Genomic DNA, 70,645 nt, shown 5'->3' on the forward strand with positions numbered 1-70,645 from the left:
GGCTTCACATGTCTGGGCCTCTGTGCCCTGTCCTCCTTGTCCCCGGGAACCTGCTCTTGCTCTGTCCCCGACCCTGGCTGCAGTGGGTGGCCCTAGCCAGAGTCTATCTCCAGCTCCCCACCGAGCCCCCAGTAGCCTCTGGGCATCAGGCTGAGGGCCCGTACTAGCACCCCATCCCTCCCCAGCCTTGTTCTCCTCCCCAGGGCCAGGACTTTCACTTGGTGAACTCCAGGAGAGTCCTGCTGGCCCATTTCTCCAGCCCCCCCAGGTCCCTCTGGACACCAGCACACCCACTGGGGTACCGGCCAGCCCCAGCCCCAGTTTGGTGGGTGCCAGCGGTGCCTGGTGCCAGCCCGTCCCCGCTGGGCTCGGGCACTGAGGGGGTTGCACCCCCAGCCGCGAGATGGGTGGATGAACCACGACACCAGGACAGAGAAAACATTTAATATTTGAACAATTCAGATGGGAGGGCAGCCCAGGGGGGTTCCCATCCCCGCACGCCCCGGCCGCTCAGTGGTAGGGGATCCCCTTGTCCTTGTGGAACCATCGCTGCCACTACTGGGACTTGCAGCATCGGTCACGTAGGGGCTGAAAGTGGCATCTCCACCAGGCCTTGAGGCGTCGCCAGCCCTTCCGCAGGCACCGTCCTGCCCTGCATGGAGACCAGGCCGCTCGGCCATGCGCCCTGCCTGTGGGCTCCAGTTGCTGGGGTCCGGTCTCTGCCTGGGTGCTGCTGTTGGAAGCAGCAGAGATGCTGCTGGCCGGTCCTCCCATGGAGGTAATGACGTCTGCCACCTCTGAGCTGCTTCTTTCTGGCCCCGTGGGGCTGCTCCTCTCGAGCCCCTTGGGACTGGTCCTTTGTGGTGCCATGGGGCTGCTCCTCTTTGACGCTGTCGGGCTCCTCACGCTCTGCCTCGTGGAGGTGCTGATTCCTGACACCATGGAGCTGCTCCTTTCCAGCTCCATGGAGCTGAGGGTCTCCAGGCTCACTGCTCTGTCCCAGTGTAGGACCCCATCCACAGCCTCGTCCACGTTGTCATCAGTGCATGGCACGTCTTCTCTGAGGCTCTGGGGCCACACTGCCAGAGAGACGTTCTCCTCCGTCTTGGTGGGGGGACGTGGGAGCTCCCCAGGGGAGGTCCCACCACAGGCTCCCCTGCTTCCCCCCTCTCCCCCTTGATCCTGAGCCTGCAGTGCCTGCAGCAGCTCGCGTCGCTGCTGCGTTGACAGCGGGTTGTCCCGGATGGCGCGGATGAACTCTGGGATGAGCTGCGCCACAGTCATGGGCATGTGTGGGGAGCTGGTGGGGGGTGGCTGCACATGTTTGGGGCTCTGTACCCTGTCCGCCTTGTCCCCAGGGACCTGGTCTTGCTCTGCCCCCGACACTGGCTGCAGTGGGTGGTCCTGGCCACGGTCTGGCTCCGGCTCCCCCACCAAGACGCAAACAGCGGTGGGGGACTGGGAGGGTGCTGAGCGGTTGAGTGCCGGCGGCTCCATCATCGCACCACGCCTTGAAACCAGGAAGGTGTAGAGTGAGCCCGTGGAACTGGAGCTGCTGTGTGACAGGGAGGCCAGGGAGCCGACGGAGTACATGGAGGCCAGTGAGTCCCACGGGGCGTTGCTCAACTCCTCCGTGCTGTCCCTGCAGAGGAGGAGAGAGAAGAGACCCCGCTGCACCCCGGCCCATCCACCGGGACCCACGGGCAGCAGCCCGACCTCGGCCGGTGGGCAGGGCTGGGCAGTGCGGGCAGGGGCAGGGCATGGGGAGAGGGGTCTGAGGCAGGATTTGGGGACTCCCCCAGCACTCACACTGTCTCCACGCTCGGCACGGGCTTCTCCTCTCCTCCATTATCAGTGGGAGAATCTATAGAGGGAGAAGATGGAGTGAGCGGCCGTCAGCCCCCGGCACAGCCCCGGCTCAGCGCTGCCGTTGGGGTGTTGGCTGTTTGCAGGGCGCTTGGTGCTGGGGCCGCTCACCTCTCCGGTTCTGTTGCCAGGATCTCACCATGTTCATCCGACGTTCCAGGTGCTTCCAGAAACGCTGCAGGTGCTGAAGCCCCCAGCCAGCTGCCTGCTCTCGCAGAGCCCTTTTATAGCAGGCAGGCACACCTTCCTTTATGACACCGTGAGCCATGTCAGGGCCCCCTTTGTGACACCGCGGGGCAGTCCGAGCTGTGCAGGCACAGGGTACGGGTGCCGGGTACAGGGCACAGGCACAGGGTGCCGGGACATTCCAGCACTGGGAGGCGCATTCAGCAGAAGTGTCCTGGGTTTGGCCAGGACAGGGTTAAATCTCACCGGACTCCAGGAAGGGGCACAGCCGGGGGGTGGGGGCTGACCCCACCTGGCCAAACAGAGCCCGGTATTCCATACCATGTGACGTCACGCTGGGTTCTGGTGGGGGGGGGGGACAGCGCGGCGGGGGCTCACTGGCGGCTTGGGGGTTGCGGGGCCGGTCCTGTCCGGGAGAGCGGCTGTCTGGGTCGTGCGGTTCGTTGTTGTGTTTTCTCCTTATTTGTACCGTTGTTGTTGCTGTTCCCTCTGTTTGCTGTTCTGTTAAACTGCCCTTATCCCGACCCACCGGTTTCTGCCTCTTTTCTTTCCATTCTCCTCCGCACGCTGGCGGGGGGAAGGGCGGCTGCGTGGCGCTTTTGCTGCCAGCGGCAGCCGAAACCAAGACATTGATTTGGCGCCCAAGCGTGGGGCAGGGATAACGGCAGGGCTGAGCAGCGGGTGTTAAAACTGCTTTCTTAGATTTTGTTAAATTTTGTTATAGGCATTTTTCTGTGTTAGTTAAATAGTCGCCGGTAAAAATGTTGCTGACTTTGTTCAGATGGCTGTGGTTTTTGAACCCTTATTTGCAGTATGTGTTTACTGCCATGCTGTTCATCATCACTGGAAAAAGGATTAAGATGATGATTTTGCTGTACTGTACGATATCGACTTATGACATGATAACATCACTGTGCATGAAATTAGTCTTATATTTGCATGCGGCACTGCGGTCATTTCCGTACCTCGGATCCTATGTCTTAGATTTTGTGAATAATCAAACCCAGTCTGTGGGGAAAACCGAAGGGGATACCTTCCCCCACTCTTTCGCCCCCCCTCTCTCCCTCAGGCTGGTCCTAACGGCTTTTTGTTCTGCCTCCTGAATGGGTTCTGGGTTTTCTTTAGGGTTAGGCAAGTCGTTAAGAACATCCTGCAGAGACCTGCCCCGGGGCTGGATAGCTGTGAGTGGCTGGGTGTGTGGGACAGCATGGGCAGATGTCTAGAGCAGTGGGCACCTGTGGTGTGTTTTAAACTCACCCCTGAACAAATACAGAATCCGGACAATCTGGTAAAATATCTGAAAAAAGTGTGCTGCCACCCTGGGAACTCCAGAGAGACACAGATCACTGCCACGTGCTGGGGTCTGGCCCACGCCTACCGAGCTGCCCTGTTCAACACTGTTCAGTGCCCTAAAGGGGAAAGGGGGGGGAAGCGAAGCGGCAGGCACTGCGACTGGCGCTGCCCCCCCAGCCGGCCCTGCAGCCCCTCCAGCCCAGCAGGCAGTCACAGCCCCCCCGACTGGCACCACCGCTGCCACAGCTGCAGGGCCTGCCTCGGTTTCCCTGGCAGGCACAGCAGCTGCTCCAGCCCCAGCTCCAGCTGCAGGCATCGCGGCTGAGCCCAGTGACCAACCTGTGCCGGTAGCAGTCGCCCCTGTAAAACTAAAGAAAGACGCAAAGAGAGCAGATCGCTCCGGGAGGGATGACGATGAGCCAGGGTCATCGCGGGAGATAGAGACAGAGATCATCACCCGGTCCCTGTCCCTGGGCAAGCTGCGAGACATGCGGAAAGATTTCAGCCACCACCCTGGCGAGCACATTGCCACCTGGCTGCTGCGGTGCTGGGATAACGGGGCCAGCAGCTTGGAGTTAGAGGGCAAGGAAGCCAAGCAGCTGGGATCCCTGGCCAGGGACGGGGGCATTGACAAGGTCATTGGGAAAAAGGAACAAGTCCTCCTCCTCTGGAGGAGACTTCTCTCAGGGGTGAGGGAGAGGTACCTCTTCAGTGACGATTTTGTATGCTATCCTGGCAAGTAGACCAATATGGAAAGGGGTATTCAGTACTTGAGGGAATTAGCTGTGCGGGAGCTGGCTTATAATGAACCAGATGATGACCAGTTACCCACAGACCCAGATGAAGTCCAGTGCACAGCATCTATGTGGAGGAAGTTTGTGCGGAGCGCACCCTCCTCATATGCCAACTCACTGGCAGTTGTAAACTGGAAGGGTAAGGAGGCACCAACAGTGGATGAGGTGGCTGTCAGACTCTGGCAATATGAGGAAAGTCTCTCTTCCTGCCTTGTCTCAGCTGTGGAGAAACTGGCCCGGGAGGTGCGGCAAGTCAAAGAGAACATGTCCTACTCCCCACCTGTACGGGCCAGTGTCTCAGCTATTAGGGGCAAGCGTTTCTCTGCTCAGGAGAGGGAATACAGAGGCTACACACCCCGGGGCACCCTGTGGTTCTACCTGCGTGACCACGGAGAGGACATGAGGAAGTGGGATGGAAAACCCACCTCAAGTCTTGTGGGCCTCAGCAGGGCCCCCAGCACGGTGCAATTGATGAGGGAGGATGTGTTGGAACTTGTGGGCCATAAACCCTGGGAAGAAGGGAGTTAGTGCCCAGCCATCCTGACCCTGAGAAGAAGAGAGATAGTGCCGAGCCATCCTGAAGGAGGAAGCAAGGCCTTGGATAAGATAAGAAAAGAATGTGTCTGCATGGCCTTAGTTTAGATGAGGTTAGGAAAAGAATGTGTCTGTATTAGCAACTGTGTTAACCAATCAATAGGTGCCTAGTTTGAAACTTAACCAATCAGTTTAAAACACGCTGCCTTCTGATCTGTATCAATGTATGTGTGTAAGAACAATAAAACGATCATCCTGCTTGCATCAAGCGGTGTCCCGTCTCTCAGTCGCGGCAAATTGGTGACCCCGATGTGATTCGGAGAAAAACCACCTATCTGCGTGGCATGCTGCGAGTCCCACAGGACGTTGAATGAGCTGCTGAAAGGAAGCAGGAGCCGGCTTAAACAATCCCTCCGGAGCTGAGAGGTGAGCTGTGGGAAACATGGGAAGTCAGACGTCTTCCCCAGAGAGAGACGTATATGAGCTTATGAAAGCTCTCCTTAAAAAACATGGAAAGAATATTTCTGGGCATGATCTTAAACTGATGCTTAAATAGGTACAGGTGAAGATGCCCACTGTAACTGCGTCTACTATCTTTACGCGGGAACTTTGGGACGATGTGGGGGTGAAACTATGGGACGCGGCAACGACAGGGAACGCCGAAGCCCAGCGTATGCTCCCCTGGTGGAGGAGTGTTTTAGAGACTTTAAAAGCGCAAGAGAAAAATCATAAAGACAAAGCAGGGGAGGAGAATAACTCTCCCACGGCGCCTCCGGTGCTGCCAGAGAACAAACCTTTAAGAGTGTGTGCTGCAGGATACCCCCCAGGGGGGGGATCCTTTTGACCCGGGTCCGGTGGATCCTGAAAAAGAACCGGATCTCTACCCCCCTAACCCGCGCGATGTGTGGGCTAATATAAAACGCCAAGCCTTGAAGGAGGGGGAGTTAGAAATCGCTAAAACAATTGTAGCCCCCGTGATCTATCAGGGTCGGGGGGCTCAGTGGGAGGCTTTATCTTTCTCGGTAATTAAGGAACTGCGTTGTACTGTTACTGAGCACGGGCTTTCGTCTCCGTATTTTGCAAGTTTGTTGTCTTCTGTTTTCGACACTTATGTTATGACTCCGCATGATTTAAAATCTTTAGCGCAACTGTTACTGACTCCGACACAGTACTCCCTGTGGGAGTCACACTGGAGGGGGGGACTCCAGGCACTTCTCACGACTTACGTGGGTCACGGCAATGCAGCTATAGCTGCGCTGACTATAGAACACCTTACTGGCACGGGTCAGTATTCTGATCCGGTGGCTCAAGCCCGGGATATCCCACGGGAAGCTCTTGAAGCGATTCGTGAAAAAGCTAAAAAAGCCCTTTTTAAGGTTCCTGACTCACAAAAACCGCTAAAAACCTTCACTACGATTACCCAGGACCCCCGGGAACCTTATATGCAGTTCATTGACAGGCTGAAGCAAGCCCTGGAACGTTAGATAGACAATACGGAAGCACGGGAGATTTTGTTGTTAAAATTGGCTGTAAAAAATGCTAATGTGGATTGTAAAAAGTTACTGAAATCTCTCCCAAATCCAAACCCCACACTGGTGGAAATGGTAGAGGCTTGTAATAGAATTGGCACTATGGATCATAAATTTGAAGCCATGGCTGCTGCTTTCACGGCCATGTGCGGCTCTGGGGGGCCCGGGAATTGTTATGGTTGTGGCAAACCAGGTCATTTGAAAAGGAACTGTTTGGCTACCAATGCTGGTACCAGGCCCCAGGCCCCTGGGGTCTGCCCTAGATGCCGAAAAGGGCATCATTATGCTAATCAGTGTCGGTCTAAGTATGATTTCCAGGGTCAACCGATACAGGGAAACCGATCGCGGAGCGATCGTACCGCAGCCGACGTTTCAACCCCTACGGAGGGAACCAGCAGTGTCTCAAGTCTCCACCCAACAGCAGCTGGTAGCGCTGGATTGGACCTGGCAACCTCCCACACAGTAACGTTGCTCGATTCCTCGGTTCACTTATTGTTAACAAATGTTTCGGGGCCCCTACCCCCAAAAACTCAAGCGCTTTTGTTAGGAAGATCATCTACCACCTTGTCAGGACTTTTTGTGCTACCAGAGGTTATTGATTCTGACAGTAATGATGAAATTAAAATCATGGCATGGACCCCATTTCCTCCCTGCATGGTGCCAGAAGGCAGCCGTATAGCACAATTGATATTGATTCCTGCAGTGACGGACTCCTCAATTCCTAACCAGCCTCAACAAAGGCAGAGAGGGTTTGGATCTATGGGGGACCCACAAATTTTATGGGTACAGTCTATTTCCCAGAAACGACCTGTGTACCAATGTACCCTTATTCGTGGGGGGCAGCAAGTAATATTAAATGGGATTATTGATACTGGAGCTGATGTCACAGTAATATCCCAGGCCAAGTGGCCTCCACAATGGCCTCTGGCTAATGTTTCCCAGACATTAGCTGGAATTGGGGGAACTGGTGAAAGTCACCAAAGCGTAGAATTAATCCAAATCCAAGGTCCGGAAGGGCATACAGCTTCTGTTAAGCCTTTTGTGTTGCCTGTTCCTATGGTCTTGTGGGGGCGCGACGTACTGTCTCAGTGGGGAATGTCCATTCGGACCCATTTTTAGGTGGGGCCATTGAAGTGCGCGACACCCTGAAATTAACTTGGAAAACCGATGACCCTATTTGGGTAGATCAATGCCCCTACCTCTGGAAAAGCTTCGCGCCCTCCAGGAATTAGTCACGGAGCAGTTAACAAAAGGGCACATCGTGCCCTCCACTAGCCCTTGGAATTCACCTGTCTTTGTCATCAAGAAACAAACTGGCAAGTGGCGCTTACTCCATGACCTTAGAAAAATTAATGACGCTATGGAAGACATGGGAGCCCTTCAACCAGGACTCCCGTCCCCTACTATGATCCCTCGAGATTGGCACTTGACTGTTATTGACCTCAAAGACTGCTTTTTTAATATCCCACTGCATCCAGACGATGCTCCTAAATTTGCCTTTTCAGTTCCAAGCGTCAACATGCAAGCCCTGTTGCAAAGATACCAGTGGACTGTGCTACCACAGGGAATGAAGAATAGTCCTACGATTTGTCAGTGGTATGTAGCTAAAGTACTTACCCCTGTTAGAACTACGATGCCTAGTGTCTTGTTGTATCACTATATGGATGACATCCTGGTGGCTGCACAACTCCATGAAGTCATGGAGGAAGCCGTAGCCCTTGTCATGGCTGCCGTTAACTCGGCAGGCCTCTGTATTGCGCCGAAAAAGGTTCAAAAGATATCTCCATGGAAATACTTAGGTTGGCGCATCAGGGCCCAAACTGTAACTCCCCAACCTCTACAGATACGGACAGACATACAAAATTTACATGATGGACAGAAATTGTTGGGAACAATCAATTGGGTCCGACCACTGTTGGGGATTTCTAATGCGGACCTAAGTCCTTTATTTAGACTGCTAAAAGGGGACACTGACTTACGCGCCCCCCGCAGTCTTGACCCTGAAGCCACTACCTCCCTGCAAAAGGTTGCTACAGCAATTAGTCTCCAACAAGCACACCGATGGGCTCCCGAGCTACCATTTTTACTGATTATTTTAAACCCCGCTCGACAACCTCATGCGCTGATATTTCAGTGGGATTCTCAGAAATCAGACCCACTGCTGATTATTGAATGGGTTTTCTTACCCAATCAATCTTCAAAGATTATTTCAACACAGCACGAGATGTTTGCGTCCTTAATCATTAGAGCCCGGCAACGTTTACTGACACTATCAGGGATGGACTTTGCCTGCATCTGTTCGCCTGTGGCAAGTACTTCCTTACAGTGGCTCCACCAACAATCCAATGCCTTCAGTGTAGCGATAGCTGGCTATACAGGACAACTTACTTCTCACCCGCCATCTCATAAGCTACTCAATGCTGACTTTCATCTTCTGTCCAGGCCAAAAAGAAGCGACCAACCCTTGCAGGCCCTCACCGTGTTTACGGAAGGCTCTGGAAAGTCGCATAAATTGGTCATCTTATGGTGGGATGACCAGCGTGGACAATGGAACTCGGATATAGAGACTGTACCTGGTTCTCCTCAGATAGTAGAACTGAACGCAGTTGTTCGAGTTTTCCGAAAGTGGTCCACACCGCTTAACATAATTACTGACTCAGCTTATGTTGCAGGAATTGTTGAATGGGCTGAAGCATCTGTGTTACGTGATGTCTCACATTCTGAATTGTTTGCTTTATTGCAGGAACTTATTTTCCTCCTGGACTCGCGCCCTCATCCCTATTTTGTCATGCATGTCAGGGCACATACTGTTTTACCTGGTTTTATTGCAGAAGGGAATCGACGAGCTGATATGCTTACGTTGCCAGTGCAAGTATTACCGGATCGCATAGCACAGGCTAAACTCATCCATTCTTTCTTTCACCAGAATGCTGGAGGTCTTAAACGGCAATTTGACCTCACTACCCAGCAAGCAACTAACATTATCGCCGTGTGTCCTGACTGTCAAAAACACTCCTTTCCGTCGATAACGGGAGGGGTTAATCCTAGGGGACTGCAGAGCTTACAACTGTGGCAAACCGATGTAACCCACTTTTCAGAATTTGGTCATCTAAAATGTATTCACTCTTCCATTGATACCTTTTCTGGTGCCTTATTTGCCTCCTGCCACACAGGAGAAAAGACACGTGATGTTCAAAAACATTTAATGCGTGCCTTTGCCACTTTAGGTATACCCTCTCAAATCAAGACGGACAACGGCCCTGCCTACGTGTCCACCGCAACAAAAGCTTTTTTTAACTCCTGGGGGATTACTCACGTTACTGGCATTCCTCACTCCCCTACAGGCCAATCCTTAATTGAACGCTCTCATCAATCTCTGAAACGTTTATTACAACAACAAAAAGGGGGAGTAGGGACTGCTACCCCTGAGGAGCGTCTACAGAAAGCCTTATATGTTTTTAATTTTTTAAATTGTTCTCTGTTAGACAGCAACCCTCCAATAGTTCGTCATTTTAATACAAATGCTTCGTTTGAAGCAACAATCAAGGCCCCAGTATTGATTCAAGATCCTGAAACAGGTAAGATCATGGGACCCTACCCCCTTATCACGTGGGGCAGAGGTTATGCTTGTGTTTCCACAGAAAGAGGCCCCCGATGGATTCCAGCAAAAAGCGTGCGGCCTTTCCGTGAATCGTTACCACAACCATCTGAGGACGAATCGGATCGCACCCGGGACCAACCTTCAGAGCAGCAAGTTGGTGAACCTCCTCCAGATGACCGGGACAGTCAGGACGGTTGAATCATAAAAATAGAAGGACTGTATGAACCAGCATATAGAAACACCAGTCACGAAAGTTTCGTGTCTTTTCTGTAACACTTGTGAACCATGGGTTTTGTGTAAATGCTATAAAGACAGCAGTGTATGCTTTAGCCGTTTTTATTTTTCTGTTATTGCTCCTTCCATGCCTGTTGCAGTGTTTGCAAAAACTAATAACACGCTCAGTAAAAGGAATTCTTATTGTACAACAGGAAGCGGGAGATGTGGGCCTCAGCAGGGCCCCCAGCGCGGTGCAATTGATGAGGGAGGATGTGTTGGAACTTGTGGGTCATAAACCCTGGGAAGAAGGGAGTTAGTGCCCAGCCATCCTGACCCTGAGAAGAGAGATAGTGCCGAGCCATCCTGAAGGAGGAAGCAAGGCCTTGGATAAGATAAGAAAAGAATGTGTCTGCATGGCCTTAGTTTAGATGAGGTTAGGAAAAGAATGTGTCTGTATTAGCAACTGTGATAACCAATCAATAGGTGCCTAGTTTGAAACTTAACCAATCAGTTTAAAACACGCTGCCTTCTGATCTGTATAAATGTATCTGTGTAAGAACAATAAAACAATCATCCTGCTTGCATCAAGCGGTGTCCCGTCTCTCAGTCGCAGCAGGGGATCTATAAGGGCTAAACTCAAAACTTCAATTAGCTGTTCGCTTCCCACCAGAGTTCTACTTTCCCTTTGTCAAATCGGATTTCTGCTTTGAATTGTTCCAACAGATCTGGTCCTAACAGTGGCCTTGGCAAATCGGGCATATATAAAAATTTGTGTACCCCTAGTTGTTTGCCTAATTTGAATTTGAGAGGCTTTAGAAAGTATGCCTTTTCACTTTGGCCAGTAGCTCCCTTTACCGTTACAAAGTCGTCGTCCACAGGTGTCAAGGTTTGATTTAAAACTGAAAACGTTGCCCCGGTATCGACCAAAAATTCTAAGTTCCGTTTTGGCTTCCCTAGCTCTAATACGACCAGTGGATCTGCTAGGGTAGATTCCCCAGGTCCCCGTCAATCCTCCTTGATCTGCGCCTGTATCCCTTTTCTCCTCTGTAACCTTTCTGGACAACCCTTTTTCCAGTGCCCTCTCTGCTTACACCATGCACATGGATTTTTCTCCAGAGGTCTCTTAAACCCTTCATTTCTAAATCCCTTGCTGTCCTGCAACGCCGCCACCAACATTGGCTTATCCCTCCTTCGATCTTCTTCTTCCCCATTGCTAAATACTCTCTGTGTTTCGTCCAGCAAGCTCTCTTCAGCTTCTGCTGTCCGTTGTCCTTAGCTTTTGTAACTTCCTTCGGATGTCCCTCATGGACTGGCCTAAAAATCAAGACGCTAGCTGCTGGATCCCTATTTCTGATCCTGGCTCCAAAGGGGTGTGTCGCCTCATAGTGTCCCGTGATTAATGGAAAAACTCCGAGGGGGTTTCTTTCGGACCGTGCTGGACAGCATATAAAGCTGACCAGGTGATGGTTCTTGGGATTGCTCTCTCCATCCCTTTGACGACCCATTTCCTATATGTATTTAGCAATTTCATGTGCGCTCCCCTGTTGGGGTCCCAGTGGGGGACCTGTAATGGAAAACCATCCTTTATGTCTTCTCTGGTATTTTTGAGCTGATCACTTGCTAAATCTTGGGCTGTTTTTAGTATTAGCTGCTTCTCAGTCTCCGTCATATGGTCCAACAACAGCTGGACATCATTCCAGTCGGGGTTATGTTGTTTGATAAGGAACTGGAAATGTTTGGTTACCCCTACAGAGTCGCTGCGATAATTCTTTACAGTATTTTTCCATGTTTCTAAGTCAGACGAGGAGAAAGGGACCTTTATCAAAATACGGCCTCCCTCTGGTCCCACTGCTTCCCTTAAGGGTGCTTGTGTTATTGTACGTTCCCCCCTTCTCCGAGTGCGAGAGGATATTGGGCTTCGCGGAGGAGTTTGCAAATCACGTTCGTCTCTCTGTGGTATCTCAGCCAGTGGTTTGTAGTGTTCTGGTAGGTCCTTTCCTTCGGTATCCTCTGCCCTGTCTAATTTAAGGCATCTCTGCCCTGTGCTACGTGCTGAACAGCATCTCCTCAATTTTCCTCTCTGTTCTCTGTTACTTTCCCGTTCCAACGCAAGGACCACCGGGTCTTGTGGTAATGTCATCTCACAATCCCTCCACCACTCAGGATGGTTTCAGAGGGTAAAGAACGTATCAGCATATGGTGCTTCATCCCATTTTCCCTCCCTCCTTAAAAATAACATTAGTTGTAATAACACATTATAATTTAAGGTTCTGTTAAGGGGCCACTGTTCTCCATCATCTGGCTTGTGCAATGGACACCATTGCTTGCAATACTTGATAAGGGTTTTCTTATTCTCTGTACCACCCGTACCAGCAGTATCTTTCCAGTGAGCAAGTACACAACCTAAAGGGCTCTTCCATAAAATTCCTCCCTGAGAGTTACCCATTCTTATCTCCTTTTTACTTCCTCTCCTGATGAACTTCCATGCAAATTTCTCTACACTGTTTAATAGTTTTCTCCCAGTCCTCTGTCCACGCGTCCCAGATCCCTGGGATTAGGTGCCTTTTCCCACACACCACTTCGCTGTCTCAGGCTCTTGTTGGGACTCTCCCAAACATCAAACTGCGGATTTTGTAAAAGACATTTCAAACATTTTGCTCCCCGCCTACTGGACGCACAATACCACCTTCTTCCACACAGCCTACACGTTAACAACACCCATGCTTGATGGCAAGCTTCCTACAGTCCAGAGGCAAGTCCACACTCCAGGCACGGGATTTCCCTTGCCTGGTTGCTGATTCTAAGGACTATATCCGTAACCGGAGGCTGTTCCCAATCTAGGGCTACTTTCCACCCTGCCGCAGTGACATACACTCCTCCTAAGGAAAAATGCCCATTTCTTATCCAATAGCTTCCCTCCCTCAGACTTTCCTACGACTCAAGTCCAAACCATTTTAAGAGGGAGTCTCTCAACATACACAGGAACACCGATTATCTTACACATATGTAAAACAAGAAACAAGATGGACACAAAATTCTAAATTCTCTACAGTCACCTTCAGTTGGTGTCCACCCAGCCAGCGGGAAGGTGGGCAGGATCCAGCCAGAGTGCGAAGCTGCGGGGCTGCGGCTGGAGGGGGTGGGTGCTCACGATGTCCTTTGCTCTGCTCTGAGCATCTGAAGGAAGGGGTGCAGGCAGGAGCAGGTGTGTGATGCGGCTCAGCACTTGGCTGCGTGGCTGGTGCTGTCACCGGGGTGTTGGCTTTCATGATGATGGGATGCTCTTTGATGAGTCCAAGCTGGCAGGGAGAGGCTTTGCCCCTCTGGTCCCCACCTTGCAGTCCATCGACGGGGGAGGGGCGAGCAGAGAGGTTGCCAGTGAAGACTGAGGCAAAACTGTTGCTGAGCACCTCAGCCTTCTCCTCGTCTCTTGATAGGAGGTCACCATTCTTGTTCAGCGGGGTGGGTACTCTTTCTTTAGCCTTCCATTTCTGGCTGACATGCCCGGAGAAGCCCTGCTTGTTATTCTTAGCATCCCTTGCCAAGTTGAGCTCCAGCTGCGCCTTGGCCCTCCTGACCTCATCCCTACACAGCCGGGCAGCATCCCGGTACTCTTCCCAAGCTACCTGTCCCCGCTTCCACTGCCTGTGCAGTTCCCTCGTGCCCTTTCGTTTGAGCAGCAGGTCTCGACTCAGCCGTGCTGGTCTCTTCCCTTCCTTGCCTGACTTCTTACACCTGGGGACTAAGAGCTCCTGCGCTCTCTGGAAAGCATCCTTCAAGAAGTGCCAACTCTTTTCTGCTCTCCTGTCCCTGCAGGCACTTTCCCGTGGGGTCCGACTGGCTGACTGTTTGAAGAGCTGCAAGTTGGCTTCCCAAAAGTTCAGGGTCCTGACTATACTCCTCTCCCACATCCCTCAGGACTGTGAACTCCAGCGATGCGTGATCACTGCAGACAGATGGGACCCTCGCGTTGGACACCCAGCTTGGCACCAGCAATCGAGGTGCCAAGAAGAGCTGTGCTTCAGGAGCAACCACTTGGGAAGCAGTCCAGCTCCTCCATGTGCTGCTAATGTTTCTCCAGATCCTCCAGATCCCCGACTCCAGCACCCTACGGGCGACTTGGAGTCTCTCCAGGCACTTTCTGCCAGAGGCTCCATTCTGCCCCTGGGCCCACATAAAACTGAGGGAGCATGACGCTGAGGCCTGTAAATGGCAAAGGGAGAGCAGGAGATGTGCAGCAAGGGGCAGGAGGGAAGGTTTGAGCATCCCCAACAAGACAGAGCTGTGACCTGATCCCTTCTGTGTGAAAAGCCTTCAGAGTTTAGCTTTTCTCTGTGAGGAACAACAAAGCTACAGGCCTGTGCACCCAAAGGGATAGAAGGGGAGGCGTGGGCATCCATGAGAAGAGAGAGCTTGGACTCGATCCACTCCACGTGAAAATTCTTCAGACGCTACGCACATGTGGCTTCTGGTCCCACATAAAACTGAGGAGCACAAAGCTGAGGCCCACATGTGGCCAAGGAAGAGCAGGAGATGTGCAGCAAGGGACAGGGGGGGAGGATCGGGCATGGGGCACCTCAGCCCAGCCCCAGGTCCATCCTCCTGCCCAGCTCTGCTGCCCTAAGCTGGCCCCTGAGCTTGGGTCCTGAGCGCTCCCCTTCCAGGACGGCTACAAGACAGTGCTGAGGCTGTTCCTTATCTCAGCACCCAGGGAAAGTTCACTGCCTCGCAAGGAGTCCTCCTGTCCCTGGCACCCCAGCTTCCAGCCAGTTTAACCCCTTCTTGCCATTGGGTGTCCTTGCCCTTCAGGCCAGATGGATCCTCGCTGACCAGTGACCCCTGTGGAGCAGTTACAGTCAGAATTATCCCTTCAAGGGTCCCACGCCACCCCAAAACCACCCAAGAAACCCAGCAGCACCCCAAACTGCTGCCACTGCTCGTGGCTGTGCCCACCACCTGCGGCCCCCATCCTCTTGGCACCTCCCTGCAGAGATGTGCCTGAACTCGGTGAGGTTCCTGCTGGCCCATTTCTGCAGCCCCCCCACCCACATCAGCACACCCACTGGGGTACCGGCCAGCCCCAGCCCCGGTTTGGTGGGTGCCAGCGGTGCCTGGTGCCAGCCCGTCCCCGCTGGGCTCGGGCACTGAGGGGGTTGCACCCCCAGCCGCGAGATGGGTGGATGAACCACGACACCAGGGACAGAGAAAACATTTAATATTTGAACAATTCAGATGGGAGGGCAGCCCAGGGGGGTTCCCATCCACGCACGCCCCAGCCGCTCAGTGGTAGGGGATCCCCTTGTCCTTGTGGAACCATCGCTGCCACTACTGGGACTTGCAGCATCGGTCACGTAGGGGCTGAAAGTGGCATCTCCACCAGGCCTTGAGGCGTCGCCAGCCCTTCCGCAGGCACCGTCCTGCCCTGCATGGAGACCAGGCCGCTCGGCCATGCGCCCTGCCTGTGGGCTCCAGTTGCTGGGGTCCGGTCTCTGCCTGGGTGCTGCTGTTGGAAGCAGCAGAGATGCTGCTGGCCGGTCCTCCCAGGGAGGTAATGATGTCTGCCACCTCTGAGCTGCTTCTTGCTGACCCCGTGGGGCTGCTCCTCTCGAGCCCCTTGGGACTGGTCCTTTCTGGTGCCATGGGGCTGCTCCTCTTTGACACTGTCGGGCTCCTCACGCTCTGCCCCGTGGGGCTGCTCCTTCTTGACACCATGGAGCTGCTCCTTTCCAGCTCCATGGAGCTGAGGGTCTCCGGGCTCATTGCTCTGTCCTTGTGTAGGACCCCATCCACAGCCTCGTCCACGTTGTCATCAGTGCATGGCACGTCTTCTGCGAGGCTCTGGGGCCACACTGCCAGAGGGCCGTCCTCCTCCGTCTTGGTGGGGGGACGTGGGAGCTCCCCAGGGGAGGTCCCACCACAGGCTCCCCTGCTTCCCCCCTCTCCCCCTTGATCCTGAGCCTGCAGTGCCTGCAGCAGCTCGCGTCGCTGCTGCGTTGACAGCGGGTTGTCCCGGATGGCGCGGATGAACTCTGGGATGAGCTGCGCCACGGTCATGGGCATGTGTGGGGAGCTGGTGGGGGGTGGCTGCACATGTGTGGGGCTCTGTACCCTGTCCTCCTTGTCCCCAGGGACCTGGTCTTGCTCTGCCCACGACACTGGCTGCAGTGGGCGGTCCTGGCCACGGTCTGGCTCCGCCTGCCCCACCAAGATGCAAAGAGGCTTGCGGGACTGGGAGGGTGCTGAGCGGTTGAGTGCCGGTGGCTCCATCATCGCACCACGCCAGGAATGCGGGAAGGTGTAGACCGAGCCCATGGAAATGGAGCTGCTCTGTGACAGGGGGACCAGGGAGGTCAGCAAGGCCAGCGGGGCTGTGCTCCACTCCTCTGTGCTGTCCCTGCAGAGGAGGAGAGAGAAGAGACCCCGCTGCACCCCGGCCCCTCCACCGGGACCCACGGGCAGCAGCCCGACCTCGGCCGGCGGGCAGGGCTGGGCAGTGCGGGCAGGGGCAGGGCATGGGGAGAGGGTCTGGGGCAGGATTTGGGGACTCCCCCAGCACTCACACTGTCTCCACGCTCGGCAAGGCCTTCACCGCTCCTCCATTAGCAGTGGGAGAATCTATAGAGGGAGGAGATGGAGTGAGCGGCCGTCAGCACCCGGCACAGCCCCGGCTCAGCGCTGCCGTGGGGTGTTGGCTGTTTGCAGGGCGCTTGGTGCTGGGGCCACTCACCTCTCCGGTTCTGTTCCCAGGCTCTCACCACGTTCATCCTACGTTCCAGGTGCTTCCAGAAACGCTGCAGGGCAACCAGGAGATAACGGCAGACTGAAGCCCCCAGCCAGCTGCCTGCTCTCGCAGAGCCCTTTTATAGCAGGCAGGCACACCCCCCTTTATGACACCGTGAGCCATGCCAGGGCCCCCTTTGTGACACCGCGGGGCAGTCCGAGCTGTGCAGGCACAGGGTACGGGTGCCGGGTACAGGGCACAGGCACAGGGTGCCGGGACATTCCAGCACTGGGAGGCGCATTCAGCAGAAGCCACTCGCCTCGCTAGCACCAGGGAATCTGCCACTCGGCCTGGACCTGCTCGACCCAAACCCCTGCGCACTGTGGGAGGAGAGAAGGTCCCTGGGACACATCTAAGGAACTGGTCGGGAAAAACAGTCTGGGCTCTTCCCTCCTCGGGAAAGGGAAAACCTATCCACGGGATCACAGAATCACAGAATCACAGAATAGTAGGGGTTGGAAGGGACCTCTGTGGTCACCCAGTCCAACCCTCCTGCCGAAGCAGGGTCACCCAGAGCAGGCTGCGCAGGACCTTGTCCAGGTGGGTCTTGAATATCTCCAGAGAAGGAGACTCCACAACCTCCCTGGGCAGCCTGGGCCAGGGCTCCGTCACCCTCAGAGTGAAGAAGTTCTTCCTTGGGTTCAGCTGGAGCTTCCTCTGCTCCAGTTTATGCCCATTGCTCCTTGTCCTGTCGCTGGGCACCACTGAAAAGAGCTTGGCCCCATCCTCCTGACACCCACCCTGCAGATATTTATAAGCATTTCGAAGGTCCCCTCGCAGCCTTCTCTTCTCCAGGCTGAACAAGCCCAGCTCCCTCAGCTTCTCCTCGTAGGGGAGATGCTCCAGTCCCCTCATCATCCTCGTAGCCCTCCGCTGGACTCTCTCCAGTAGCTCCTCATCTCTCTTGAACTGGGGACCCCAGAACTGGACACAGTACTCCAGATGAGGCCTCACCAGGGCAGTGTAGAGGGGAAGGAGAACCTCCCTCGTCCTGCTGGCCACACTCTTCTTGATGCACCCCAGGATTCCATTGGTCTTCTTGGCAGCCAGGGCACACTGCTGGCTCATGGTCAACCTGTCGTCCACCAGGACGCCCAGGTCCCTCTCCGCAGAGCTGCTCTCCAGCAGGTCCACCCCAAGCCTCTACTGGTGCATGAGGTTGTTCCTCCCCAGGTGCAGGACCCTGCATTTGGCTTTGTTGAACCTCATGAGGTTCCTCTCTGCCAGCTTTCCAGCCTATCCAGGTCACGCTGAATGGCAGCACAGCCTGCTGGTGTATCTACCACACCTCCCAGTTTGGTGTCATCAGTAAACTGGCTGAGGGTACATTCTAACTCTTCATCCAGGTCGTTGATGAAGAAGTTAAACAAGACTGGGCCCAGTACTGATGCCTGGGGGACACCACCAGTTCCCGGCCTCCAACCAGACTCAGCGCCGCTGATGCCAACCCTCTGAGCTCGGCCATTCAGCCAGATCTCAATCCACCCCACCGACCACTCATCCAGCCCACACTTCCTCAGCTTCCCTAGGAGGATATCATGGGAGACTGTGTCGAAAGCCTTGCTGAAGTCAAGGTAGACAACATCCACGGCTCTCCCTTCGTCTACCCAGCCAGTCATGTCATCGTAGAAAGCTATCAGATTGGTCAGGCATGATTTCCCCTTGGTGAATCCATGCTGACTCCTCCTGATAACCTTCTTTTCCTCCACTTGCTCGTTGATGGCCTCCAGGATAAGCTGCTCCATCACCTTTCCCGGGATGGAGGTGAGGCTGCCCGGCCTGTAGTTCCCTGGGTCCTCCTTCTTGCCCTTTTGAAGATTGGAGTGACATTGGCCTTTCTCCAGTCCTCGGGCACCTCTCCTGTCCTCCAGGACCTCTCAAAGATGATGGAGAGTGGCTCAGCAATGACATCCGCCAGCTCCCTCAGCACTCGTGGGTGCATTCCATCAGGGCCCATGGATTTGTGGACGTCCAGATCACTTAAGCGATCCCTCACACAGTCCTCCTCGACCAAGGGAAAGTCGTCCTCTCTGTGGGCTGCTTCTCTTACCTCCGGGGCCTGGGATTCCTGAGGGCCAGTCTTAGCACTGAAGACTGAAGCAAAGAAGGCATTCAGTAGCTCTGCCTTCTCTGCATCCCCCGTCACCAGGACACCCGCCTCATTCAGCAGCGGCCCCACATTGTCCCTAGCCTTCCTTTGGCTGCTGATGTAGTTGAAGAAGCCCTTCTTGTTGTTTTTGACATCCGTTGCCAGCTTCAATTCCAGGTGAGCCTTGGCCTTCCTCGTCGCATCCCTGCATGCTCTCACCACGTTTCTGTACTCTTCCCAAGTGGCCTGCCCCTCTTTCCGCATTCCATGGACAATCGATTCTGCTCAAGGACCTGCATGCACTTGGTGGGTAATGTGGAAGGATGAGGGAGTCCAGGGTGTACCTCGAGGGGATTAAATCCTGGGTGAAAATAATCCCTGCTCTGAGCTGTATGGCGGCAGGGTTACATCACGCTGTATGTCACCACTGCGGCGGCTGCCAGACATCAAAGCTATTCCAGCAGGAACCTCTCACTGCTGGCCAGGCTGGAGGCAAGAGGAGGAATTCATTGCAGTGTTCAACCTTATGACCTAGTCCAAAGGGACCAGGGGTGGAGACTGTCATGGACGTGCCTTTAGATTGTTGTAAGCCATGATGGGAGTTGCATGGTGTAGGAAGCGCTGTGGATGGGGTCCTACACTGGGACAGAGCAAAGGCCCCGAAGACACTCAGCTTCATGGAGGTGGAAAGGAGCAGCTCCACGGCGTTAGCAAGCAGCAGGTCCATGGGCCAGAGCAGCAGAGCAGCTCCATTTCCATGGGCTCCCTCTACTCCTTCCCAGAGCCCTGGCCCAGTGCGATGGCGGAGCTGGCAGCACTCAACCACCTGAAGCCATGAAGGACAAACCTGATCTCACAAGAAGCACTGCAAGTGCAGCACTGACCCAACCTGAGCCGGCTTTGGTGCCCAGCAACTCCACCCAAGACACCACCTCTCCTGCCCCGGCTGGCCACCATAACAGATGGAGCCCAAAGTCATGGACCAAATGAAATCCATGGACACCTTCTGGGTATTTATGGACATTTTGCCGACATCTTACAGGGCAGAGGTGGTTAATGAGGATGTGTTGCGATAGTGTCATAAATGGCATGGAATTAGGGGTGGAGAATGTACTGGTTTTGGCTGGGATTGAGCTAAATTTCTTCACAGTGGCTTGTATGGGGCTATGTTTTGGATTTGTTCTGAGAAGAGCTTTGCTAACCGAGGGATGTTTGTGCTACTGCTGACCGGTGCTTGCACAGTGTCGAGGCCTTTTCTGCTCCTCACCCTGGCCCACCAGTGAGTAGGCTGGAGGTGCACAAGCAGTTGGGAGCGGACGCAGCCAGGACAGCTGACCCCAGCTGACCAAAGGGATATTCCACATCAGAGGACATCGTGCTCAGCAACAATACTGGGGAGGAGGTTCATGGCTGGTGGCTGCTCGGGGACTGGCTGGGCATTGGTCCCTTGCTGGTGAGCAGTCGTTTTCATTTGCATTGAATATTTTTTCTTGGGTTTTATTATTTTCTGTCTTTGTTTTTTGCCTTCCAAGGTTTTTTAAAGTGTCTTTTTAATTGTTAGAATCAGAGAATCATAGAAGGGCTTGGTTTGGAAAGGACCTTTCAAGGCCACCTATTCCAATGAGGATGCTGCTGGCCAGAACCATGGAGCTAATGACACCCAGGCTCATGGGATTGCTCCTCTTCATTCCATTGGGCTTCTCCTGCCCAGCCCCGGCGTTGCTTCTGCCCAGCGCCATGGAGCTGCTCCTTTCCAGCCCCTCGGCAACGATTCTGCCTATCTCAATGAGGCAGCTCCTGCCTGGATGCATGAAGCTGCTTCTCTTGTACTAAGCAATAAAAGGGGCAATTAAAAAGTGAAATGATAATTGAAATTAACCAGACTATTGCTGCTGTAGGTATTTTTGTAAAGCCCTACCCTTACTACAGTTCCAAGTGTCAAATTAACTATACGAGGTTTAGAGAACTAAGAAACAGGATTTTGAAGAACGTGTTCTTGTTTCATAAGAAGGATCGTGGAATCATAGGATCATCAAGGTTGGAAAAGCCCTCTAAGATTATCAAGTCCAGCCGTCACCCCAACATCACCACGCCTGCTAACCCAACAACAAGGGCAACATCTACAACTTTTTTGAACACCTAGATGTACCTGTCCAAAGTGGAACCAGAGAGTGATGAATCGTAAGAATCGCTAACGAGCTACGAAAAGCTGCTGAGATTGCCAAAAGAGACATGTTGGTAAGGAGGGGAAAGGGAATTCTGGCAGGGGGAGATGGTGATCACCGGCTCACGGCTCACCTACCCCAGTTATAGCCCAGACTCAAAAGATGAAGAAACGGAGCACGCGTACTAATTTACATGCTGGACGAAGAGACTTTAACCAATCATTGAATAGAATAACCATGTATATGTATTAGGAAGATGAATATGGTAATGTTAAGGGTACAAATGACTGCTGATTTGTGCACAAGATGCGCTGTCTTGGGACAGTCACCCATATGTGCGCAAATACGGAATAAAATACCTCGGCTCTCTGTGTGTATTGTCATAGTGCACACCGGGTAAAGGGGTCGAGCAGGTCCAGGTCGAGTGGCAGATTCTCTAGTGCTAGCTAGGCAAGTGGCTTCTGCTGAATATGTATCCCAACGCTGGAATGTCCCAGCACCCATCGCTGGTCTCCATCAAACTTGTTTTTCCAGGCCCAAGACAGTGTTCCGGGCAGTGGCATGGGTCACAGGGTACGTTGCCGACCATCCAGTAGTCGCTTCCACCATGCTAAGCACATAGAATCACAGAATCACAGAATAGTAGGGGTTGGAAGGGACCTCTGTGGGTCATCTAGTCCAACCCTCCTGCTGAAGCAGGGTCACCTACAGCAGGCTGCACAGGAACTTGTCCAGGCGGGTCTTGAATATCTCCAGAGAAGGAGACTCCACAGCCTCCCTGGGCAGCCTGGGCCAGGGCTCCGTCACCCTCAGAGGGAAGAAGTTCTTCCTCGGGTTCAGAGGGAACTTCCTGTGCCTCAGTTTGTGCCCATTGCCCCTTGTCCTGTCACTGGGCACCACTGAAAAGAGCTTGGCCCCATCCTCCTGACCCCCACCCTGCAGATATTTATAAGCATTTATTAGGTCCCCTCGCAGCCTTCTCTTCTTCAGGCTGAACAAGCCCAGCTCCCTAAACCTCTCCTCGTAGGGGAGATGCTCCAGTCCCCTCATCATCCTCGCAGCCCTCCGCTGGACTCTCTCCAGTAGCTCCTCATCTTTCTTGAACTGGGGAGCCCAGAACTGGACACAGTACTCCAGATGGGGCCTCACCAGGGCAGTGTAGAGGGGGAGGAGAACCTCCCTCGTCCTGCTGGCCACACTCTTCTTGATGCACCCCAGGATTCCATTGGCTTTCTTGGCAGCCAGGGCACACTGCTGGCTCATGGTCACCCTGTCGTCCAACAGGACACCCAGGTCCCTCTCCGCAGAGCTGCACTCCAGCAGGTCCGTCCCAAGCCTGTACTGATGCGTGGGGTTGTTCCTCCCCATGGTGCTGGCCGTGGCGGGCTCGTGGTGGCATGACGTGATCAATCTGCCAGGCTTCTGCCGATGGATGTTTCAGCCATCCGCCTCTGTCCCAGAAAGGCTGTAGCCACTTGCTGTCTTTGATTCTGGCGCAGGGTTTCCCTTCATGGACAGCCTGTGCAATAGCATCAATGGTCAAGTCCACCCCTCGGTCACAATCCCCTTTGTATGCGGCTTCCCTTCCCAGATGTCCTGATGTGTCCTGGGGCCATCGAGCTAGAAGGAGCTCACCTTGATGTTCCCAGACCCGATCCGCCTGAGCCGCTTCAATTCTAGCAGCCGGGTCCACCCGCTCGTTGTTGCAATGTCCTCCAGGGACCCGACTCTTGCCTAGGTGAGCACCTGTGTGACGTACTTTTAGCACCAGCTTCTCCACCCAGGCAGCAATACATTGCCACAGCTCAGCAGCCCCAACGGCTTTGCACCTGCGCTGCCCGTTGCTCCACTTCCATTGCTGGAAAGCCCCCTGAGCCACCTCTTCTCCAACCTGGGCTCAGCACTGGGGGCATCCTCGTTCCTTTCAAAAGCTCTGGCCAGCGCTGCTGTTGGCTGCAGGGCCAGGTGTGGGGCTTCTCCTTCTTCCTTCTCCTTCTGCTTCTCTTTTGCCTACTCCTTTTCCTTCACCTTCTCCATCACCTTCACCTCTGCCTTTGCCTTCCCCAACTCCTTGCCCTTCTGCTTCCCTTCTATGTTCCCCTTCTCCTCTTCCCTCTCTCTCTCCTCCTCCTCCTCCTGCTTCTCCCTTCCCTCTTAATCACCCTTGGGTTCCCCCATCCTGCAGACTGCGGCCTTCTCCCAGCTGCCACCCCTGTTTTCTACATGGACGACCCAACCCCTCCTCAGACACTGCCTGCACAGCTCGGACTGCCCCGCGGTGTCACAAAGGGGGCCCTGGCATGGCTCACGGTGTCATAAAGGGGGGTGTGCCTGCCTGCTATAAAAGGGCTCTGCGAGAGCAGGCAGCTGGCTGGGGGCTTCAGTCTGGCGTTATCTCGGCAGACTGCAGCCTCAGCCTCGGCTACACCAGTAGTTCTGGGGGTCCCATCAGTGGGGTCCCAGGAGGTCGCTGCGGATCCGCATCTCCAGCCTGTGCGGGTGACTCGGAGTGCCGCGGACGCACCAGAGCTGGTGCCATGGGACACACCAAAGTCCTCACCGTGGATGACCTGGTCATGCTGATGATGATGCACACGCTGCTGTTCGTCAAGGACAATGTCTGGCCACGGGTCAGGCAGGCCAAGGTCGGTGACTGCTGCACCGCACTGCAAGGCAGCATGGCGTGGCGTGGGGTGGAGTGGGGTGGCGTTGGGTGGCGTGGGGGGCTGCAGCGTGGGCTCGGGAGCTGCTCTCGTCTCACCCAGCTCCTGGTTCCCCTGCAGCGTTTCTGGAAGCACATGGAACGTCGGATGAACGTGGTGAGAGCCTGGCGACAGAACGGGAGAGGTGAGCGGCCCCAGCACCAAGCGCCCTGCAAACAGCCAACACCCCACGGCAGCGCTGAGCCGGGGCTGTGCCGGGGGCTGACGGCCGCTCACTCCATCTCCTCCCTCTATAGATTCTCCCACTGCTAATGGAGAGGAGAAGCCCTTGCTGAGCATGGACACAGGGTGAGTGCTGGGGGAGTCCCCAAATCCTGCCCCAGACCCTCTCCCCATGCCCTGCCCCTGCCCGCATTGCCCAGCCCTGCCCGCCGGCCGAGGTCGGGGTGCTGCCCGTGGGTCCCGGTGGAGGGGCCGGGGTGCAGCGGGGTCTCTTCTCTCTCCTCCTCTGCAGGGACAGCACGGAGGAGTGGAGCACAGCCCCGCTGGCCTTGCTGACCTCCCTGGTCCCCCTGTCACAGAGCAGCTCCATTTCCATGGGCTCGGTCTACACCTTCCCGCATTCCTGGCGTGGTGCAATGATGGAGCTGCCGGCACTCAACCGCTCAGCACCCTCCCAGTCCCGCAAGGCTCTTTGCATCTTGGTGGGGCAGGCGGAGCCAGACTGTGGCCAGGACCGCCCACTGCAGCCAGTGTCGTGGGCAGAGCAAGACCAGGTCCCTGGGGACAAGGAGGACAGGGTACAGAGCCCCAAACATGTGCCGCCACCCCCCACCAGCTCCCCAGACATGCCCATGACCGTGGCGCAGCTCATCCCAGAGTTCATCCGCGCCATCCGGGACAACCCGCTGTCAACGCAGCAGCGACGCGAGCTGCTGCAGGCACTGCAGGCTCAGGATCAAGGGGGAGAGGGGGCAAGCAGGGGAGCCTGTGGTGGGACCTCCCCTGGGGAGCTCCCACGTCCCCCCACCAAGACGGAGGAGGACGGCCCTCTGGCAGTGTGGCCCCAGAGCCTCGCAGAAGACGTGCCATGCACTGATGACAACGTGGACGAGGCTGTGGATGGGGTCCTACACAAGGACAGAGCAATGAGCCCGGAGACCCTCAGCTCCATGGAGCTGGAAAGGAGCAGCTCCATGGTGTCAGGAAGGAGCAGCCCCACGGGGCAGAGCGTGAGGAGCCCGACAGTGTCAAAGAGGAGCAGCCCCATGGCACCAGAAAGTACCAGTCCCAAGGGGCTCCAGAGGAGCAGCCCCACGGGGCCAGAAAGAAGCAGCTCAGAGGTGGCAGACATCATTACCTCCATGGGAGGACCGGCCAGCAGCATCTCTGCTGCTTCCAACAGCAGCACCCAGGCAGAGACCGGACCCCAGCAACTGGAGCCCACAGGCAGGGCGCATGGCCGAGCGGCCTGGTCTCCATGCAGGGCAGGACGGTGCCTGCAGAAGGGCTGGCGACACCTCAAGGCCTGGTGGAGATGCCACTTTCAGCCCCTACGTGACCGATGCTGCAAGTCCCAGTAGTGGCAGCGATGGTTCCACAAGGACAAGGGGATCCCCTACCACTGAGCGGCTGGGGCATGCGGGGATGGGAACCCCCCTGGGCTGCCCTCCCATCTGAATTGTTCAAATATTAAATGTTTTCTCTGTCCCTGGTGTCGTGGTTCATCCACCCATCTCGCGGCTGGGGGTGCAACCCCCTCAGTGCCCGAGCCCAGCGGGGACGGGCTGGCACCAGGCACCGCTGGCACCCACCAAACTGGGGCAGGGGCTGGCCGGTACCCCAGTGGGTGTGCTGGTGTGGGTGGGGGGGCTGCAGAAATGGGCCAGCAGGACCCTCCTGGAGTTCAGGCACATCTCTGCAGGGAGGTGCCAACAGGATGGCGGCCGCAGGTGGTGGGCACAGCCATGAGCAGTGGCAGCAGTTTGGGGTGCTGCTGGGTTTCTTGGGTGGTTTTGGGGGGGCGTGGGACCCTTGAAGGGCTAATTCTGACTGTAACTGCTCCACAGGGGTCACTGGTCAGCGAGGATCCATCTGGCCTTAAGGGCAAGGACACCCAATGGCAAGAAGGGGTTAAACTGGCTGGAAGCTGGGGTGCCAGGGACAGGAGGACTCCTTGCGAGGCAGTGAACTTTCCCTGGGTGCTGAGATAAGGAACAGCCTCAGCACTGTCTTGTAGCCATCCTGGAAGGGGAGCGCTCAGGGCCCAAGCTCAGGGGCCAGCTTAGGGCAGCAGAGCTGGGCAGGAGGATGGACCTGGGGCTGGGCTGAGGTGCCCCATGCCCGATCTTCCCCCCCTGTCCCTTGCTGCACATCTCCTGCTCTCACTTGGCCTCGTGTTGGCCTCAGCTTTGTGCTGCTCAGTTTTATGTGGGACCAGAAGCCACATGTGCGTAGTGTCTGAAGAACTTTCACGTGGAGGGGATCGAGTCCAAGCTCTGTCTTCTCATGGATGCCCACGCCTCCCCTTCTATCCCTCTGGGCTGCACAGCCCTTTAGTTCTGTATTTCCTCACAGAGAAAAGCCAAACTCTGAAGGCTTTTCACACAGAGGGGATCAGGTCACAGCTCTGTCTTGTTGGGGATGCTCAAACCTTCCCTCCTGCCCCTTGCTGCACATCTCCTGCTCTCCCTTTGCCATTTACAGGCCTCAGCGTCATGCTCCCTCAGTTTTATGTGGGCCCAGGGGCAGAATGGAGCCTCTGGCAGAAAGCGCCTGGAGAGACTCCAGGTCGCCCGTAGGGTGCTGGAGTCGGGGATCTGGAGGATCTGGAGAAACATTAGCAGCACATGGAGGAGCTGGACTGCTTCCCAAGTGGTTGCTCCTGAAGCACAGCTCTTCTTGGCACCTCGATTGCCGGTGCCAAGCTGGGTGTCCAACACGAGGGTCCCATCTGTCTGCAGTGATCACGCATCGCTGGAGTTCACAGTCCTGAGGGATGTGGGAGAGGAGTATAGTCAGGACCCTGAACTTTTGGGAAGCCAACTTGCAGCTCTTCAAACAGAAATGGGCATTTTTCCTTAGGAGGAGTGTATGTCACTGCGGCAGGGTGGAAAGTAGCCCTAGATTGGGAACAGCCTCCGGTTACGGATATAGTCCTTAGAATCAGCAACCAGGCAAGGGAAATCCCCTGCCTGGAGTGTGGACTTGCCTCTGGACTGTAGGAAGCTTGCCATCAAGCATGGGTGTTGTTAACGTGTAGGCTGTGTGGAAGAAGGTGGTATTGTGCATCCAGTAGGCGGGGAGCAAAATGTCTGAAATGTCTTTTACAAAATCCGCAGTTTGATGGTTGGGAGAGTCCCAACAAGAGCCTGAGATAGCGAAGTGGTGTGTGGGAAAAGGCACCTAATCCCAGGGATCTGGGACGCGTGGACAGAGGACTGGGAGAAAACTATTAAACAGTGTAGAGGAATTTGCATGGAAGTTCATCAGGAGAGGAAGTAAAAAGGAGATAAGAATGGGTAACTCTCAGGGAGGAATTTTGTGGAAGAGCCCTTTAGGTTGTGTACTTGCTCACTGGAAAGATACTGCTGGTACGGGTGGTACAGAGAATAAGAAAACCCTTATCAAGTATTGCAAGCAATGGTGTCCATTGCACAAGCCAGATGATGGAGAACAGTGGCCCCTTAACAGAACCTTAAATTATAATGTGTTATTACAACTAATGTTATTTTTAAGGAGGGAGGGAAAATGGGATGAAGCATCATATGCTGATATGTTCTTTACCCTCTGAAACCATCCTGAGCGGTGGAGGGATTGTGAGATGACATTACCACAAGACCCGGTGGTCCTTGCGTTGGAACGGGAAAGTAACAGAGAACAGAGAGGAAAATTGAGGAGATGCTGTTCAGCACGTAGCACAGGGCAGAGATGCCTTAAATTAGACAGGGCAGAGGATACAGAAGGAAAGGACCTACCAGAACACTACAAACCACTGGCTGAGATACCACAGAGAGACGAACGTGATTTGCAAACTCCTCCGCGAAGCCCAATATCCTCTCGCACTCGGAGAAAGGGGGAACGTACAATAACACAAGCACCCTTAAGGGAAGCAGTGGGACCAGAGGGAGGCCGTACTTTGATAAAGGTCCCTTTCTCCTCGTCTGACTTAGAAACATGGAAAAATACTGTAAAGAATTATCGCAGCGACTCTGTAGGGGTAACCAAACATTTCCAGTTCCTTATCAAACAACATAACCCCGACTGGAATGATGTCCAGCTGTTGTTGGACCATATGACGGAGACTGAGAAGCAGCTGATACTAAAAACAGCCCAAGATTTAGCAAGTGATCAGCTCAAAAATACCGGAGAAGACATCAAGGATGGTTTTCCATTACAGGTCCCCCACTGGGACCCCAACAGGGGAGCCCACAGGAAATTGCTAAATACATATAGGAAATGGGTTGTCAAAGGGATGGAGAGAGCAATCCCAAGAACCATCACCTGGTCAGCTTTATATGCTGTCCAGCACGGTCCGAAAGAAACCCCCTCGGAGTTTTTCCATTAATCACGGGACACTATGAGGCGACACACCCCTTTGGAGCCAGGATCAGAAATAGGGATCCAGCAGCTAGTGTCTCGATTTTTAGGCCAGTCCTAAGAAGAAAGTCACAAAAGCTAAGGACAACGGACAGCAGAAACTGAAGAGAGCTTACTGGATGAAACACAGAGAGTATTTAGCAATGGGGAAGAAGAAGATCGAAGGAGGGATAAGCCAATGTTGGTGGCGGCGTTGCAGGACAGCAAGGGATTTAGAAATGAAGGGTTTAAGAGACCTCTGGAGAAAAATCCATGTGCATGGTGTAAGCAGAGAGGGCACTGGAAAAAGGATTGTCCAGAAAGGTTACAGAGGAGAAAAGGGATACAGGCGCAGATCAAGGAGGATTGACGGGGACCTGGGGAATCTACCCTAGCAGATCCACTGGTCGTATTAGAGCTAGGGAAGCCAAAACGGAACTTAGAATTTTTGGTCGATACCGGGGCAACGTTTTCAGTTTTAAATCAAACCTTGACACCTGTGGACGACGACTTTGTAACGGCAAAGGGAGCTACTGGCCAAAGTGAAAAGGCATACTTTCTAAAGCCTGTCAAATTCAAATTAGGCAAACAACTAGGGGTACATAAATTTTTATATATGCCCGATTTGCCAAGGCCACTGTTAGGACCAGATCTGTTGGAACAATTCAAAGCAGAAATCCGATTTGACAAAGGGAAAGTAGAACTCCGGTGGGAAGCGAACAGCTAATTGAAGTTTTGAGTTTAGCCCTTATAGATGCCCCTGTTGACGCAGGGGTGCCTGAGAAAATTCAAAATCGGGTATATCCAGGAGTATGGGCTACGGAAATGCCAGGAAGAGCGAAAAGTGCTTCCCTGATTGTAGTCAAACTTCAGCAGGGAACACAGTCTGTAAGAATTAGGCAATACCCCCTCAGAATGGAAGACAGGGAAGGAATTCGACCAGTAATTGAACGATTCATCAAATACGGACTATTAATTGAGTGTGAATCGGAATATAACACTGCCATTTTACCAGTTAGAAAACCGGATGGTAGTTACCGAATAGGACAAGATCTTAGGGCCATCAATATGATTGTGGAGGACTTACATCCTGTCGTAGCAAACCCTTACACATTATTAACCAAACTGACACCTGAATTGGCCTGGTTTACCATCCTGGACCTAAAAGATGCTTCCTTTTGCCTCCCATTAAGTCCAGAAAGTCAGTTGTTATTTGCATTTCAATGGGAAAACCCTCACTCTGGGAGAAAGACGCAGCTGACATGGACGGTGGTGCCACAGGGCTTTAAAAATAGCCCCACTCTTTCTGGAAATCAATTAGCCAAAGACTTGGAACAGTGGGAATGACCTCATGAGGCGGGAACAGTATTGCAGTATGTAGATGATTTATTAATAGCCACTGAAACGAAGGAGTTTTGTATAATGTGGACAGTCAGCCTGTTCAATTTCCTCGGACTTCATGGCTATCAAGTCTCTCCACAGAAGGCCCAAATCGCTCAACAACCGCTGAACTACCTTGGATACCAGATAACTGCGGGCCAACGAACATTGGGAACAGCAAGAAAAGAGGCCATCTGCCAGACCCCACCACCACAGACAGCGAAGGAGCTCCGCACCTTCTTGGGAATGACGGGGTGGTGTTGCTTCTGGATCTAGAACTATGGACTCTTGGTAAAACCGCTCTATGAACTATTAAAATCTGATAAAAAGATCCTCATTTGGAATGAGGAAGCAGAAAAGGCATTCCAACAGCTAAAGAAAAAGCTAATGGATGCCCCGGCTTTGGGACTGCCAGACACTACTAAGCCCCTCTGGTTATTTTCTCATGAGCAGCAGGGACTTGCCCTGGGAATCCTAGCGCAGAATCTGGGACCACATCAATGGGCAGTCGTGTACTTCTCTAAGCAGCTGGATGAAGTAAGCAAAGGCTGGCCTAGCTGCCTAAGGGCAACAGCAGCAGTGCTATTAAATATCCAAGAAGCACCTAAGTTTACCCTAGGCCAGAAGACCACGGTGTTGCTATCTCCTGCTGCGTCGGCAGTATTACAAGTAAAGGGGGGACATTGGCTCTCACCACAAAGGTTCCTTAAGTACCAAGCTATCCTGGTAGAGCAAGATGACATAGAAATAGTGGTTACTGACATTGTCGAGCCAGCATCTTTCCTCAGCGGGACCACAGGGGAACCAGTATCGCATGACTGCTTGGAAGCGATTGAAGCAGTCTATTCCAGCCCACCTGACCTAAAAGCGAAGCCGCTGGAAGATGCTGAAGATTCCTGGTACACGGATGGAAGCAGCTTTGTTCAACAAGGTGTCCACAAGGCAGGATACGCGGTAACCACTACGGATCAGGTAATCGAGTCAAAAGCCCTTGCCCTGAGCACCTCAGCTCAAAAGGCAGAAATAATAGCTCCAACTCGAGCATTAGAACTAGCCAAAGGCAAGAAAATTAATATCTGGACAGATTCTAAATACGCTTTTGGGGTAACACACGCCCATGGGGCTGTAGAGAAGGAAAGAGGACTCCTATTTACCCAAGGAGAACATATCAAACATGCCGAAGAAATTCTTCAGCTCCTGGAAGCTGTACAACTACCTGAGAAAGTAGCTATCATGCACTGTAAAGCTCACCAGAGAGGGGACACTGCTCAACAGCTGGGCAATGCCATGGCAGATCCTGAGGCTGGAAGAGTGGCTGAACAGAGCGGATTGGGGGTGCAACCTTTAGTCCCAGGCGGTAAAATACAAATTGATTGTGAACCCAAATACTCTAAGGAGGACCAAAAATTAATTGAAGATTTGGGAGGAAAAACAGAGAAAGACAGGGGGGCTAAGACTCCTCAGGGTAAGATAAGAATACCATTTTCTCTCTTATGGGCTGTAGTTATGGCAGAACATAAGAAATCTCATTGGGGAACGGAAGCCCTGCATAAATATTTGAATCGGCTCATGGTTGCCCGAAATCTAGATACAACTATTAAACAAGTGACCCAACAGTGTGAGGTGTGTCTACAAAGCAACCCAAAGGTCGGACCTAAGGCCCCACTAGGGCAGACAGGGAAAGGAAACTATCCAGGGCAGCAGTGGCAAATTGAGTACCCACCCCGCTGAAAGAGAACGGTGACCTCCTATCAAGGGACAAGGAGAAGGCTGAGGTGCTCAGCAACAGTTTTGCCTCAGTCTTCATTGGCAACCTCCCTGCTCGCCCCTCCCCCGTCGATGGACTGCAAGGTGGGGACCAGAGGGGCAAAGCCTCTCCCTGCCAGCTTGGACTCATCAAAGAGCGTCCCATCATCACGAAAGCCAAAACCCCGGTGACAGCACCAGCCACGCAGCCAAGTGCTGAGCCGCATCACACACCTGCTCCTGCCTGCACCCCTTCCTTCAGATGCTCAGAGCAGAGCAAAGGACATCGTGAGCACCCACCCCCTCCAGCTGCAGCCCCGCAGCTTCGCACTCTGGCTGGATCCTGCCCACCTTCCCGCTGGCCGTGCCATTCGTGCCCAGGAGAAGCAGCCACAGCGGCTGACAGTGCGTGTTCCTCACAAGCTGGGGCCTCCTCCTGATGAAGAGAAATAAAGAAATAAATAAGCTTAGACAGTGCTTATGAAGACTTAGGGAATGCTAGTCTAGCTCAGCTCGGCAAATTCCTGAGCTCCCCAAATTCTGTATCCGTTTGAGTGATAAGGCTGGAAAGAAGAGTTACACAACAAGAAGCCTACACTTCAAGCCAGCCGTAGCCAGTTCCGGAGTTTGGGAAAAGGCCCAGAAGTAACTGAGCCTGCGTGAAGTTCAAAGGTTACTAGCAGTGACCAAGAGGAGTCACCTATCTTCATCCCCAAGACCCTGACGACCACCCCAAGGAGGCACCGCGCAAGCGCAGTCGGGAGGAGTCCATGGAAACGACTTCTTGGAACTAATCTTAATACAGAGCAGGAAAGGCTGTGCCTGTGTCTGTGAATATGCAGAACAGAGCTGTCCAAGTTACAGACGGCCTGGCGATATCGGCGCGCCCGCCTCTGGCGGTGCTGCCCCCGTGCCCAGCGCTGAACAAAACAGACCTACTTGAAATCGGAGCGCGGTGGAGTCTCACCTTGTCCGCAAGTCCCTCCTCCAGCCACGGCCCGGCCCTCAGCACCCGGAAGGCAGCCGGCGGCACGGCATTCCCGGCCGGGCCCACAGGCGCCTGCCTCGCTGCCCCTCAGCACAGAGTCCCCCTCGCCGAGCCCTCGCCGCTCCCTCCCGGGGCTCCCCCCGGCACAGCTCGCTCGCAGCCGCCCGGCGCTGCCCGCACCCCGGCCCTGCCCCGGCCCCCGCCGCAGGACGCTGCCCCGCCCAGCGCAGCCCCGCTCGCCCGCCGCACCCGGCCCCGACTCGCCGCCCGCCAAGCTCCCAACATGGCGCCGCCCGCCCCGCCGGGAGACGACGGCCCCGGCCCCGGCCCGCGGCGCGCGCAGCGGCCGTTGACCGGCGGGGGCGCAGCCGCGGCGGCTCCGGCCCCGCCCAGGTGCCGCCAGCCGCTCTCGCGAGAGCGGGCGGGGCGCGCGGCTCCCTCGCTCGCCTCAGGGCTCGCTGGTGGGGCGGGAAGGGGCGCGCGCCGGAGCCGCTGAGGGGAGCGGGCGGGAGCGGGACCCGCGGGGGGCGACACCGGGCGCGGGGAGCCGTCCCGCAGCAGCCCCGCGCCGGGCCGGGGCCGGGGCGTGGGGGGCTCGTGCCGGAGCGCTGCGAGCTGCTGCGGGGCCGGCGGGGAGGGGAGACTGCGGCGGGACAGCCCCCCCCCCCCATTAGGGCGGCCGCGGGCCGAGTTCCCTCAGGACGGAGGCGCGGGGGGGTCCGAGGCTGCGGGGGGGTCCGAGGCTGCGGGGGCCGGAGAGCGGCCCTGGAGCTGGGGAGTGTCACTGCAATCTTCAAAAAGGGCAAGAAGGAGGACCCAGGGAACTACAGGCCGGGCAGCCTCACCTCCATCCCGGGAAAGGTGATGGAGCAGCTTATCCTGGAGGCCATCAACGAGCAACTGGAGGAAAAGAAGGTTATCGGGAGTAGTCAGCATGGATTCACCAAGGGGAAATCATGCCTGCCCCATCTGATAGCTTTCTGTGATGACATGACTGGCTGGGTAGACGAAGGGAGAGCCACAGATGTTGTCTACCTCGACTTCAGCAAGGCTTTCGACACGGTCTGCCATCACATCCTCCTAGGGAAGCTCAGGAAGTGTGGGCTGGATGAGTGGTCAGTGAGGTGGATTGAGAACTGGCTGAATGGCAGAGCTCGGAGGGTTGGCATCAGCGGCGCTGAGTCTGGTTGGAGGCCGGTAACTGGTGGTGTCCCTCAGGGGTCAGTACTGGGCCCAGTCTTGTTCAACTTCTTCATCAATGACCTGGATGAAGAGTTAGAGTGTACCCTCAGCCAGTTTACTGATGACACCAAACTGGGAGGAGTGGTGGACACACCAGAAGGCTGTGCTGCCATTCAGCGTGACCTGGACAGGCTGGAGAGTTGGGCAGAGAGGAACCTGATGAGGTTCAACAAGGGCAAGGGCAGGGTCCTGGCCCTGGGGAGGAACAACCCCAGGCACCAGGACAGGCTGGGGCTGAGCTGCTGGAGAGCAGCTCTGCGCAGAGGGACTGGGAGTGCTGGGGGACTGATTCGAAGATCCGGTAAGAAAAACCTAACAGCACAATGTACACTGCTCAGCAGGGATTCTTTATTGCGGCGCCGGGCACACGGGGGATTTCTCCTCCAAACGTGCGCGCCAGACACCCTGTTGCTTCAGGTTAAATACAATCACACAGGTCATTATTCATTATATTTCTAGGAACTAATTAGCATATGTAAATATCTTTCACGCATGTCAGTTAGTATCTTTGAGTGGTCTTCGGGGGTCCCAAGATGAAGGCCCATCCTCTTCATCACGCTGTTCACTGATTGACATTTGTTTCTGCGCAAACTCAGTTCTAGCATCACGTCCATCGTGTCCTTCAGGTTGTTTTGCTCCAGTCTTGTTGCTCTCTTGGTGCCTCCTTATCTCTGTAGCTTGGCGCATTTGCCCTCCCAAGGCTGAGCTGTCTGGAGTAGAGTTATTTAGAAGTCTCTTTTATCCCACAATTATCCCAATTATTTGCTGAGAATCAAGACCACTTTTGTTTCACTTAATTATTTTGTCTAACGACTAAGTGATAGCTTGTGCCCATGTCCTTCCACTACATTCCTTAATGAGAAAACAGGGATTAGTGTAACAGTTATATTGTTAGATCACTATGCATGCAGGAATACAAGCTACAGTACTAAAGACTACTAAAAACTGGAAAATATTAAGGCTTTTTGTTATAGTTTCACATTTCTTACAATCCCCTCTATCATTCCCCCCTTTTCTTTTAAGACTTTTGCTTCTTTTAGATCAAAAAGTCTTAGTAATCATCAGATCAGTCCATTCTTACATTGCCAACATAATCGATGACAGCACTTGCAGCATTGAATCATTATGCAGGCCAAAACACATACACCTACTATCACAAGAGCTAGGAAAAATAGGTTCTTGAACCAGGATAAATTTGGTAGCCATGAGGTGAGTTTATTCCACATTTCCTCAAATCCGTAGGAAGTATCATCTTTAACTACTTCGTGTAATATTCTGGTTTGTTTCCAAATTTCCTCTAGATCCGTCGAGACTCTACCACTTTGGTCTATATACACACGGCAGCTTGTGTTTGTGACTGTGCAGACACCACCCTGTGAGGCTAGTAGTAAATCAAGGGCCAGTCTGTTTTGGATCACTACCTTTGATAGGCTCGATACTTCAGTTTGCAGGGCACTTATGGCATCTGTGGTTCTATTTTCGATGTTTTCTATCACTGCTGATATGTTTACCATGGCTTTTTCTAATTCACTTACTCCAAGCCATGGGAGGAACCATCTTACAAAGCTGTGAAAGCTAGTAGGCCTTTCTACGATGGGATTGGGAGTATTTGGGGTCCTTTTAATTCGCCTAAAGAAAGTCTTGATCCATCCCTCCTGTTGATGTATTTTCTCAGTAATTGTAATATTGGGGATTACAGCTCCCAGAGTCATACCCCTTTCCACCCAAAAGGCAGAACCTTCCAAGCTCGATTTCCGCACAGCCGGTACCATCCTGTTTTCTCAGGACTTTTAGGCACCGGCCACCCAACGTCAGGTTTAGTATTAGTTGCCTTAAAGCCCGCTAGTAAATCTTCGTCCCAACTCCCCAAACAAATCTTTATATCTGCTACACCCTGTTGTTTTCCCCACATCTGTGGCAGTATTACTCTTGCAGGATGGGGTGTTGATCTCTCCCTGTATGTGGCATCGTTGTATGCAGGTATAATTGTACCATGTTTTGGGTTCCTCTATTTGAATTTCTTGCTGAGTGCTCATGTTACCCGATTCCCATTTTTGGTCTACCTTTAAATGTAAGCTGCCGGGGATGGGTATCCCTATGAGGGTTCCCCTGCTCTCTCCTGAAGTTGGCATTTGAGTACAAATCCAACAATCATTTTTGTGTAGTATCTGAGTGATGTTCTGGACTAGGATCAGATGCAAATTCCTGTCCCATTGTATTGTCCAAATAGCTGGACTCATGGCTACCATCATTACCCCCGGAGTTAGATCCGTCATGGTCGTCTTGTTATTTTTATCTTGAGAGGTGACTGTTGTTCTACAGTCCAGGGAACAGAGGCTTTCTTGACCCTTGAATAACGAATCCAAACTGGCTGTTCTCGGATTTTGATTGCAGTAGAAGTGGTTAGCAGCACTTGATAAGGTCCGTTCCACTTCTCTCCAAGGGGATCACCTGAAAGAGTCTTAACAAAAACCCAATCTCCAGGTTTAATCAAGTGTATTGGTTGGTCTAGGCCCCTACCCCGTGTTTCCAGAACTAATTTCTGAACATTATTTATCTGCTTTCCCAAAGCTATCAGATATTCTTGTAAGTATCCCTCCCCAATTTGCACCATATCCTCCCCTTGATATGACAATTGATAAGGCCTTCCAAACAAAATTTCAAATGGACTAATGCCCTCTTTGCTCCTGGGTTTTACTCTGATTCTCAGTAAAGCTAAGGGTAGAGCTTTGTCCCAAGACAAATTTGCCTCCTGACCGATTTTTGCCAGTTGTTGTTTGATCAAATGATTCATTTTTTCTACTTGGCCACTTGCCTGTGGTCTGTAGGGGGTGTGTAGCTGCCAATCAATACCCAAAATTTTACTGATGTGTTGTACTATTTGTGCACAAAAATGTGACCCTCTATCTGAGGATATGATTGCTGGTACCCCAAACCGTGGTATGATTTCATTTAACAGAATTCGTACCACTTCCCGAGCCTTATTTGTTCTACAGGGAAATGCTTCAGGCCATCCGGCAAACGTGTCTGTTATAACCAATAAGTATCTATACCCCCCTTTTCTTGGAAGTTCTGAAAAATCTATTTGCCAATGTTGTCCTGGTATGTTCCCCTTTCCAATTTTCCCCAAGTGTACTTTGCATGTTGTATTTGGATTATTTCTCAGACAAATTTCACACATTTGTGTTGCTTGTTTTACAGTAGTGTACAGGTTTCTGCCTACTATTCTCTTGTTCAGATCTTTATATAGTGCATCTGCTCCCCAGTGAGTTTTGTTGTGTTCTTTTCTGACTGCTTCCCATAATAGATTTGAAGGTATAACTGTACGATTATCTGGTGTTAAATACATCTTACCTTGTTCACTTGCTCCCAAGTCTTTTACTAATTTCATATCTTCTTTTGAATATTTAAATTCCATTTCTGTATCTACGAGTTTACCGTCTGGTACCAGTGCCAAGGTTTTTACAAAACTTCTTTCTGCTGCCCTTTTAGCCTCTTGATCTGCTAGTTTATTTCCCAGTTCCTGTTCAGTGTTGCCTTTTTGATGTCCTCTGCAATGCATTATTGCCACTTGTTCTGGTAGATTTATAGCTTCCAAAAGCTGTAAGATTTCTTTTGCATGTTTGATCTGTTTACCTTGAGCTGTGAGCAGTCCTCGTTCTTTCCACAATGCTCCATGAGCATGGACGACCCCGAAGGCGTATTTGGAGTCTGTCCAAATATTTATTTTCTTTCCTTTCGCCAATTCTAAGCTCTGGTTAAAGCGATTATCTCTGCCTTTTGAGCAGACGCACCTGCAGGTAAAGGTTCTGCCTCGATTACCTTGTGTGCGGTGGTTACTGCATACCCTGCTTTACGAGCTCCGTCTTTTATGAAGCTGCTGCCATCGGTGAACCAGGAGTCCTCTGCGCTTTCCAGCGGTTCCTCCTTTAAATCAGGTCTGCTGGAACAGACTGTTTCAATAGTCTCCAAGCAGTCGTGCGTTAGGGGTTCCATAGTGGCGGAATCTTTACTAAGAAAAGATGCTGGATTTACAATGTTAGCTGTCACAATATTAACATCATCTTGTTCCACCAAAACAGCCTGGTGCTTTAGGAATCGGGATGGTGAGAGCCAATGGCCCCCTTTTTGTTCCAATACTGCAGAAACTGTGTGTGAGACTACGACTGTCATTTTCTGGCCCATAGTGAACTTAGGAGCTTCTTGAATGTTAAGGACAACTGCTGCAACAGCTCGCAGACACCCAGGCCATCCTCTGCTTACCTCATCCAATTGCTTGGAGAAATATGGCACTGCTCTCTTGTGCGGCCCCAGCTGTTGAGCCAGCACTCCCAGGGCAATGCCTTGTCTCTCGTGAGAAAATAGCCAAAAGGGTTTTAGAACATTTGGAAGTCCAAGAGCCGGGGCTCTCATAAGTTCCTTTTTTAACTGTTCAAAAGCCCTTTTTGCATCTCCAGTCCAAATCAGGTATCTGGCATTATTTTTCAACAGTTCATACAAGGGCTTTACCATTAGTCCATAATTATATATCCATAGTCTACACCATCCTGTCATTCCTAAAAAGGTTCTTAATTCTTTTACCGTTTGTGGTTCTGGAGTCCGGCAGATTGCTTCTTTCCTCTCTCTTCCCAGTTCTCGTTGTCCTCTTGAGATTTTGAGTCCGAGGTGAGTCACTTGTTGTTGAATCATCTGAGCTTTCTGTTGAGAAACTCGATAACCATTAAGTCCCAGAAAATTAAGAAGACTCACTGTCCATTTTTTGCAATCCCCCTCTGTTTCTGCAGCGATGAGGAGATCATCGACAGATTGTAACCAAGTCCCCTTTTGTGTCGGAGGATTCCATTTTTCGAGATCCCGAGCTAGCTGATTTCCAAAGATGGTAGGGCTATTTTTGAAACCTTGGGGTAACACTGTCCAGGTTAACTGGGTTTTTCGTCCAGAATCTGGATTTTCCCATTCAAAAGCGAATAGGTTCTGACTGTTTGAGGCCAGAGGTAAACAGAAAAAGGCATCTTTTAAATCCAGTAAGGTAAACCATCCCTGGCTATCTTCCAGTTTCTTCAACAAGGTATAGGGATTGGCTACTACTGGGTAGAGATCTTCCACGATTTTATTAATTGCCCTCAAATCTTGTACTACCCTGTAACTTTTCCCATCCGACTTTTTCACTGGCAAAATGGGGGTGTTGTATTCAGATTCACATTCTATTAACAATCCAAAATTTATAAAACTATCAATTGTTTTCTTAATTCCTCTTCGGTCCTCTAGCTTAAGGGGGTATTGTTTGATCTTAACTGGTCGAGCTCCAGGCTTCAATTTTATCTCTATTGGGTCTGCATTTTTGGCTCTGCCTGGAGTTCCCGAAGCCCATACACCTGCATACACTTGGTCCAGTATATCCTGAGGTATTTCTCCTTTTTCTATAATTTGAATCAATGCCAGGCTCAGAATTTTGGTTAATTTAGTATCCTCAATTTTAAATTTTATTTGTCCCTTTCTGAAAATTATTGTGGCATTCAGTTGTTCCAATAGGTCTCGTCCTAGAAGGGACTTAGGGGCCCCAGGCAGGTACAAAAATCTGTGTATTCCAATGTGTTTACCTAATTTGTACTTTAATGGTTTTAGAAAAGATGCCTTTTCCGATTGGCCTGTAGCGCCCACAACGGTTATAAAATCCTTATCCAAAGGCATCAGTTGTTGATTTAAAACCGAAAACGACGCACCAGTGTCTACCAAAAATTCCACATTCTGTTTCCCTAGCTTTATGTTAACCCGTGGATCCGCTAGGGTGGATTCCCCAGGTCCCCGTCATTCAGTGTCCTGTAGGTCAGCAGCTATTCTGGGGCAGGGTGCCTTTCTCTGCTGTGGACATTCCCTCTGCCAATGTCCGAATCCTTTACAACGAGCGCACTGACTGCTTTTTAGTCTCCTTTGGTCGTAATTCCTCTTACTGTTCTCATCCCTGTTACGATACACTCGCCATGCCTCTTCCACTAGTGTCTCCAAATTCCTTACATCTGGTTCTTTAAGTCTCTGCAGCTTCTTTCTAATATCATTAGCAGCCTGTCCTATCAATAGAGATATTAGCTGCTGTCTAGCTGCATCTGATGCCGGATCCATGGTAGTGTATTTCCGCACTGCTGTTCGTAATCTATCCAGGAATTCTGTCGGAGTTTCTGTCGGACCTTGTTTTACTTCATACAAGGCTGACCAGTTTACTGCTTTCGGGATCCCGCGTTCCAGCCCACACTGAACCCAAATACGGTATTGCTGTAACAGTCGATACTGGGTGTGATCATTAGGGTCCCACCCCGGGTCTCTGAGTGGAACATGTTGTTCCTCGGTCCCTTGTAAAGTACCTGCAGTAATTTGTGCCCTCACATGATCCCCTGCTGTTTTGAACACAATTCCTTTCTCAGTCTCTGTCATTGCCTCGAACATCAAATCCACATCTTTCCAATCCAGATCCAAATTCTTAACTATCCATTCAAATTTCTTGGCTCCCCTGCTAGGATCTTCCCTGTATTCCCTTACAGTTTCTCTCCATTTGTCTGTATCTTCCACTTGGAAGGGTGTTCTTATCAGGGTTGGCCCCCCAGGCCCCATCGCCTGTCTTAAAGGGGCTTGGATGATGGGTCCCACCCTACTACGAGTCCGAGCAGTGATGGGACTTGACCCGCTAGGTGGCGCTCCGCCCTCATCAGAGGCCTCGTCCCCGTCTGCGCGGGCGGGGGTTCCCGCAGCCGACCCAGCATCAGGGAGAGGGGGCGGTGACACAAAATCCTCCATACGCTCCTCTAATTTCTTCCGATTCCCTTTTGTTTTTAGACACCTTTGCCCTATGCTGCACGCAGAACAACACCGCTTAAGTTTTCCCGGCTCTTTCTTTCTGTCCCTTTCCAATGCCAACACAAGGGGATCCTGCGGGGCTAGATTTATACCACTTTCTTTTTGCCACTCGGGGTGATTTCGCAAAGTGAAAAACATATAGGCATATGAGACCTCATCCCATTTTCCTTCTCTTCTCAAGAACAACATTAGCTGTAGCAAAGTATTATAATCCAGGGTCCCATTCTCAGGCCACTTTGCCTCCTCATCTAACTTGTATAACGGCCACCATTGATTACAATACTTAACTAACGTCCTTTTATTCACACTACCTCCTGGGGGTCCCCCTATCTCCTTCCAATGTTGCAAAATACAGCCCAAGGGGCTCTTCTTCAGAATCTCTTTGCTCTGTGAAGTTCCCATTATGCAGCACGTCCACCTCTTTGTTCCCCAATCAATGTACAGCAAACCCTAACAAACAAACCTAAACAAATCCTTCTAACGCCGATAGCTCTAATTACTTAACCAAAATTCTATACTTTAAGCTAAGAGAAATAATTACTGAACCCCGATTTTACACCAGAACGTTATACGACACTTATAACAAAACAACTATCATAATTATCACTAGTAGTATGGCATCGATAACAACAATGGGATAATAACTTTAAAATAAACAGTCACTGTTTTCTTACGCTTTGTTCTTTACCGGCTGCTTCCCTCGCGGGAGAACAGAACCGCAGGTCAAAACTCCACCCTCACCCTTGTTTCTATGTCTCATTCACACAGAGGCCTCACACACAGTCACACAATTTTAACCCGGAGTTACTGCAATCCGAACCGTTTGCCAGAACCGTAGGCAATTTCCAGAATAATGATCCATGTATCAGTCAAGACCGTGTCCAGTGGGGACTCAAACCCCTGCAGTGGGGACTCAAACCCCCCACAGTGGGGACTCAAACCCCTACATACCTCTAAGGTGCTAGCAGCCCGGTATACTCTCCCTGCGTAATTAAATTACGTCTTAGGGGACTCGAACCCCGTTGCTTAGTAAAAAGTAGTAAAAGAATACCTTTCCTCACGGATGGTCCTTGTCTGTTCCCGCGGTGATCCAGATAAGGTGAGGAGCCCCTTCGGGAAAAGGCTCCCGAGGGCCCAAGGGGGTCCTGTTCGTACCGGGTCCCGCAGCCGAACAGAGTGAGTCCCATCTGGGGGGCCAAATTGATTCGAAGATCCGGTAAGAAAAACCTAACAGCACAATGTACACTGTTCAGCAGGGATTCTTTATTGCGGCGCCGGGCACACGGGGGATTTCTCCTCCAAACGTGCGTGCCAGACACCCTGTTGCTTCAGGTTAAATACAATCACACAGGTCATTATTCATTATATTTCTAGGAACTAATTAGCATATGTAAATATCTTTCACGCATGTCTGTTAGTATCTTTGGGTGGTCTTCGGGGGTCCCAAGATGAAGGCCCATCCTCTTCATCACGCTGTTCACTGATTGACATTTGTTTCTGCGCAGACTCAGTTCTAGCATCACGTATATCGTGTCCTTCAGGTTGTTTTGCTCCAGTCTTGTTGCTCTCTTGGTGCCTCCTTATCTCTGTAGCTTGGCGCATTTGCCCTCCCAAGGCTGAGCTGTCTGGAGTAGAGTTATTTAGGAGTCTCTTTTATCCCACAATTATCCCAATTATTTGCTGAGAATCAAGACCACTTTTGTTTCACTTAATTATTTTGTCTAACGACTAAGTGATAGCTTGTGCCCATGTCCTTCCACTACATTCCTTAATGAGAAAACAGGGATTAGTGTAACAGTTATATTGTTAGATCACTGTGCATGCAGAAATACAAGTTACAGTACTAAAGACTACTAAAACCTAGAAAATATTAAGGCTTTTTGTTATAGTTTCACATTTCTTACAATCCCCTCTGTCACCGGCTGCCTTCCGGGTGCTGAGGGCCGGGCCGTGGCTGGAGGAGTGACTTGCGGACAAGGTGAGACTCCACCGCGCTCCGATTTCAAGTAGGTCTGTTTTGTTCAGCGCTGGGCACGGGGGCAGCACCGCCAGAGGCGGGCGCGCCGATATCGCCAGGCCGTCTGTAACTTGGACAGCTCTGTTCTGCATATTCACAGACACAGGCACAGCCTTTCCTGCTCTCTATTAAGATTAGTTCCAAGAAGTCGTTTCCATGAACTCCTCCCGACTGCGCTTGCGCGGTGCCTCCTTGGGGTGGTCGTCAGGGTCTTGGGGATGAAGATAGGTGACTCCTCTTGGTCACCGCTAGTAACCTTTGAACTTCACGCAGGCTCAGTTACTTCTGGGACTTTTCCCAAACTCCAGAACTGGCTACGGCTGGCTTGAAGTGTAGACTTCTTGTTGTGTAACTCTTCTTTCCAGCCTTATCACTCAGATACAGAATTTGGGGAGCTCAGGAATTTGGGGAGCTCAGGAATTTGCCGAGCTGAGCTAGACTAGCATTCCCTAAGTCTTCATAAGCACTGTCTAAGCTTATTTATTTCTTTATTTCTCTTCATCAGGAGGAGGCCCCAGCTTGTGAGGAACACGCACTGTCAGCCGCTGTGGCTGCTTCCCCTGGGCACGAATGGCACGGCCAGCGGGAAGGTGGGCAGGATCCAGCCAGAGTGCGAAGCTGCGGGGCTGCGGCTGGAGGGGGTGGGTGCTCACGATGTCCTTTGCTCTGCTTTGAGCATCTGAAGGAAGGGGTGCAGGCAGGAGCAGGTGTGTGATGCGGCTCAGCACTTGGCTGCGTGGCTGGTGCTGTCACCGGGGTTTTGGCTTTCGTGATGATGGGACGCTCTTTGATGAGTCCAAGCTGGCAGGGAGAGGCTTTGCCCCTCTGGTCCCCACCTTGCAGTCCATCGACGGGGAAGGGGCGAGCAGAGAGGTTGCCAGTGAAGACTGAGGCAAAACTGTAGCTGAGCACCTCAGCCTTCTCCTCGTCTCTTGATAGGAGGTCACCATTCTTGTTCAGCGGGGTGGGTACTCTTTCTTTAGCCTTCCATTTCTGGCTGACATACCCGGAGAAGCCCTGCTTGTTATTCTTAGCATCCCTTGCCAAGTTGAGCTCCAGCTGCGCCTTGGCCCTCCTGACCTCCTCCCTACACAACCGGGCAGCATCCCGGTACTCTTCCCAAGCTACCTGTCCCCGCTTCCACTGCCTGTGCAGTTCCCTCGTGCCCTTTCGTTTGAGCAGCAGGTCTCGCCTCAGCCGTGCTGGTCTCTTCCCTTCCTTGCCTGACTTCTTACACCTGGGGACTAAGAGCTCCTGCGCTCTCTGGAAAGCATCCTTCAAGAAGTGCCAACTCTTTTCTGCTCTCTTGTCCCTGCAGGCACTTTCCCGTGGGGTCCGACTGACTGACTGTTTGAAGAGCTGCAAGTTGGCTTCCCAGAAGTTCAGGATCCTGACTATACTCCTCTCCCACATCCCTCAGGACTGTGAACTCCAGCGATGCGTGATCACTGCAGACAGATGGGACCCTCGCTTTGGACACCCAGCTTGGCACCGGCAATCGAGGTGCCAAGAAGAGCTGTGCTTCAGGAGCAACCACTTGGGAAGCAGTCCAGCTCCTCCATGTGCTGCTAATGTTTCTCCAGATCCTCCAGATCCCCGACTCCAGCACCCTACGGGCGACCTGGAGTCTCTCCAGGCGCTTTCTGCCAGAGGCTCCATTCTGCCCCTGGGCCCACATAAAACTGAGGGAGCATGACGCTGAGGCCTGTAAATGGCAAAGGGAGAGCAGGAGATGTGCAGCAAGGGGCAGGAGGGAAGGTTTGAGCATCCCCAACAAGACAGAGCTGTGACCTGATCCCTTCTGTGTGAAAAGCCTTCAGAGTTTAGCTTTTCTCTGTGAGGAACAACAAAGCTACAGGCCTGTGCACCCAAAGGGATAGAAGGGGAGGCGTGGGCATCCATGAGAAGAGAGAGCTTGGACTCGATCCACTCCACGTGAAAATTCTTCAGACGCTACGCACATGTGGCTTCTGGTCCCACATAAAACTGAGGAGCACAAAGCTGAGGCCCACATGTGGCCAAGGAAGAGCAGGAGATGTGCAGCAAGGGACAGGGGGGGAGGATCGGGCATGGGGCACCTCAGCCCAGCCCCAGGTCCATCCTCCTGCCCAGCTCTGCTGCCCTAAGCTGGCCCCTGAGCTTGGGTCCTGAGCGCTCCCCTTCCAGGATGGCTACAAGACAGTGCTGAAGCTGTTCCTTATCTCAGCACCCAGGGAAAGTTCACTGCCTCGCAAGGAGTCCTCCTGTCCCTGGCACCCCAGCTTCCAGCCAGTTTAACCCCTTCTTGCCATTGGGTGTCCTTGCCCTTCAGGCCAGATGGATCCTCGCTGACCAGTGACCCCTGTGGAGCAGTTACAGTCAGAATTAGCCCTTCAAGGGTCCCACGCCACCCCAAAACCACCCAAGAAACCCAGCAGCACCCCAAACTGCTGCCACTGCTCGTGGCTGTGCCCACCACCTGCGGCCCCCATCCTCTTGGCACCTCCCTGCAGAGATGTGCCTGAACTCCAGGAGGGTCCTGCTGGCCCATTTCTGCAGCCCCCCCAGGTCCCTCTGGACACCAGCACACCCACTGGGGTACCGGCCAGCCCCAGCCCCAGTTTGGTGGGTGCCAGCGGTGCCTGGTGCCAGCCCGTCCCCGCTGGGCTCGGGCACTGAGGGGGTTGCACCCCCAGCCGCGAGATGGGTGGATGAACCACGACACCAGGGACAGAGAAAACATTTAATATTTGAACAATTCAGATGGGAGGGCAGCCCACGGGGGTTCCCATCCCCGCACGCCCTGGCCTCTCAGTGGTAGGGGATCCCCTTGTCCTTGTGGAACCATCGCTGCCACTACTGGGACTTGCAGCATCGGTCACGTAGGGGCTGAAAGTGGCATCTCCACCAGGCCTTGAGGCGTCGCCAGCCCTTCCGCAGGCACCGTCCTGCCCTGCATGGAGACCAGGCCGCTCGGCCATGCGCCCTGCCTGTGGGCTCCAGTTGCTGGGGTCTGGTCTCTGCCTGGGTGCTGCTCTTGGAAGCAGCAGAGATGCTGCTGGCCGGTCCTCCCATGGAGGTAATGATGTCTGCCACCTCTGAGCTGCTTCTTTCTGGCCCCGTGGGGCTGCTCCTCTGGAGCCCCTTGGGACTGGTCCTTTCTGGTGCCATGGGGCTGCTCCTCTTTGACACTGTCGGGCTCCTCACGCTCTGCCCCGTGGGGCTGCTCCTTCCTGACACCATGGAGCTGCGCCTTTCCAGCTCCATGGAGCTGAGGGTCTCCGGGCTCATTGCTCTGTCCTTGTGTAGGACCCCATCCACAGCCTCGTCCACGTTGTCATCAGTGCATGGCACGTCTTCTCCGAGGCTCTGGGGCCACACTGCCAGAGGGACGTCCTCCTCCGTCTTGGTGGGGGGACGTGGGAGCTCCCCAGGGGAGGTCCCACCACAGGCTCCCCTGCTTCCCCCCTCTCCCCCTTGATCCTGAGCCTGCAGTGCCTGCAGCAGCTCACGTCGCTGCTGCGTTGACAGCGGGTTGTCCCGGATGGCGCGGATGAACTCTGGGATGAGCTGCGCCACGGTCATGGGCATGTGTGGGGAGCTGGTGGGGGGTGGCTTGAAATGTTTGGGGCTCTGTACCCTGTCCTCCTTGTCCCCAGGGACCTGGTCTTGCTCTGCCCCCGACACTGGCTGCAGTGGGCGGTCCTGGCCACGGTCTGGCTCCGCCTGCCCCACCAAGATGCAAAGAGGCTTGCGGGACTGGGAGGGTGCTGAGCGGTTGAGTGCCGGCAGCTCCATCATCGCACCACGCCAGGAATGCGGGAAGGTGTAGAGCGAGCCCATGGAAATGGAGCTGCTGTGTGACAGGGGGACCAGGGAGGTCAGCAAGGCCAGCGGGGCTGTGCTCCACTCCTCCGTGCTGTCCCTGCAGAGGAGGAGAGAGAAGAGACCCCGCTGCACCCCGGCCCCTCCACCGGGACCCACGGGCAGCAGCCCGACCTCGGCCGGCGGGCAGGGCTGGGCAGTGCGGGCAGGGGCAGGGCATGGGGAGAGGGTCTGGGGCAGGATTTGGGGACTCCCCCAGCACTCACACTGTCTCCACGCTCGGCAAGGCCTTCACCGCTCCTCCATTAGCAGTGGGAGAATCTATAGAGGGAGGAGATGGAGTGAGCGGCCGTCAGCCCCCGGCACAGCCCCGGCTCAGCGCTGCCGTGGGGTGTTGGCTGTTTGCAGGGCGCTTGGTGCTGGGGCCACTCACCTCTCCCGTTCTGTCGCCAGGCTCTCACCACGTTCATCCTACGTTCCAGGTGCTTCCAGAAACGCTGCAGGGCAACCAGGAGATAACGGCAGACTGAAGCCCCCAGCCAGCTGCCTGCTCTCGCAGAGCCCTTTTATAGCAGGCAGGCACACCCCCCTTTATGACACCGTGAGCCATGCCAGGCCCCCTTTGTGACACCGCGGGGCAGTCCGAGCTGTGCAGGCACAGGGTACGGGTGCCGGGTACAGGGCACAGGCACAGGGTGCCAGGACATTCCAGCACTGGGAGGCGCATTCAGCAGAAGCCACTCGCCTCGCTAGCACCAGGGAATCTGCCACTCGGCCTGGACCTGCTCGACCCAAACCCCTGCGCACTGTGGGAGGAGAGAAGGTCCCTGGGACACATCTAAGGAACTGGTCGGGAAAAACAGTCTGGGCTCTTCCCTCCTCGGGAAAGGGAAAACCTATCCACGGGATCACAGAATCACAGAATAGTAGGGGTTGGAAGGGACCTCTGTGGTCACCCAGTCCAACCCTCCTGCCGAAGCAGGGTCACCCAGAGCAGGCTGCGCAGGACCTTGTCCAGGCGGGTCTTGAATATCTCCAGAGAAGGAGACTCCACAACCTCCCTGGGCAGCCTGGGCCAGGGCTCCGTCACCCTCAGAGTGAAGAAGTTCTTCCTCGGGTTCAGCTGGAGCTTCCTCTGCTCCAGTTTGTGCCCATTGCTCCTTGTCCTGTCGCTGGGCACCACTGAAAAGAGCTTGGCCCCATCCTCCTGACCCCCACCCTGCAGATATTTATAAGCATTTCGAAGGTCCCCTCGCAGCCTTCTCTTCTCCAGGCTGAACAAGCCCAGCTCCCTCAGCTTCTCCTCGTAGGGGAGATGCTCCAGTCCCCTCCTCATCCTCGTAGCCCTCCGCTGGACTCTCTCCAGTAGCTCCTCACTTTCTTGAACTGGGGAACCCAGAACTGGACACAGTACTCCAGATGAGGCCTCACCAGGGCAGTGTAGAGGGGAAGGAGAACCTCCCTCGTCCTGCTGCCCACACTCTTCTTGATGCACCCCAGGATTCCATTGGTCTTCTTGGCAGCCAGGGCACACTGCTGGCTCATGGTCAACCTGTCGTCCACCAGGACGCCCAGGTCCCTCTCCGCAGAGCTGCTCTCCAGCAGGTCCACCCCAAGCCTCTACTGCTGCATGAGGTTGTTCCTCCCCAGGTGCAGGACCCTGCATTTGGCTTTGTTGAACCTCATCAGGTTCCTCTCTGCCCAGCTTTCCAGCCTATCCAGGTCACGCTGAATGGCAGCACAGCCTGCTGGTGTATCTACCACACCTCCCAGTTTGGTGTCATCAGCAAACTGGCTGAGGGTACATTCTAACTCTTCATCCAGGTCGTTGATGAAGAAGTTAAACAAGACTGGGCCCAGTACTGATGCCTGGGGGACACCACCAGTTCCCGGCCTCCAACCAGACTCAGCGCCGCTGATGCCAACCCTCTGAGCTCGGCCATTCAGCCAGATCTCAATCCACCCCACCGACCACTCATCCAGCCCACACTTCCTCAGCTTCCCTAGGAGGATATCATGGGAGACTGTGTCGAAAGCCTTGCTGAAGTCAAGGTAGACAACATCCATGGCTCTCCCTTCGTCTACCCAGCCAGTCATGTCATCGTAGAAAGCTATCAGATTGGTCAGGCATGATTTCCCCTTGGTGAATCCATGCTGACTCCTCCTGATAACCTTCTTTTCCTCCACTTGCTCGTTGATGGCCTCCAGGATAAGCTGCTCCATCACCTTTCCCGGGATGGAGGTGAGGCTGACCGGCCTGTAGTTCCCTGGGTCCTCCTTCTTGCCCTTTTTGAAGATTGGAGTGACATTGGCCTTTCTCCAGTCCTCGGGCACCTCTCCTGTCCTCCAGGACCTCTCAAAGATGATGGAGAGTGGCTCAGCAATGACATCCGCCAGCTCCCTCAGCACTCGTGGGTGCATTCCATCAGGGCCCATGGATTTGTGGACGTCCAGATCACTTAAGCGATCCCTCACACAGTCCTCCTCGACCAAGGGAAAGTCGTCCTCTCTGTGGGCTGCTTCTCTTACCTCCGGGGCCTGGGATTCCTGAGGGCCAGTCTTAGCACTGAAGACTGAAGCAAAGAAGGCATTCAGTAGCTCTGCCTTCTCCGCATCCCCCGTCACCAGGACACCCGCCTCATTCAGCAGCGGCCCCACATTGTCCCTAGCCTTCCTTTGGCTGCTGATGTAGTTGAAGAAGCCCTTCTTGTTGTTTTTGACATCCGTTGCCAGCTTCAATTCCAGGTGAGCCTTGGCCTTCCTCGTCGCATCCCTGCATGCTCTCACCACGTTTCTGTACTCTTCCCAAGTGGCCTGCCCCTCTTTCCGCATTCCATGGACAATCGATTCTGCTCAAGGACCTGCATGCACTTGGTGGGTAATGTGGAAGGATGGGGGAGTCCAGGGTGTACCTCGAGGGGATTAAATCCTGGGTGAAAATAACCCCTGCTCTGAGCTGTATGGCGGCAGGGTTACATCACGCTGTATGTCACCACTGCGGCGGCTGCCAGACATCAAAGCTGTTCCAGCAGGAACCTCTCACTGCTGGCCAGGCTGGAGGCAAGAGGAGGAATTCATTGCAGTGTTCAACCTTATGGCCTAGTCCAAAGGGACCAGGGGTGGAGACTGTCATGGACGTGCCTTTAGATTGTTGTAAGCCATGATGGGAGTTGCATGGTGTAGGAAGCGCTGTGGATGGGGTCCTACACTGGGACAGAGCAAAGGCCCCGAAGACACTCAGCTTCATGGAGGTGGAAAGGAGCAGCTCCACGGCGTTAGCAAGCAGCAGGTCCATGGGCCAGAGCAGCAGAGCAGCTCCATTTCCATGGGCTCCCTCTACTCCTTCCCAGAGCCCTGGCCCAGTGCGATGGCGGAGCTGGCAGCACTCAACCACCTGAAGCCATGAAGGACAAACCTGATCTCACAAGAAGCACTGCAAGTGCAGCACTGACCCAACCTGAGCCGGCTTTGGTGCCCAGCAACTCCACCCAAGACACCACCTCTCCTGCCCCGGCTGGCCACCGTAACAGATGGAGCCCAAAGTCATGGACCAAATGAAATCCATGGACACCTTCTGGGTATTTATGGACATTTTGCCGACATCTTACAGGGCAGAGGTGGTTAATGAGGATGTGTTGCGATAGTGTCATAAATGGCATGGAATTAGGGGTGGAGAATGTACTGGTTTTGGCTGGGATTGAGCTAAATTTCTTCACAGTGGCTTGTATGGGGCTATGTTTTGGATTTGTGCTGAGAAGAGCTTTGCTAACCGAGGGATGTTTGTGCTACTGCTGACCGGTGCTTGCACAGTGTCGAGGCCTTTTCTGCTCCTCACCCTGGCCCACCAGTGAGTAGGCTGGAGGTGCACAAGCAGTTGGGAGCGGACGCAGCCAGGACAGCTGACCCCAGCTGACCAAAGGGATATTCCACATCAGAGGACATCGTGCTCAGCAACAAGACTGGGGAGGAGGTTGTTGCGGGGGGTGGCTGCTTGGGGACTGGCTGGGCATTGGTCCCTTGCTGGTGAGCAGTCGTTTTCATTTGCATTGAATATTTTTCTTGGGTTTTATTATCTTCTGTCTTTGTTTTTTGCCTTCCAAGGTTTTTTAAAATGTCTTTTTAATTGTTAGAATCAGAGAGTCATAGAAGGGCTTGGTTTGGAAAGGACCTTTCAAGGCCACCTATTCCAACGGGGATGCCGCTGGCCAGAACCATGGAGCTAATGACACCCAGGCTCATGGGATTGCTCCTCTTCATTCCACTGGGCTTCTCCTGCCCAGCCCCGGCATCGCTTCTGCCCAGCTCCATGGAGCTGCTCCTTTCCAGCCCCTCGGCAACGATTCTGCCTATCTCAATGAGGCAGCTCCTGCCTGGATGCATGAAGCTGCTTCTCTTGTACTAAGCAATAAAAGGGGCAATTAAAAAGTGAAATGATAATTGAAATTAACCAGACTATTGCTGCTGTAGGTATTTTTGTAAAGCCCTACCCTTACTACAGTTCCAAGTGTCAAATTAACTATACGAGGTTTAGAGAACTAAGAAACAGGATTTTGAAGAACGTGTTCTTGTTTCATAAGAAGGATCGTGGAATCATAGGATCATCAAGGTTGGAAAAGCCCTCTAAGATTATCAAGTCCAGCCGTCACCCCAACATCACCACGCCTGCTAACCCATGTCCCCAAGGGCAACATCTACAACTTTTCTGAACACCTAGATGTACCTGTCCAAAGTGGAACCAGAGAGTGATGAATCGTAAGAATCGCTAACGAGCTACGAAAAGCTGCTGAGATTGCCAAAAGAGACATGTTGGTAAGGAGGGGAAAGGGAATTCTGGCAGGGGGAGATGGTGATCACCGGCTCACGGCTCACCTACCCCAGTTATATCCCAGACTCAAAAGATGAAGAAACGGAGCACGCGTACTAATTTACATGCTGGACGAAGAGACTTTAACCAATCATTGAATAGAATAACCATGTATATGTATTAGGAAGATGAATATGGTAATGTTAAGGGCACAAATGACTGCTGATTTGTGCACAAGATGCGCTGTCTTGGGACAGTCACCCATATGTGCGCAAATACGGAATAAAATACCTCGGCTCTCTGTGTGTATTGTCATATTGCACACCGGGTAAAGGGGTCGAGCAGGTCCAGGTCGAGTGGCAGATTCTCTAGTGTTAGCTAGGCAAGTGGCTTCTGCTGAATATGTATCCCAACGCTGGAATGTCCCGGCACCCATCGCTGGTCGCCATCAAACTTGTTTTTCCAGGCCCAAGACAGTGTTCCGGGCAGTGGCATGGGTCACAGGGTACGTTGCCGACCATCCAGTAGTCGCTTCCACCATGCTAAGCACATAGAATCACAGAATCACAGAATAGTAGGGGTTGGAAGGGACCACTGTGGGTCATCTAGTCCAACCCTCCTGCTGAAGCAGGGTCACCTACAGCAGGCTGCACAGGACCTTGTCCAGGCGGATCCTGAATATCTCCAGAGAAGGAGACTCCACAGCCTCCCTGGGCAGCCTGGGCCAGGGCTCCGTCACCCTCAGAGGGAAGAAGTTCTTCCTCGTCTTCAGCTGGAGCTTCCTCTGCTCCAGTTTGTGCCCGTTGCTCCTTGTCCTGTCGCTGGGCACCACTGAAAAGAGCTTGGCCCCATCCTCCTGACCCCCACCCTGCAGATATTTATAAGCATTTATTAGGTCCCCTCGCAGCCTTCTCTTCTTCAGTCTGAACAAGGCCAGCTCCCTCAGCCTCTCCTCGTAGGGGAGATGTTCCAGTCCCCTCATCATCCTCGTAGCCCTCCGCTGGACTCTCTCCAGTAGCTCCTCATCTCTCGTGAACTGGGGAGCCCAGAACTGGACACAGTACTCCAGATGAGGCCTCACCAGGGTAGTGTAGAGGGGGAGGAGAACCTCCCTCGATCTGCTGCCCACACTCTTCTTGATGCACCCCAGGATTCCATTGGCTTTCTTGGCAGCCAGGGCACACTGCTGGCTCATGGTCACCCTGTCGTCCACCAGGACACCCAGGTCCCTCTCCGCAGAGCTGCACTCCAGCAGGTCCGTCCCAAGCCTGTACTGGTGCCTGGGGTTGTTCCTCCCCATGGTGCTGGCCGTGGCGGGCTCCTGGTGGCATGACGTGATCAATCTGCCAGGCTTCTGCCGATGGACGTTTCAGCCATCCGCCTCTGTCCCAAAAAGGCTGTAGCCACTTGCTGTCTTTGATTCTGGCGCAGGGTTTCCCTTCATGGACAGCCTGTGCAATGGCATCAATGGTCAAGTCCACCCCTCGGTCACAATCCCCTTTTTTGGCTGCAGGGCCAGGTGTGGGGCTTCTCCTTCTTCCTTCTCCTTCTGCTTCTCCTTTGCCTACTCCTTTTCCTTCACCTTCTCCATCACCTTCACCTCTGCCTTTGCCTTCCCCAACTCCTTGCCCTTCTGCTTCCCTTCTATGTTCCCCTTCTCCTCTTCCCTCTCTCTCTCCTCCTCCTCCTCCTCCTCCTGCTTCTCCCTTCCCTCTTAAGCACCCATGGGTTCCCCCATCCTGCAGACTGCGGCCTTCTCCCAGCTGCCACCCCTGTTTTCTACATGGACGACGCAACCCCTCCTCAGACACTGCCTGCACAGCTCGGAATGCCCCGCGGTGTCACAAAGGGGGCCCTGGCATGGCTCACGGTGTCATAAAGGGGGGTGTGCCTGCCTGCTATAAAAGGGCTCTGCGAGAGCAGGCAGCTGGCTGGGGGCTTCAGTCTGGCGTTATCTCGGCAGACTGCAGCCTCAGCCTCGGCTACACCAGTAGTTCTGGGGGTCCCATCAGTGGGGTCCCAGGAGGTCGCTGCGGATCCGCATCTCCAGCCTGTGCGGGTGACTCGGAGTGCCGCGGACGCACCAGAGCTGGTGCCATGGAACACACCGAAGTCCCCATCCTGGATTGCAGGGTCATGCTGCTGATGATGTACAGGCTGCTGTTCATCGTGGACACTGCCAGGTCGTGGGTCAGGCAGGCCAAGGTCGGTGACTGCTGCACCGCACTGCAAGGCAGCATGGCGTGGCGTGGGGTGGGGTGGGGTGGCGTTGGGTGGCGTGGGGGGCTGCAGCGTGGGCTCGGGAGCTGCTCTCGTCTCACCCAGCTCCTGGTTGCCCTGCAGCTTTTCTGGAAGAACCTGAAGCATTGGATGAACGTGGTGAGAGCCTGGCAACAGAACCGGAGAGGTGAGCGGCCCCAGCACCAAGCGCCCTGCAAACAGCCAACACCCCACGGCAGCGCTGAGCCGGGGCTGTGCCGGGGGCTGATGGCCGCTCACTCCATCTCCTCCCTCTATAGATTCTCCCACTGCTAATGGAGGAGCGGTGAAGGCCATGCCGAGCGTGGAGACAGTGTGAGTGCTGGGGAAGTCCCCAAATCCTGCCCCAGACCCTCTCCCCATGCCCTGCCCCTGCCCGCACTGCCCAGCCCTGCCCGCCGGCCGAGGTCAGGGTGCTGCCCGTGGGTCAGAGAGAAGAGACCCCTCTTCTCTCTCCTCCTCTGCAGGGACAGCACGGAGGAGTGGAGCAACGCCCCGCGGGACTCGCTGGCCTCCATGGACTCCGTGGGCTCCCAGGTCCCCCTGTCACAGAGCAGCTCCATTTCCACAGGCTCGCTCGACTCCTTCCCAGAGCCCTGGTATGATGCGATGATGGAGCCGCCGGCACTCAACCGCTCAGCACCCTCCCAGTCCCCCAACGCTGTCTGGTGCTCGGTGGGAGAGATGGAGCCAGATGGTGGCCAGGACCGCCCACTGCAGCCAGTGTCGGGGGCAGAGCAAGAGCAGGTCCCCGGGGACAAGGAGGACAGGGTACAGAGCCCCAGACATGTGAATCTGTCCCCCAGCAGCTCCCCAGACATGCCCATGACCATGGCGCAGTTCATCCCGGAGGTCATCTGCGACATCTGGGCCAACCTGCTGTCAACAGAGCAGCGGCGCGAGCTGCTGCGGGCACTGCAGGCTCTGGAGCAAGGGGGAGAGGGGGGCGGCAGGGGAGCCTGTGGTGGGACCTCCCCTGGGGAGTTCCCACATCCCCCCACCAAGACGGAGGAGGACGTCCCTCTGGCAGTGTGGCCCCAGAGCCTCGGAGAAGACGTGCCATGCATTGATGACAACGTGGACGAGGCTGTGGATGGGGTCCTACACTGGGACAGAGCAATGAGCCCGGAGACCCTCAGCTCCATGGAGGTGGAACAGAGCAGCTCCATGGTGTCAGGAATCAGCACCTCTACGAGGCAGAGCGTGAGGAGCCTGACAGTATTAAAGAGGAGCAGCCCAGTGGGACCAGGCCGGAGCAGCCCCGTGCAGATGGACAAAAGAAGCCCAACAGAACTGAAGAGCAGCAGCCCCACGGGACCAGAAAGGACCAGTCCCAAGGGACTCCAGAGGACCAGTCCCAAGGGGCCAGACAGAAGAAGCTCCATCGCAGCAGACATCATTACCTCCATGGGAGGACCGGGCAGCAGCATCTCCGCTGCTCCGGGCAGCAGCACCCAGGCAGAGACCGGACCCCAGCAACGGGTGCCCACAGGAAAGGCGCATGGCCGGCCGGCCCCGGGGCCGTGCAGGGCCGGACGGTGCCTGCGGGAGGGCTGGCGACGCCTCAAGGCCTGCGGCAGACGCCGCTGTCGGCCCCAACGGACCGATGCTGCTGGCTGCGTGCTTCAGTCTGGCGTTATCTCGGCAGACTGCAGCCTCAGCTACACCAGTAGTTCTGAGGGTCCCATCAGTGGGGTCCCAGGAGGTCGCTGCGGATCCGCATCTCCAGCCTGTGCGGGTGACTCGGAGTGCCGTGGACGCACCAGAGCTGGTGCCATGGGACACTCCAAAGTCCCCACCCTGGATGACCTGATCATGCTGATGATGATGCACACGCTGCTGTTCGTCAAGGACAATGTCTGGCCACGGGTCAGGCAGGCCAAGGTCGGTGACTGCTGCACCGCACTGCAAGGCAGCATGGCGTGGGGTGGGGTGGGGTGGCGTTGGGTGGCGTGGGGGGCTGCAGCGTGGGCTCGGGAGCTGCTCTCGTCTCACCCAGCTCCTGGTTGCCCTGCAGCGTTTCTGGAAGCACCTGGAACGTCGGATGAACGTGGTGAGAGCCTGGCGACAGAACCGGAGAGGTGAGCGGCCCCAGCACCAAGCGCCCTGCAAACAGCCAACACCCCACGGCAGCGCTGAGCCGGGGCTGTGCCGGGGGCTGACGGCCGCTCACTCCATCTCCTCCCTCTATAGATTCTCCCACTGCTAATGGAGGAGCGGTGAAGGCCATGCTGGGCATGGACACAGGGTGAGTGCTGGGGGAGTCCCCAAATCCTGCCCCAGACCATGACACCGTGCCCTGCCCCTGCCCGCACTGCCCAGCCCTGCCCGCCGGCCGAGGTCGGGCTGCTGCCAGTGGGTCCCGGTGGAGGGGCCGGGGTGCAGCGGGGTCTCTTCTCTCTCCTCCTCTGCAGGGACAGCACGGAGGAGTGGAGCAACGCCCCGCTGGCCTTGCTGACCTCCATGGACTCCCTGGGCTCCCTGGTCCCCCTGTCACACAGCAGCTCCATTTCCACAGGCTCGCTCTACTCCTTCCCAGAGCCCTGGTGTGGTGCGATGATGGAGCCACCGGCACTCAACCACTCAGCACCCTCCCAGTCCCCCAGTGCTGTCTGGGGCTCGGTGGGGAGCCGCAGCCAGACCGTGGCCAGGACCGCCCACTGCAGCCAGTGTCGGGGCAGAGCAAGACCAGGTCCCCGGGGACAAGGAGGACAGGGTGCAGAGCCCCAGTCATGTGAAGCCGCAACCCAGCAGCTCCCCACACATGCCCATGACCGTGGCAAAGCTCATCCCGGAGGTCATCTGCAACATTTGGGCCAACCTGCTGTCAACAGAGCAGCAACGCGAGCTGCTGCAGGCACTGCAGGCTCAGGATCAAGGGGGAGAGGGGGGTGGCAGGGGAGCCTGTGGTGGGACCTCTCCTGGGGAGCTCCTATAACCCCCAACAAGAAGGAGGAGGACGTCCCTCTGGCAGTGTGGCCCCACAGCCTCGGAGAAGATGTGCTGTGGATTGATGATGATGTGGACGAGGCTGTGGATGGGGTCCTACACTGGGACAGAGCAATGGGCCCAGAGACCCTCAGCTCCATGGAGGTGGAAAGGAGCAGCTCCATGGTGTCAGGAAGGAGCAGCCCCACGGGGCAGAGCGTGAGGAGCCCGACAGTGTCAAAGAGGAGCAGCCCCATGGCACCAGAAAGGACCAGTCCCAAGGGGCTCGAGAGGAGCAGCCCCACGGGGCCAGCAAGAAGCAGCTCAGAGGTGGCAGACATCATAACCTCCATGGGAGGACCGGCCAGCAGCATCTCTGCTGCTTCCAACAGCAGCACCCAGGCAGAGACCGGACCCCAGCAACTGGAGCCCACAGGCAGGGCGCATGGCCGAGCGGCCTGGTCTCCATGCAGGGCAGGACGGTGCCTGCGGAAGGGCTGGCGACGCCTCAAGGCCTGGTGGAGATGCCACTTTCAGCCCCTACTTGACCGATGCTGCAAGTCCCAGTAGTGGCAGCGATGGTTCCACAAGGACAAGGGGATCCCCTACCACTGAGCGGCCGGGGCGTGCGGGGATGGGAACCCCCCTGGGCTGCCCTCCCATTTGAATTGTTCAAATATTAAATGTTTTCTCTGTCCCTGGAGCCGTGGTTCATCCACCCATCTCGCGGCTGGGGGTGCAACCCCCTCAGTGCCCGAGCCCAGCGGGGACGGGCTGGCACCAGGCAACGCTGGCACCCACCAAACTGGGGCTGGGGCTGGCCGGTACACCAGTGGGTGTGCTGGTGTCCAGAGGGACCTGGGGGGGCTGCAGAAATGGGCCAGCAGGAACCTCACCGAGTTCAGGCACATCTCTGCAGGGAGGTGCCAAGAGGATGGGGGCCGCAGGTGGTGGGCACAGCCGCGAGCAGTGGCAGCAGTTTGGGGTGCTGCTGGGTTTCTTGGGTGGTTTTGGGGTGGTGTGGGACCCTTGAAGGGCTAATTCTGACTGTAACTGCTCCACAGGGGTCACTGGTTATCGAGGATCCATCTGGCCTGAAGGGCAAGGACACCCAATGGCAAGAAGGGGTTGAACTGGCTGGAAGCTGGGGTGCCAGGGACAGGAGGACTCCTTGCGAGGCAGTGAACTTTCCCTGGGTGCTGAGATAAGGAACAGCCTCAGCACTGTCTTGTAGCCGTCCTGGAAGGGGAGCGCTCAGGGCCCAAGCTCAGGGGCCACCTTAGGGCAGCAGAGCTGGGCAGGAGGATGGACCTGGGGCTGGGCTGAGGTGCCCCATGCCCGATCCTTCCCCCTGTCCCTTGCTGCATGTGTCCTGCTCTCCCTTGGCTACGTGTGGGCCTCAGCTTTGTGCTCCTCAGTTTTATGTGGGACCAGAAGCCACATGTGCGTAGCGTCTGAAGAACTTTCACATGGAGGGATCGAGTCCAAGCTCTGTCTTCTCACGCATGCCCGCGCCTCCCCTTCTATCTCTTTCCGCTGCACAGGCCTGTAGCTTTGTTGTTCCTCACAGAGAAAAGCTAAACTCTGAAGGCTTTTCACACAGAGGGGATCAGGTCACAGCTCTGTCTTGTTGGGGATGCTCAAACCTTCCCTCCTGCCCCTTGCTGCACATCTCCTGCTCTCCCTTCGCCATGTGCGGGCCACAGCCTTCTGCTCCTCTGATTAATGTGGGCCCAGGAGCTCAATGAGTGTAGCGTCTGAAGGGTTTTCGCGTGGAGGGCATCAAGTAAAAGCTCTGTCTTACTGGGGACGCTCAGACCTCCCCTCCTGTCCCTTGCTGCACATCTCCTGCTCTCCCTTTGCCATTTACAGGCCTCAGCGTCATGCTCCCTCAGTTTTATGTGGGCCCAGGAGCAGAATGGAGCCTCTGGCAGAAAGCGCCTGGAGAGACTCCAGGTCGCCCGTAGGGTGCTGGAGTCGGGGATCTGGAGGATCTGGAGAAACATTAGCAGCACATGGAGGAACTGGACTGCTTCCCAAGTGGTTGCTTCTGAAGCACAGCTCTTCTTGGCACCTCGATTGCTGGTGCCAAGCTGGGTGTCCAACGCGAGGGTCCCATCTGTCTGCAGTGATCACGCATCGCTGGAGTTCACAGTCCTGAGGGATGTGGGAGAGGAGTATAGTCAGGACCCTGAACTTTTGGGAAGCCAACTTGCAGCTCTTCAAACAGTCAGTCAGTCGGACCCCACGGGAAAGTGCCTGCAGGGACAAGAGAGCAGAAAAGAGTTGGCACTTCTTGAAGGATGCTTTCCAGAGAGCGCAGGAGCTCTTAGTCCCCAGGTGTAAGAAGTCAGGCAAGGAAGGGAAGAGACCAGCACGGCTGAGGCGAGACCTGCTGCTCAAACGAAAGGGCACGAGGGAACTGCACAGGCAGTGGAAGCGGGGACAGGTAGCTTGGGAAGAGTACCGGGATGCTGCCCGGTTGTGTAGGGATGAGGTCAGGAGGGCCAAGGCGCAGCTGGAGCTCAACTTGGCAAGGGATGCTAAGAATAACAAGCAGGGCTTCTCCAGGTATGTCAGCCAGAAATGGAAGGCTAAAGAAGGAGTACCCACCCCGCTGAAAGAGAACGGTGACCTCCTATCAAGAGACGAGGAGAAGGCTGAGGTGCTCAGCTACAGTTTTGCCTCAGTCTTCACTGGCAACCTCTCTGCTCGCCCCTCCCCCGTCGATGGACTGCAAGGTGGGGACCAGAGGGGCAAAGCCTCTCCCTGCCAGCTTGGACTCATCAAAGAGCATCCCATCATCACGAAAGCCAACACCCCGGTGACAGCACCAGCCACGCAGCCAAGTGCTGAGCCGCATCACACACCTGCTCCTGCCTGCACCCCTTCCTTCAGATGCTCAGAGCAGAGCAAAGGACATCGTGAGCACCCACCCCCTCCAGCCGCAGCCCTGCAGCTTCGCACTCTGGCTGGATCCTGCCCACCTTCCCGCTGGCTGGGTGGACACCAACTGAAGGTGACTGTAGAGAATTTAGAATTTTGTGTCGATCTTGTTTCTTGTTTTACATATGTGTAAGATAATCGGTGTTTCTGTGTATGTCGAGAGACTCCCTCTTAAAATGGTTCGGACTTGAGTCGTAGGAAAGTCTGAGGGAGGGAAGCTATTGGATAAGAAATGGGCATTTTTCCTTAGGAGGAGTGTATGTCACTGCGGCAGGGTGGAAAGTAGCCCTAGATTGGGAACAGCCTCCGGTTACGGATATAGTCCTTAGAATCAGCAACCAGGCAAGGGAAATCCCCTGCCTGGAGTGTGGACTTGCCTCTGGACTGTAGGAAGCTTGCCATCAAGCATGGGTGTTGTTAACGTGTAGACTGTGTGGAAGAAGGTGGTATTGTGCGTCCAGTAGGCGGGGAGCAAAATGTTTGAAATGTCTTTTACAAAATCCGCAGTTTGATGTTTGGGAGAGTCCCAACAAGAGCCTGAGATAGCGAAGTGGTGTGTGGGAGAAGGCACCTAATCCCAGGGATCTGGGACGCGTGGACAGAGGACTGGGAGAAAACTATTAAACAGTGTAGAGAAATTTGCATGGAAGTTCATCAGGAGAGGAAGTAAAAAGGAGATAAGAATGGGTAACTCTCAGGGAGGAATTTTATGGAAGAGCCCTTTAGGTTGTGTACTTGCTCACTGGAAAGATACTGCTGGTACGGGTGGTACAGAGAATAAGAAAACCCTTATCAAGTATTGCAAGCAATGGTGTCCATTGCACAAGCCAGATGATGGAGAACAGTGGCCCCTTAACAGAACCTTAAATTATAATGTGTTATTATAACTAATGTTATTTTTAAGGAGGGAGGGAAAATGGGATGAAGCATCATATGATGATATGTTCTTTACCCTCTGAAACCATCCTGAGCGGTGGAGGGATTGTGAGATGACATTACCACAAGACCCGGTGGTCCTCGCGTTGGAACGGGAAAGTAACAGAGAACAGAGAGGAAAATTGAGGAGATGCTGTTCAGCACGTAGCACAGGGCAGAGATGCCTTAAATTAGACAGGGCAGAGGATACCGAAGGAAAGGACCTACCAGAACACTACAAACCACCGGCTGAAATACCACAGAGAGACGAACGTGATTTGCAAACTCCTCCGCGAAGCCCAATATCCTCTCGCACTCGGAGAAAGGGGGAACGTACAATAACACAAGCACCCTTAAGGGAAGCAGTGGGACCAGAGGGAGGCCGTATTTTGATAAAGGTCCCTTTCTCCTTGTCTGACTTAGAAACATGGAAAAATACTGTAAAGAATTATCGCAGCGACTCTGTAGGGGTAACCAAACATTTCCAGTTCCTTATCAAACAACATAACCCCAACTGGAATGATGTCCAGCTGTTGTTGGACCATATGACGAAGACTGAGAAGCAGCTGATACTAAAAACAGCCCAAGATTTAGCAAGTGATCAGCTCAAAAATACCGGAGAAGACATCAAGGATCGTTTTCCATTACAGGTCCCCCACTGGGACCCCAGCAGGGGAGCCCACAGGAAATTGCTAAATACATATAGGAAATGGGTCGTCAAAGGGATGGAGAGAGCAATCCCAAGAACCATCACCTGGTCATCTTTATATGCTGTCCAGCACGGTCCGAAAGAAACCCCCTCGGAGTTTTTCCATTAATCACGGGACACTATGAGGCGACACACCCCTTTGGAGCCAGGATCAGAAATAGGGATCCAGCAGCTAGTGTCTCGATTTTTAGGCCAGTCCATGAGGGACATCCGAAGAAAGTCACAAAAGCTAAGGACAACAGACAGCAGAAGCTGAAGAGAGCTTGCTGGACGAAACACAGCGAGTATTTAGCAATGGGGAAGAAGAAGATCGAAGGAGGGATAAGCCAGTGTTGGTGGCGGCGTTGCAGGACAGCAAGGGATTTAGAAATGAAGGGTTTAAGAGACCTCTGGAGAAAAATCCATGTGCATGGTGTAAGCAGAGAGGGCACTGGAAAAAGGGTTGTCCAGAAAGGTTACAGAGGAGAAAAGGGATACAGGCGCAGATCAGGGAGGATTGACGGGGACCTGGGGAATCTACCCTAGCAGATCCACTGGTCGTATTAGAGCTAGGGAAGCCAAAACGGAACTTAGAATTTTTGGTCGATACCGGGGCAACGTTTTCAGTTTTAAATCAAACCTTGACACCTGTGGACGACGACTTTGTAACGGTAAAGGGAGCTACTGGCCAAAGTGAAAAGGCATACTTTCTAAAGCCTCTCAAATTCAAATTAGGCAAACAACTAGGGGTACATAAATTTTTATATATGCCCGATTTGCCAAGGCCACTGTTAGGACCAGATCTGTTGGAACAATTCAAAGCAGAAATCCGATTTGACAAAGGGAAAGTAGAACTCCGGTGGGAAGCGAACAGCTAATTGAAGTTTTGAGTTTAGCCCTTATAGATCCCCTGCTGCGACTGAGAGACGGGACACCGCTTGATGCAAGCAGGATGATCGTTTTATTGTTCTTACACCCATACATTTATACAGATCAGAAGGCAGCGTGTTTTAAACTGATTGGTTCAGTTTCAAACTAGGCACCTATTGATTGGTTAACACAGTTGCTAATACAGACACATTCTTTTCCTAAGCTCATCTAAACTAAGGCTATGCAGACACATTCTTTTCTTATCCAAGGCCTTGCTTCCTCCTTCAGGATGGCTCGGCACTGTCTCTCTTCTTCTCAGGGTCAGGATGGCTGGGCACTAACTCCCTTCTTCCCAGGGTTTATGGCCCACAAGTTCCAACACATCCTCCCTCATCAATTGCACCGCGCTGGGGGCCCTGCTGAGGCCCACATCTCCCCCTTCCTGTTGTACAATAAGAATTCCTTTTACTGAGCGTGTTATTAGTTTTTGCAAACACTGCAACAGGCATGGAAGGAGCAATAACAGAAAAATAAAAACAGCCAAAGCATACACTGCTGTCTTTATAGCATTTACACAAAACTCATGGTTCACAAGTGTTACAGAAAAGACACGAAACTTTCGTGACTGGTGTTTCTATATGCTGGTTCATACAGTCCTTCTATTTTTATGATTCAACCGTCCTGACTGTCCCGGTCCTCTGGAGGAGGTTCACCAACTTGCTGCTCTGAAGGTTGGTCCCGGGTGCGATCCGATTCGTCCTCAGATGGTTGTGGCAACGATTCACGGAAAGGCCGCACGCTTTTTGCTGGAATCCATCTGGGGCCTCTTTCTGTGGAAACACAAGCATAACCTCTGCCCCACGTGATAAGGGGGTAAGGCCCCATGATCTTACCTGTTTCAGGATCTCGAATCAATACTGGGGCCTTGATTGTTGCTTCAAATGAAGCATTTGTATTAAAATGACGAACTATCGGAGGGTTGCTGTCTAACAGAGAACAATTTAAAAAATTACAAACATATAAGGCTTTCTGTAGACGCTCCTCAGGGGTAGCAGTCCCTACTCCCCCTTTTTGTTGTTGTAATAAACGTTTCAGAGATTGATGAGAGCGTTCAATTAAGGATTGGCCTGTAGGGGAGTGAGGAATGCCAGTAACATGAGTAATCCCCCAGGAGTTAAAAAAAGCTTTTGTTGCGGTGGACACGTAGGCAGGGCCGTTGTCCGTCTTGATTTGAGAGGGTATACCTAAAGTGGCAAAGGCACGCATTAAATGTTTTTGAACATCACGTGTCTTTTCTCCTGTGTGGCAGGAGGCAAATAAGGCACCAGAAAAGGTATCAATGGAAGAGTGAATACATTTTAGATGACCAAATTCTGAAAAGTGGGTTACATCGGTTTGCCACAGTTGTAAGCTCTGCAGTCCCCTAGGATTAACCCCTCCCGTTATCGACGGAAAGGAGTGTTTTTGACAGTCAGGACACACGGCGATAATGTTAGTTGCTTGCTGGGTAGTGAGGTCAAATTGCCGTTTAAGACCTCCAGCATTCTGGTGAAAGAAAGAATGGATGAGTTTAGCCTGTGCTATGCGATCCGGTAATACTTGCACTGGCAACGTAAGCATATCAGCTCGTCGATTCCCTTCTGCAATAAAACCAGGTAAAACAGTATGTGCCCTGACATGCATGACAAAATAGGGATGAGGGCGCGAGTCCAGGAGGAAAATAAGTTCCTGCAATAAAGCAAACAATTCAGAATGTGAGACATCACGTAACACAGATGCTTCAGCCCGTTCAATAATTCCTGTAACATAAGCTGAGTCAGTAATTATGTTAAGCGGTGTGGACCACTTTCGGAAAACTCGAACAACTGTGTTCAGTTCTACTATCTGAGGAGAACCAGGTACAGTCTCTATATCCGAGTCCCATTGTCCACGCTGGTCATCCCACCATAAGATGACCGATTTATGCGACTTTCCAGAGCCGTCCGTAAACACGGTGAGGGCCTGCAAGGGTTGGTCGCTTCTTTTTGGCCTGGACAGAAGATGAAAGTCAGCATTGAGTAGCTTATGAGATGGCGGGTGAGAAGTAAGTTGGCCTGTGTAGCCAGCTATTGCTACACTGAAGGCATCGGATTGTTGGTGGAGCCACTGTAAGGAAGTACTTGCCACAGGCGAACAGATGCAGGCAAAGTCCATCCCTGATAGTGTCAATAAACGTTGCCGGGCTCTAATGATTAAGGACGCAAACATCTCGTGCTGTGTTGAAATAATCTTTGAAGATTGATTGGGTAAGAAAACCCATTCAATAATCAGCAGTGGGTCTGATTTCTGAGAATCCCACTGAAATATCAGCGCATGAGGTTGTCGAGCGGGGTTTAAAATAATCAGTAAAAATGGTAGCTCGGGAGCCCATCGGTGTGCTTGTTGGAGACTAATTGCTGTAGCAACCTTTTGCAGGGAGGTAGTGGCTTCAGGGTCAAGACTGCGGGGGGCGCGTAAGTCAGTGACCCCTTTTAGCAGTCTAAATAAAGGACTTAGGTCCGCATTAGAAATCCCCAACAGTGGTCGGACCCAATTGATTGTTCCCAACAATTTCTGTGCATCATGTAAATTTTGTATGTCTGTCCGTATCTGTAGAGGTTGGGGAGTTACAGTTTGGGCCCTGATGCGCCAACCTAAGTATTTCCATGGAGATATCTTTTGAACCTTTTTCGGCGCAATACAGAGGCCTGCCGAGTTAACGGCAGCCATGACAAGGGCTACGGCTTCCTCCATGACTTCATGGAGTTGTGCAGCCACCAGGATGTCATCCATATAGTGATACAACAAGACACTAGGCATCGTAGTTCTAACAGGGGTAAGTACTTTAGCTACATACCACTGACAAATCGTAGGACTATTCTTCATTCCCTGTGGTAGCACAGTCCACTGGTATCTTTGCAACAGGGCTTGCATGTTGACGCTTGGAACTGAAAAGGCAAATTTAGGAGCATCGTCTGGATGCAGTGGGATATTAAAAAAGCAGTCTTTGAGGTCAATAACAGTCAAGTGCCAATCTCGAGGGATCATAGTAGGGGACGGGAGTCCTGGTTGAAGGGCTCCCATGTCTTCCATAGCGTCATTAATTTTTCTAAGGTCATGGAGTAAGCGCCACTTGCCAGTTTGTTTCTTGATGACAAAGACAGGTGAATTCCAAGGGCTAGTGGAGGGCACGATGTGCCCTTTTGTTAACTGCTCCGTGACTAATTCCTGGAGGGCGCGAAGCTTTTCCAGAGGGAGGGGCCATTGATCTACCCAAATAGGGTCATCGGTTTTCCAAGTTAATTTCAGGGTGTCGCGCACTTCAATGGCCCCACCTAAAAATGGGTCCGAATGGACATTCCCCACTGAGACAGTACGTCGCGCCCCCACAGAACCATAGGAACAGGTAACACAAAAGGCTTAACAGAAGCTGTATGCCCTTCCGGGCCTTGGATTTGGATTAATTCTACGCTTTGGTGACTTTTACCAGTTCCCCCAATTCCAGCTAATGTCTGGGAAACATTAGCCAGAGGCCATTGTGGAGGCCACTTGGCCTGGGATATTACTGTGACATCAGCTCCAGTATCAATAATCCCATTTAATATTACTTGCTGCCCCCCACGAATAAGGGTACATTGGTACACAGGTCGTTTCTGGGAAATAAACTGTATCCATAAAATTTGTGGGTCCCCCGTAGATCCAAACCCTCTCTGCCTTTGTTGAGGCTGGTTAGGAATTGGGGAGTCCGTCACTGCAGGAATCAATATCAATTGTGCTATATGGCTGCCTTCTGGCACCATGCAGGGAGGAAATGGGGTCCATGCCATGATTTTAATTTCATCATTACTGTCAGAATCAATAACCTCTGGTAGTACAAAAAGTCCTGACAAGGTGGTAGATGATCTTCCTAACAAAAGCGCTTGAGTTTTTGGGGGTAGGGGCCCCGAAACATTTGTTAACAATAAGTGAACCGAGGAATGGAGCAATGTTACTGTGTGGGAGGTTGCCAGGTCCAATCCAGCGCTACCAGCTGCTGTTGGGTGGAGACTTGAGACACTGCTGGTTCCCTCCGTAGGGGTTGAAACGTCGGCTGCGGTACGATCGCTCCGTGATCGGTTTCCCTGTATCGGTTGACCCTGGAAATCATACTTAGACCGACACTGATTAGCATAATGATGCCCTTTTCGGCATCTAGGGCAGACCCCAGGGGCCTGGGGCCTGGTACCAGCATTGGTAGCCAAACAGTTCCTTTTCAAATGACCTGGTTTGCCACAACCATAACAATTCCCAGGCCCCCCAGAGCCGCACATGGCCGCGAAAGCAGCAGCCATGGCTTCAAATTTATGATCCATAGTGCCAATTCTATTACAAGCCTCTACCATTTCCACCAGTGTGGGGTTTGGATTTGGGAGAGATTTCAGTAACTTTTTACAATCCACATTAGCATTTTTTACAGCCAATTTTAACAACAAAATCTCCCGTGTTTCCGTATTGTCTATCTGACGTTCCAGGGCTTGCTTCAGCCTGTCAATGAACTGCATATAAGGTTCCCGGGGGTCCTGGGTAATCGTAGTGAAGGTTTTTAGTGGTTTTTGTGAGTCAGGGACCTTAAAAAGGGCTTTTTTAGCTTTTTCACGAATCGCTTCAAGAGCTTCCCGTGGGATATCCCGGGCTTGAGCCACCGGATCAGAATACTGACCCGTGCCAGTAAGGTGTTCTATAGTCAGCGCAGCTATAGCTGCATTGCCGTGACCCACGTAAGTCGTGAGAAGTGCCTGGAGTCCCCCCCTCCAATATGCCTCCCACAGGGAGTACTGTGTCGGAGTCAGTAACAGTTGCGCTAAAGATTTTAAATCATGCGGAGTCATAACATAAGTGTCGAAAACAGAAGACAACAAACTTGCAAAATACGGAGACGAAAGCCCGTGCTCAGTAACAGTACAGCGCAGTTCCTTAATTACCGAGAAAGATAAAGCCTCCCACTGAGCCCCCCGACCCTGATAGATCACGGGGGCTACAATTGTTTTAGCGATTTCTAACTCCCCCTCCTTCAAGGCTTGGCGTTTTATATTAGCCCACACATCGCGCGGGTTAGGGGGGTAGAGATCCGGTTCTTTTTCAGGATCCACTGGACCCGGGTCAAAAGGATCCCCGCCCGGGGGGTATCCTGCAGCACACACTCTTAAAGGTTTGTTCTCTGGCAGCACCGGAGGCGCCGTGGGAGAGTTATTCTCCTCCCCTGCTTTGTCTTTATGATTTTTCTCTTGCGCTTTTAAAGTCTCTAAAACACTCCTCCACCAGGGGAGCATACACTGGGCTTCAGTGTTCCCTGTCGTTGCCGCGTCCCATAGTTTCACCCCCACATCGTCCCAAAGTTCCCGCATAAAGATAGTAGACGCAGTTACAGTGGGCATCTTCACCTGTACCCATTTAAGCATCAGTTTAAGATCATGCCCAGAAATATTCTTTCCATGTTTTTTAAGGAGAGCTTTCATAAGCTCATATACGTCTCTCTCTGGGGAAGACGTCTGACTTCCCATGTTTCCCACAGCTCACCTCTCAGCTCCGGAGGGATTGTTTAAGCCGGCTCCTGCTTCCTTTCAGCAGCTCATTCAACGTCCTGTGGGACTCGCAGCATGCCATGCAGATAGGTGGTTTTTCTCCAAATCACATCGGGGTCACCAATTTGCCGCGACTGAGAGACGGGACACTGCTTGATGCAAGCAGGATGATCGTTTTATTGTTCTTACACACATACATTTATACAGATCAGAAGGCAGCGTGTTTTAAACTGATTGGTTCAGTTTCAAACTAGGCACCTATTGATTGGTTAACACAGTTGCTAATACAGACACATTCTTTTCCTAACCTCATCTAAACTAAGGCCATGCAGACACATTCTTTTCTTATCTTATCCAAGGCCTTGCTTCCTCCTTCAGGATGGCTCGGCACTATCTCTCTTCTTCTCAGGGTCAGGATGGCTGGGCACTAACTCCCTTCTTCCCAGGGTTTATGGCCCACAAGTTCCAACACATCCTCCCTCATCAATTGCACCGTGCTGGGGGCCCTGCTGAGGCCCACAAGACTTGAGGTGGGTTTTCCATCCCACTTCCTCATGTCCTCTCCGTGGTCATGCAGGTAGAACCACAGGGTGCCCCGGGGTGTGTAGCCTCTGTATTCCCTCTCCTGAGCAGAGAAACGCTTGCCCCTAATAGCTGAGACACTGGCCCGTACAGGTGGGGAGTAGGACATGTTCTCTTTGACTTGCCGCACCTCCTGGGCCAGTTTCTCCACAGCTGAGACAAGGCAGGAAGAGAGACTTTCCTCATATTGCCGGAGTCTGACAGCCACCTCATCCACTGTTGGTGCCTCCTTACCCTTCCAGTTTACAACTGCCAGTGAGTTGGCATATGAGGAGGGTGCGCTCCGCACAAACTTCCTCCACATAGATGCTGTGCACTGGACTTCATCTGGGTCTGTGGGTAACTGGTCATCATCTGGTTCATTATAAACCAGCTCCCGCACAGCTAATTCCCTCAAGTACTGAATACCCCTTTCCATATTGGTCCACTTGCCAGGATAACATACAAAATCGTCACTGAAGGGGTACCTCTCCCTCACGCCTGAGAGAAGTCTCCTCCATAGGCGGAGGACTTGTTCCTTTTTCCCAATGGCCTTGTCAATGCCCCCGTCCCTGGCCAGGGATCCCAGCTGCTTGGCTTCCTTGCCCTCTAACTCCAAGCTGCTGGCCCCGTTATCCCAGCACTGCAGCAGCCAGGTGGCAATGTGCTCGCCAGGGTGGCGGCTGAAATCTTTCCGCATGTCTCGCAGCTCGCCCAGGGACAGGGACCGTGTGATGATCTCTGTCTCTATCTCCCGCGATGACCCTGGCTCATCGTCATCCCTCCCGGAGCGATCTGCTCTCTTTGCATCTTTCTTTAGTTTTACAGGGGCGACTGCTACCGGCACAGGTTGGTCACTGGGCTCAGCCGTGATGCCTGCTGCTGGAGCTGGGGCGGGAGCAGCTGCCGTGCCCGCTGGGGAAACCGCGGCAGGCCCTGCAGCTGTGGCAGCGGTGGTGCCAGTCGGGGGGGCTGTGACTGCCTGCTGGGCTGGAGGGGCTGCAGGGCTGGCTGGGGGGGCAGCGCCAGTCGCAGTGCCTGCCGCTTCGCTTCCCCCTCCTTTCCCCTTTAGGGCACTGAACAGTGTTGAACAGGGCAGCTCGGTAGGCGTGGGCCAGACCCCAGCACGTTGCAGTGATCTGTGTCTCTCTGGAGTTCCCAGGGTGGCAGCACACTTTTTTCAGATATTTTACCAGATTGTCCGGATTCTGTATTTGTTCAGGGGTGAGTTTAAAACACACTGCAGGTGCCCACTGCTCTAGACATCTGCCCATGCTGTCCCACACACCCAGCCACTCACAGCTATCCAGCCCCGGGGCAGGTCTCTGCACGATGTTCTTAACGACTTGCTTAACCCTAAAGAAAACCCAGAACCCATTCAGGAGGCAGAACAAAAGGAGAGTGCTGCCCTGAGCATCCCACGGGTACTCCAAATTCTCAAAAGCCGTTAGGAGCAGCCTGAGGGAGAGAGGGGGGGGCGAAAGAGTGGGGGAAGGTATCCCCTTCGGTTTTCCCCACAGGCTGGGTTTCATTATTCACAAAATCTAAGACATAGGATCCGAGGTACGGAAATGACCGCAGTGCCGCATGCAAATACAAGACTAATTTCATGCACAGTGATGTTATCATATCGTAAGTCGATATCGTACAGTACAGCAAAATGATCATCTTAATCCTTTTTCCAGTGATGATGAACAGCATGGCAGTAAACACATACTGCAAATAAGGGTTCAAAAACCACAGCCATCTGAATAAAGTCAGCAACATTTTTACCGGCGACTATTTAAATAACACAGAAAAATGCCTATAACAAAATTTAACAAAATCTAAGAAAGCAGTTTTAACACCCGCTGCTCAGCCCTGCCATTATCCCTGCCCCGCGCTTGGGCGCCAAATCAATGTCTTGGTTTCGGCTGCCGCCGGCAACAAAAGCGCCACGCGGCCGCCCCTCCCCCCGCCGACGTGCGGAGGAGAATGAAAAAGAAAAGAGGCAGAAACCGGTGGGTGGGGATAAGGGCAGTTTAACAGAACAGCAAACAGAGGGAACAGCAACAACAACGGTACAGATAAGGAGAAAACACAACAACGAACTGCACGACCCAGACAGCCGCTCTCCCGGACAGGACCGGCCCCGCGCCCCCCCAAGCCACCAGTGAGCCCCTGCCGCGCTGCCCCCCCCACCCCAAGAACCCAGCGTGACGTCACATAGTATGGAATACCGGTCTCTGTTTGGCCAGGTGGGGTCAGCCCCCACCCCCCGGCTGTGCCCTTCCTGGAGTCCGGTGAGAATTAACCCTGTCCTGGCCAAACCCTGGACACTTCTGCTGAATGCGCCTCCCAGTGCTGGAATGTCCCGGCACCCTGTACCTGTGCCCTGTACCCGGCACCTGTACCCTGTGCCTGCACAGCTCGGACTGCCCCGCGGTGTCACAAAGGGGGGCCTGGCATGGCTCACGGTGTCATAAAGGGGGGTGTGCCTGCCTGCTATAAAAGGGCTCTGCGAGAGCAGGCAGCTGACTGGGTGCTTCAGTCTGGCATTATCTCGGCAGACTGCAGCCTCAGCCTCGGCTACACCAGTAGTTCTGGGGGTCCCATCAGTGGGGTCCCAGGAGGTCGCTGCGGATCCGCATCTCCAGCCTGTGCGGGTGACTCGGAGTGCCGCGGACGCACCAGAGCTGGTGCCATGGGACCCAACGAAATCCCCACCCTGGATGACCTGATGATGATGACGATGCTCTTCACGCAGTTCAGCATGATCACTGCCGTGCTGCGGG

The 70,645-nt window shown here is 53.6% G+C and overlaps 1 protein-coding gene across 5 annotated transcripts; it reads right to left on the reverse strand.

The window, feature by feature from the left end:
- Nucleotides 1-20,301: 20,301 nt before the first annotated feature.
- Nucleotides 20,302-32,711, reverse strand: LOC142360576 (uncharacterized). 5 transcript variants are annotated; one of them, XM_075414155.1, is made up of 4 exons: nt 32,389-32,623; nt 31,722-31,857; nt 23,615-26,708; nt 20,302-22,573 (listed from the first exon to the last, which is right to left on the reverse strand). In XM_075414155.1, the coding sequence occupies exon 4, from the start codon at nt 22,420-22,422 to the stop codon at nt 21,760-21,762; it is 663 nt and encodes a 220-aa protein (XP_075270270.1). In that variant the 5' UTR covers nt 22,423-22,573; nt 23,615-26,708; nt 31,722-31,857; nt 32,389-32,623; the 3' UTR covers nt 20,302-21,759. The 5 variants fall into 4 exon arrangements, with proteins under 5 accessions (XP_075270244.1, XP_075270255.1, XP_075270270.1 ...); XM_075414129.1 differs by lacking the exon at nt 32,389-32,623 and adding an exon at nt 32,659-32,711; XM_075414140.1 differs by having other exon boundaries at nt 31,773-31,857.
- Between the last annotated feature and the right edge of the window lie 37,934 nt (nt 32,712-70,645).

This window comes from Opisthocomus hoazin, chromosome 1 (assembly GCF_030867145.1).
Source record: "Opisthocomus hoazin isolate bOpiHoa1 chromosome 1, bOpiHoa1.hap1, whole genome shotgun sequence".
NCBI lineage: Eukaryota > Metazoa > Chordata > Aves > Opisthocomiformes > Opisthocomidae > Opisthocomus > Opisthocomus hoazin.

Excerpts from the sequence above, each read along its gene's own strand:
- LOC142360576 (XM_075414129.1), bottom strand. The coding sequence starts at position 23,854 with ATGTGCTTCCAGAAACGCTGCAGGGGAACCAGGAGCTGGGTGAGACGA. Across the intron at positions 22,574-23,614 it reads GCATGACCAGGTCATCCACG|GCTGTCCATGAAGGGAAACC; the intron begins GTGAGGACTTTG and ends GCTATTGCACAG.